This window comes from Silene latifolia, chromosome 10 (genome assembly GCF_048544455.1).
Source record: "Silene latifolia isolate original U9 population chromosome 10, ASM4854445v1, whole genome shotgun sequence".
In the NCBI taxonomy this organism is placed as follows: domain Eukaryota; kingdom Viridiplantae; phylum Streptophyta; class Magnoliopsida; order Caryophyllales; family Caryophyllaceae; genus Silene; species Silene latifolia.
The window spans coordinates 35,758,737-35,830,825 of NC_133535.1; the positions used below are offsets into that span (position 1 = coordinate 35,758,737).

The 72,089-nt window shown below is 39.7% G+C and overlaps 2 protein-coding genes and 1 non-coding gene across 8 annotated transcripts; all 3 read right to left on the reverse strand.

The window, feature by feature from the left end:
• Nucleotides 1–9,603: 9,603 nt before the first annotated feature.
• Nucleotides 9,604–9,710, reverse strand: LOC141610299 (small nucleolar RNA R71). The gene has a single exon (XR_012528201.1). It is a non-coding gene; the product is annotated as a small nucleolar RNA R71 (small nucleolar RNA).
• A 12,440-nt stretch (nt 9,711–22,150) lies between these two features.
• LOC141607435 (putative mitochondrial protein AtMg00860) lies at nt 22,151–22,672 on the reverse strand. The gene has a single exon (XM_074426783.1). The coding sequence runs from the start codon at nt 22,670–22,672 to the stop codon at nt 22,151–22,153; it is 522 nt and encodes a 173-aa protein (XP_074282884.1).
• A 3,312-nt stretch (nt 22,673–25,984) lies between these two features.
• On the reverse strand, nt 25,985–34,535 carry LOC141605482 (uncharacterized). Of its 6 annotated transcripts, none has more exons than XM_074424275.1 (10): nt 34,446–34,535; nt 33,340–33,617; nt 32,348–32,548; nt 32,116–32,238; nt 31,743–31,780; nt 31,553–31,661; nt 27,273–30,680; nt 26,911–27,027; nt 26,380–26,473; nt 25,985–26,326 (listed from the first exon to the last, which is right to left on the reverse strand). In XM_074424275.1, exons 2-9 carry the CDS (start codon nt 33,415–33,417, stop codon nt 26,393–26,395), a joined length of 4,155 nt encoding a protein of 1,384 aa, XP_074280376.1. In that variant the 5' UTR covers nt 33,418–33,617; nt 34,446–34,535; the 3' UTR covers nt 25,985–26,326; nt 26,380–26,392. The 6 variants fall into 6 exon arrangements, with proteins under 6 accessions (XP_074280376.1, XP_074280374.1, XP_074280375.1 ...); XM_074424273.1 differs by lacking the exon at nt 34,446–34,535 and adding an exon at nt 34,044–34,382; XM_074424274.1 differs by lacking the exon at nt 34,446–34,535 and adding an exon at nt 33,721–34,382.
• Between the last annotated feature and the right edge of the window lie 37,554 nt (nt 34,536–72,089).

Below are 72,089 nucleotides of genomic sequence, written 5' to 3' on the forward strand. Positions count from 1 at the left end.
AATAATACAAAAGTATACCCTTTGATCCTTTTAGAGATTTATATGTCATTGCACTAACTGTGGAGGACACCAGCCCCAACACGGTTTATCTAGGATGTGAGTAGTTACTCCTTATGAGACATGTTACATAAATTGTGCATGAATATGAACTTAATCTGCTTAATACCTGTATGCATTCGGTTTGTGGTTTGTTGACACATGTGGTAGAGGTTTTCCTTTATTCATTTTTGCCCATAAGCTCCACACTGCCAAAAATAGCCTTTTTGTCCCATTACTACATCATACATATAGCCTGCCCTTGTCAAGCTAGTAGTTTAGTTTTCGGGATTGTTATTACATTTTTGGTGGCATATGCTCATGTTTGAGATGTTGTTGGGAAAATGAAAAGAAGGAAAGAAATAAATAGAAAAGAAAAAAAAAGAGATGAAAAATGATTCGAAGAAAAAAGAAAAAAGAAAAAAAAAAGTTATGTACTGTAGAAGGCAGTCGATCGACTGCTCCTTTTAGTCGATCAACTGGAGTCCGAGAAAGAAATCAATTCGCATAATTCAAAGTCTTTATCTTATGGCGATTTTTGCTCCCATGTTGCATTTATATCTTATGGGGAGTTGATTGATTTTTCTTATGGAGAATGCGAGATTTGTGCTTGATTATTTGCACCGGGTTTTATTGTTGATTATGAGCAAGAAGTGGATGTTGTCATATGGCTTTGTTAGGTACTAGCTTGATCACCTGTACCTCCACACTCCCATAATTTTTTTTGCCTCTTCTTACCCATACCTCACATATCCATATATACCTCGGCATGTGTCATGGTCATTTGTTCGGTTGGAATGCATATGTACGGTTATAGAGATCATTTTCATATTTTATTGCAGGCATGTTCTTATAGGTCGTAGTTAGGTGAGGGTCTTTACAAAAATGAATTCCTTCTATCTTTTACATATACTCACCCGTATTTATTGAGTGATTCGAGCGACCCGTGAGAGTCCAATTTGATAAGTCTCTATAGTTGACGGTTCACCAGTTTTTAACGACTCCATAACTCGTTTGCATGATTCATTTGCTAATTGATTGTTGGTTATTGCATTAAAGTGGTTTAGGTTTAACAGTTTGCATTTCGCTCTGAGTTTGAACTCGTTCCTTTAGATCGAGTCTAGTTCTTGCTTGGGGACAAGCAAGGGTTTGGTTTGGGGAAGTTTGATGCGTGTCTTTTATATGATGTTTTACATCCTGTTTTACACGCATTTCAGAGCTCATTTATGTAGTTTATGCTACATTTTCCCCTATTTCCGTCTACTTTCGTGTTTTTGTGCTTTATTGTAGAAATGTGAAGAATCCAGCGGAAATTGAGCTAAATCCGTCCCCGAGTACCTTGCATTGCATTTTACATGAAGTACTTACACAAGGAACGAGCTTGGTGCGCATTTCAAGGCCTAAAGATAGCAAAAGCATGGGTGCATACGAGTTTAACAAAGCAAAGAAGCACTTCACGATATTGCAGCCTACTTCAGATGGCAATATCTCGAGTTCCAGAGCTGATAATCAAGTGATTCCAATTGGAGGTGAAAGCTTATCCTCTTAGCTTTCCAACGCCGCATAGAACGCCTGATTTGACCAAGTAACAAAGAAATGGAAGCTGTTTTGAGATCGGTGCGCGCTGTAGGAATCGTCGAAATGCACTTAGACAAAGACCCTTGGTCGATCGATCGACCTACATGGTCGATCGACCCAGAGCACGACATACAGAATTTACTGTTCAGCAAGAGTCAGTCGATCGACTGGTCTAAGTGGTCGATCGACCACCCCTCGACTCTGACGCAAATTAAGAACGAGATTGAGGAAGCCCATTGTGTTTAGGTTTTAGAATAAAGTTGCGTACGTTTACCTATATAACGTAACTCATTCCTGAGATACAATGATCTAAGTTTTTATCATTAAGTCTTTCATTAATAGTTTAGGAAATAATTAGGGTTCTTGATATTGTTCCATATTCAATACAACTCGGTTTTTCTGGATCTTTCTTCCTCGCAATTTTTCGTTCGGTACTATTCTGTTCTTATTCCAGTTTATTGCTTTATTATCATTCATAGATATAGAATTGCTAGTTAGTATCCCAAAAGCCAATTTATCATTTTATGTCAATTGCTTATTTAATCATTTTAATCATGAATTCAGTAATTTTATGCCCTAATTTTATTGTTGTTATCGTTCCTAGTATGAGTAGCTAAATTAATTGTGCTAGGATGTAGGGGAATTATAGTGTAGGCGGCATTAGAATTAGGGAGCCCTAATCGCGTGTTGGTCGATCGACCACCCTACCCGGTCGATCGACTGACCTCGTGAGCTTTATTTCATTTTAATTGTTTTAATTGTTATATTTGACGAATCGAATGCATGCGACTAGTTGAATGCTTAGTATATGACCGACCAATTAGATCGAAAGATAGGGAAAGTTAATAGACTATCAATTAAGATGACTAAACTTTGCTGAGATCGAAAGATAGGTATCGTTTAGATTTTTAGTCACTTTTCAGGACGAAAGTCAGTATTAGTGATATTAGGGACCTGTAGCGAGATCAAAAGATGCTACCTGTGAGAGTGGACCGAGAGGACCTCTTATTTTCCCGTCTCACATGTTTGATTTAGACCTACCTAGTTTGCTGCCGCCGAAACTATAGTAAACCGACCATCCTTGCACCCTTTTAATATCTGTTTTTATCCGTCTATTTAGTTTACTATCTTTTATTTGCTTTTAGCTATAGACCAAATCAATTCAAACCCCCACATATTTGTTACTTTAAGACCGAAATCAGACAACTAGAAATTACATCTGACTCTCTGTGGTTCGACCCGACTGCCGCTAGCTATAGTTGTAGTTGGAATTATAAAATTATTTTTGACACCTCACGACGGGTATCAAATTTTGATTGGTCGATCGACTGAGACTCCTGACGAAATTGATTCTGATCAGGAAATATTCACGCCCAGCTAGGTTGGTCGATCGACCACTCCTATCAGTCGATCGACCGGGTCTTCAGTGCAGGACGCAAACCCGTCAACTAGTTTGCATGATTCTACACTTATTGATGATTTGACGGAGGTTTTAAACCTACGAAAGCCGAAGGTTACTGATCCTACGGCCAGTGTTGCAGTCCCGTATCTAGAGCGTTTAAAGAATACCAAGCTGGAGCGCAAGTTTGGTAAGTTTTTGGAGATGGTCCAGAATCTCGAGGTAACGATTCCTTTCACTGATTTAATTACCCAGGTACCCTCTTACGCTAAATTTATGAAAGACATTTTAAATCGTAAGAGAAATTTTCGTGATGATGGTAATGTTGCTTTTGTGGAAGAATGTAATGCTCTTTCGCAAATTAATATACCACCTAAATTAAAGGACCCGGGTAGCTTTTCAATTCCTTGCACTATAGGTAACCACGAAATTGGAAAGGCCCTTTGTGATTTAGGGGCCAGTGTCATGCCGTATTCTGTTTGCGAAAGGTTAAATATTGGTAGACTTAAGGTGACCGATATTACCGTTCAAATGGCAAATAGATCGACTCAAAGACCTATAGGAGTTCTAGAGGATGTACCCGTTCGAGTGGGTAAGTTTTTTATTCCTGTCGATTTCGTTGTTTTAGACATTGCAGAGGACAGTCAGATACCTATTATTTTAGGTAGACCATTTTTACATACAGCTGGAGCTGTGATAGATGTCAAATGCGGAATCATTACCTTAGAGGTAGGGGATGACACCATTGAGTTCGATCTTGCTCGTAAGGCGACAACCTCGCGACGATGATACGTGTTATTCCATTGATATTGTTGACAGGGTCTTAGTTATAATTGGAGGGAATCCTTAGCCAAGGATCCCTTAGCCGATCTAACTCAGTGCGAGATGAGTGTGCGAAATACAGCGGAGAATGCTTTGAGGAGCCAGTGCATTGGTAGCCTCAATGGAAAGCTACGAGCTCACAGAGGAAGAAGATGAGATGCTCTTAAGCCTGGCCAACGAGAATTTGGTGAACACTTGCTATACCATTGAAGCAGATTCTGTCTATGCTGTAGAGGTAAAGGTGCCTGAGCGTAAGCCACTTCCTCCTAATCTTAAGTATGTTTTTCTGGATGATACAGAGCAGTACCCAGCTATTGTTAGTGCTAAGCTTAATGATGACCAGCTGTCTGCTTTGATGCGTGTGCTTAAGAAAAACAGGAAGGCCTTAGGTTACTCTTTGGATGACATTAAGGGCATCAGCCCTGATGTTTGCATGCACAGGATAGAGCTGGAGGAAGGCCATAAGCCTTACAGACAGGGTCAACGCAAGTTGAACCCAAAGATGCGGGAAGTTGTTATGGCTGAGGTGATGAAACTACTCGATGCAGGTATTATTTATACAGTTGGCAACTCCAAATGGGTTAGCCCAGTTCAGGTAGTCCCGAAGAAAGGAGGGACTACCGTGGTTAAAAATGAGAAAAATGAATTAATACCAACACGAGTTGTGACAGGGTGGCGGATGTGCATTGATTATAGACAATTGAATGCCGCCACCAAGAAAGACCATTTCCCTCTCCCTTTTGTTGACCAAATGACTGAAAGACTTGCTTCTAACAAATTTTTCTGTTTTCTAGACGGATATTCGGGGTTCTTTCGATCCCTATTCATCCTGGATTATCGAGTAAGACCACTTTTACCTGTCCACGGGTGTTTTTGCGTCCGTAGAATGCCTTTCGGATTGTGTAACGCCCCTGCTACCTTTCAGAGGTGCATGATGGGGATTTTTTCTGATTATATAGAGAACATTATGGAGGTATTCATGGATGATTTCTCAGTTTATGGTAGTGACTTTGATCGCTGTTTAGCTAATCTTGATAAAGTCATGCAGCGTTGTATAGATGTTAATCTTGTTTTAAACTGGGAAAAGTGTCAGTTTATGGTCAATGAGGGAGTTGTGTTAGGGCATCTGATTTCTGATAAAGGTATACATGTTGACAAAGCAAAAGTGCAGGTGATTGAGCAATTGCCTCCTCCCGTGAATGTTAAAGGAGTGAGGAGTTTCCTTGGTCACGCTGGTTTCTATCGGCATTTCATTAAGGATTTTTCAAAAATTGCTAAACCACTTACACAATTGCTCCTTAAGGATGTTGTCTTTGAGTTTACTGATGAGTGCCTTTTAGCTTTTAACAGGTTGAAGGAGGCTCTAGTTTCTGCACCAATCATTCAAATTTGATTGGGATCTCCCATTTGAGATCATGTGTGATGCCAGCGATTATGCAATTGGTGCAGTTTTGGGACAGCGAAAGAATAAAGCTTTGAATGTCATATACTATGCGAGCCGAAATCTGGATGAGGCTCAAGTCAACTATTATACCACTGAGAAAGAGTTTCTAGCTGTAGTCTATGCCTTAGACAAATTTCGGTCTTATTTGTTAGGTTCTAAGGTTACTTTTTTATACCGACCATGCAAAGATTGAAGACTCTCTTTCTTAAGAAAGATGCGAAGCCGAGGCTTTTGAGGTGGATACTCCTTTTGCAGGAGTTTAATTTGGAGATCAAAGATAAGAAAGGAGCTGAGAATGTGGTGGTTGACCACTTATCTCGTCTGCAGCTGGCATAAAGGGAGGATTCGTTACCTATTAATGATTCCTTTCCTGATGAGAGTCTGTTAGCTATTACTACTTCAGGGTCTTATCCACCTCCGTGGTTTGCTGATTTTGCTAACTTTGCTGTGACAGGTAGGATACCACCCGAGCTTTCATGGCAACAGAAGAAGCGGTTCGCTTATGATGCTAGACAATACTTTTGGGATGATCCTTATGTTTTCAAGGAATGCGCAGACGGTCTCATCCGGAGATGCGTGCCTCAATGGGAGGTGAAGGATATCCTAGAAGCTTGCCACTCTTCTGCTTATTGTGGTCACCATGGTCCATCTCGACCGTGGCTAAGGTACTCAATCTGGTTTCTATTGGCCAACTTTGCATGCGGATAGTCGCAATTTTGTTCTTTGAGTGCGATGCTTGTCAAAGATCGGGGAATATTTCCAAGAGACATGAGATGCCACGGGTAGGCATTCTAGAGGTTGAGATTTTTGATGTCCGGGGCATTGATTATCAAGGACCCTTTCCGAGCAGTCAAGGTAATAAATATATCCTCGTAGCTGTAGATTATGTGTCCAAATGGGTGGAAGCTATTGCTACTCCCCATTGCGATGCAAAGGCCGTGATTAAACTGTTTAAAAAGATTATTTTCCCTCGTTTTGATGTCCCTCGGGTTGTCATTAGCGATGGCGGAATGCATTTTAAAGAGAAACAACTTAGTGCTTTATTGACTAAATTCGGTGTCCAACATCGTAGAGGTTTGGGGTATCATCCCCAAACTAGTGGTCAGGTTGAGGTTTCTAACAGAGAATTGAAAGAAGTCTTAGCTAAAGTTGTTTCTAAATCACGGAAAGATTGGAGTCTTAAGTTAGATGATGTCTTATAGGCTTATAGGACCGCGTTTAAGACGCCAATCGGGATGTCACCATACCGATTAATTTATGGTAAGACATGTCATTTGCCTGTTGAGTTAGAGCGTAAGTCTTGGTGGGCTATATGAGATTTGAATTTGGATCCTAACCTCTCTCGTGAGAAACGCATGACATAGCTGAATGAGCTGGAGGAATTTAGGCTGCTGGCCTATGACAATGCTAGGATCTACAAGGAGAAAACAAAGCGCTGGCACGACAAGAGAATCATCAAGCGCGAGTTCCATATTGGCGATAAGGTACTTCTTTTTAACGCTCGTATCCGTTTATTTCCTGGTAAGCTGAAATTCAGGTGGACTGGCCCCTATACGGTCACAGCAGTTACAAAGTTCGGATCAGTTGAATTGGAGACCTCTGTTGGAGAAAGGTTCAAAGTTAATGGCCAATATGTGAAGCATTATCACGGAACAGATGAGTTTGTTGGGAAAGTCGAGGTATTGTACTTCGACCCGTTATCGGATGATGCAAAGTGAGGTAAAAAGGTCGTGCGGGACCTCTTAAACCAGCGCTAACCGGGAGGCAACCCGGGTTGTAATTATTTGTAATTAGGAATTTTATTTTGTTATTTCTTTTAATTTGCATTTTGAGCTTTATTTACTTCTTTTTAGCAATTACTTGGTTTGAAAAAATGTACGCCTTTGATAATTTTTGCAGGAATATATTTTATGCAAAGTGCGTAGGATTATTTACTGAATGTTCATGCGAGAAGAACGGGAAATTTAAGTGGCAGTATGAATTTTTGACGATTTTGAATTTAATTGCCAGTGTTTGTAGTCGATCGACCGTGTTACTCAGTCGATCGACTGAAGAGAAGAGTCCAGAAGCTGTTTTAGGGGGAGTTTGGTCGATCGACTGCCACTGTTGGTCGATCGACCACAGCGCGGGTTCAGAATGCATTCTAATAAGGGAAGTTTTCCTTTTCTCATTCATTCATTCATTTTCATAAAATCAGAAAATCAAAGAAAACCCTATCTCTTTCCCCTTTTCCGCGATTTCCTGCAAATCCCCCTTAATCCCGAATTTTCTTGCTTAATTCTTCAAGTTCTCGTCCAAGGTATGCCCTTAATCTTATTTCCATCCTTTTTATTCGATTTTTATGCAAGTTTCATGCCTAAATTAAGAGCATTGTTCCTTTGAGATGGAAAAATCGATTTGGGATAATCGATTTCGGGGTTGATTTTTTATCAATTTTTATGCTTTAATTGCTTGTTCTACCCTTTTCCCCTTGATTTTCGAGATAATCTAGCAACTAGGGGTAGCTTAATTCCGTTTTCCCCCAAATTTTCGAAACCCTAAGTTGATCTTTGATCTCTGATTTTTTGTCGGGTTTTCGTGAATTGTCAAGGTTAGGGGAAGCTTATTACTAATTTGTTGTTTACAGGAAACAACAATGTCAAAAGGAAAGGAGCACATGTTTGAAGGACAGTCGAGTCAGGGCGCTGCCAAGCGGCCACGAGGACCGCCACTGATGATTGAGGCTACTACGGATAGTCTACCTGACTATCCGCAGGTTATTTTTTCCAACTCTACTCAGCGAGCCAAGTTCGCTCTTTTTGTCGCGAGAATGAAAGTTACTGCCACCCGTTTTCTACACAAGCCTACTTTAGAGAAATTAGGCTGTTATGAGTCGGTTGTGTCCCTGCTAAATGCGACAGGAATGACGGGTCTTGTGGACATGGCTGAGTTCACGTATTACATTTTGACCCTTGAGTTCTTTTCGTCTTATGCTTTTGACTCGGCCTCTTTTGAGGAAAATAAGAATAATGCTTGCATTTCTTTTCGGCTATTCAATGTCAACTACTCCCTGACATTAGCCGACTTTGCTGGTTTTCTGGGTCTTTATTTCGTGGGTAAAACCTCGGACACTTCTGATATTCACCCAGTCATGTGGTCTTGCATTAGTGACGGGAACGGGCCCAAGAGGACGGGCACTTCCGTTCACCTGCCCCCTTTTCGCTAGTTTCTACGGCTAATGGGTAATACCATTTTCGGCCGTAAAGAGTCAAATAATGTGAATAACATCGAACTGTCTATCTTGGCGGGCTATCTGAACATTGAAAGTCGGATAGCCCGTATCTATAACATCGCTTATTTGACTGCCGCTCACTTTCAGATTGTTAGTGAGGGCACTTTGACCACTATTGCTTGTGGCGGATTGGTGACACGTATCGCCAACCGTCTAGTTCTACTTTTCCCTCAAGAGGAGGCCCCCATTGACCCTGACCTACGTTTCATGGACCTTGCATACGCGAGGTCTGTGCATTGGGTCGATAGACGGAGTCGGTGGAAGATTGATTCTTTCATCTGCGACCCTATCCCTGTGCCTGGCCTCCCTCCTATCCTGCCCCTTACCACTGTTCAGGGGGCAGCTCGCCCGCCCTTGCCTAGCTACAGGCTCCCTATTAGGGCGGGCACCACTACTACTAGCACTTCGAGGAGAGCTCGTGCCTCCTCTTCACAGGCACCCTCTTCCTCCACTCCTGCTTCCACCGGCTACCCGGCCACTTTCCGTCCCCCTCCTCCTTTGGTTATCCCTCCAGTCATGGACCAACGAGGGATGTCACGTGTGTTGAGTGACTTGTACAGGAGCTTTGATCAGCACAGACTTGACACGGCCCTAGCCTTGTACCCAGTCTATGAGGAGTTAGCTCGGACGGGGATGCTCCCACAGGGTGCCTGGACTCACCCTTCCTACTTTGTTCCCCGGTGGGTGGGTACCCTCTGCCTACCAGGAGACCTCCTCCTACTACTACTGCTGCTGCCTCCACTTCCAGGAGAGCCACTGCCGCTGCTGCTGAGGCGGACGAGGAGGATGACTCAGGATCCGGAGAATCTAGTGGTGAAGAGTACGACGGGTATCAACCCTCATTCTCATATGGAAACTTTTTGTGACTATTGTGATGCGATTTCTCAAACTGGTGTAACTCAAGACCAAATTCGATGGGTCTTATTTCCTTTTTTTCTAATTGGCACCGCGAAACAATGGTTGAAAGGCCTTGATAAGGCTACTCTCGGTGATTCTTGGAAGAAGTTGGCTCTAGCTTTCTACAAAAAGTTCTATCCACCGGAAAAGACTAACATGCTAAGAGCTCAAATTACGGGCTTTAGGCAAAGAGATGAAGAATCCTTGTATGAAGCTTGGGAGCGATTCAAGGGAATTTGCCGCTCATGTCCTCATCATGGACTTAGCGAGTGGTTCTTGGTACAACAATTTTGGAACGGTCTTTATGAAGACTCAAGAAACATTCTCAACATGGGATCAAATGGAATGTTCACCGAAGTTGACGACAATCAAACTTGGAACAAGATTGAGGAAATGGTGGTCCATAACTCACAATATAGTAGACCTCGCAAGGCTACTAGAGGAGGAAAGCATGAAGTGGACTCCATTACTCAATTGGGTGCTCAACTTAGTGCTCACATTGATACCATCAATTTGAAGTTTGAAATAGCAATGGCTAGACTTGAAGAAGCCTCAAAATCACCAAAGCATCATGTTAATGCCATGACGGCATCCTCATCAATCCCAAGTGGGATATGTGAGAATTGTGGAACTTTGGGACATGACCAAAGTGAATGTAGGGGAACAAATGAACAAGTGAATGTTTTTCAAGCATACAAGAATGGTACCCCTTACTCCAATTATTACAATGAAAACACCAAATTCCACCCAAATCTCTCATACAAAAGCCAAAATGTTCAAAACCCTCAATCAACATACAGCCCACCTCCCATGAGAAACCAAAATCAAAGACCCTTTTACAACCAAAACCAAGGTTACCAAAATCAAACTCCATACAATCAACAAAATGACCAAGGTTTTGATGTTCAAAAAGCGGTCCTCCAAATGCAAAAGAACCAACAAGAGTTTTTCACTCAAATGCAAAAAGATAGTCAAGCAAAGGAAATCACCATCAACAACATCCTAGCTCACACCAAAATGTTGGAAACCCAATTGACTCAACTAGCATCTTCAAGCTCACAAAGACAAAAGGGGCAATTACCACCTCAAAGTAATCCCTCAAGACATGAAACGGTTAGTGCCATTCACTTGAGGATGGTACAAGGTATGAAGCACCGAAGAAGCAAGTTGTGGATGAAGTTGTGGAAGCTAGTGACAAAGAAGAAATTGTGCAAAACTCCAAGGATGGAGAACCATCAAAAGAAGAAATTTCAAAGAAAGATGAAGACTAGGCCAAGGAGAAGGAGCCCATTGTGATTAGACGTCCTTTTCCGAGTCGTCAAGCTAAGCCCAAATTTGATGACCAACTTGGAAAATTTATGGAGATTGTGAAGAATTTGGAAGTCTCGATTCCTTTCATGGAATTAATCAATCACGTGCCGGCCTATGCAAAATACATGAAAGACATCCTTACAAAGAAGAAGTCGATCCTGAAGCTTGAGACTATCGCCTTCACTAAGGTGAGTAGTGCAATACTTCAAGGAAGTTCACTTCCAAAACATAAAGATCCGGGAAGCTTCTCAATACCGTGTATCATTGGCGACACCACAATCAACAAAGGCTTATGTGATCTAGGGGCTAGTGTGAGTGTTATGCCGTACTCGGTGAGTAAAAGGTTAGGGATGGGAGAGCTTAAATGCACCAATATCACACTCCAAATGGCCGATAGATCACCAAAGACACCATTAGGGATATGGGAAGATGTTCCCGTAAGAATTGGGAAATTTTTCATCCCGGTGGACTTTGTCATTGTTGACATGGAAGAAGACTCCAACATTCCGATCATTCTAGGTAGACCTTTCTTGCACACCGCAGGTGCGGTAATTGATGTGAAGCATGGAGAGCTGACTCTAGAAGTGGGAGATGAGAGCATAACTTTCAATCTTGACAAGACCATGAGAGCTCCCCATTTGCATGAACCATGTTTTATGGTTGATCATTATAGCCGGAAGGATGATAGGAAGAAGTCGGAATTCCAATGGAAGAAGAAAGTTGATGATGCTCCATTCAAAGAGCAAGTGAATTGTAACAAAGAGAGCTTGAAAAGCTCACCAAAGTCAAGCAATGAAGAGGATGGCCTCATTGGCCAAGACAAGAAAGTGGGAGAGTTGTCTTTATCAACTCAAGAGATCTTTAGTGACCAAGTAGATGAAGTTTGTGGTCTTTGGGACGACGAGTTTGAAGGGATTTTTAATCCCTATATTGGTAATGCTATCGATCAAGACCAACATGAAGGACAACAAGTGCAAAGATCTATTGAAGATATTTATCATGACAATGAACAAGCTTTTGACTACTTTTTCAAGGTGTTGAGCAACATCAACAACACCTTGGACATGCCCCCATGACATCTCACTAAGGATGAGAGTTTGGTGGAGTCCTCTCTAAACCACCATTTGTAGATATTTCTAACTCCTTAACTTGCATTTTTATTCTTACATTGCATTTTTGTCATTTTTGGATTTTTATGCTTTGATCAAGATAATTATCATTTTTGAGAGAAGTGAGGGAGGGACTAATGATTTAATTGATGTGTAGTGCTTTACCTTAGTGTGGGGATAGCAATTGCCTAGGCTATTCATGCCTTTGTAGTGCCCCTACAATGAAGAACAAGGGATTTGAAGAATGAAAAATGACACGGGATATGCAAGTGCACGGATGGAACTGAATCCTGGTAGACCATGGAGAATCCGAGCGTCCTTAAAGGGAATCCGCTCGTCTTTAGGGAATCCGGGCGTCTTTGGCAAAATCCGTTCGTCCAAATGAACTGAAAAATTGAAATTTTGGGACTGTTGAAGAATCCGAGCGTCCCAGCAGAGAATACGCTCGTCTTAAGGAATCCGCTCGTCTTTGCAGAAAGACGCCCGTCTTTTTGCCAGTGCAAAATAAGAAAGCTTGCTGTATCAGAATCCGCCCGTCTTCAGTAGAATCCGCTCGTCCTGCAACTGAAAAATCCGAGCGTCCCAGCTGAAAGACGCCCGTCTTTAGGCGAGAATCCTGAACCCATATTAGACAGAATCCGAGCGTCCCGAAGGAAAGACGCCCATCTTCCCCTGCAGTTTCAAAATTTTTGGGTGTTTTTAAATACCCCTCCCACATTCATCCCTTCATTCATTCATTCAAAACACTACCAAAAACCCCAAAAACTCAAAACCCTCATCCTCTCCACCACCAAAACACGATTTTCTCAACCAAATTCAACAAAATCAAATCCAAACTTCCTTACCACAACAATTAATCACTCCTTTTCCAACAATAATCAATCCAAGCACCAAAATCTTCAACCTTTGAGTCGATTTTTGAATTATAAAGGCAAAGCCTTTCATCTTAAAATCGATTTGGGTATAATTGGAAATTAAAGATTTTCACTCTTTTCTTGGTATAATCATCAATGGCAAGAACAAAAGGATCAACAAAGGCACTTAAGACAAAGGCACCTAAGGCAAAGGCACTCTCAACAAGACAACAATGCCTTCAAGCAAAGAAAGCTTCATTGGCTATGGTGGTTGCTAGTGCAAACTTGGAAGTTCAACAACAACAAAATCCTCCCTAAGAAGCAACAACATCAACAACTCCGGAAATTGCTCAATTATCAAACTATCCGGAGGTAATTTTCATTTCTAACTCCCATAGAGATAAATTTGCCAAGTATGCTAGAAAATCCATTCTACCCACCAAATTCATATGTGAAGATGCCTTGGACAAATTGGGTGTCCTTGAACAAACAAAAGCCTTCTTTGAAGCCATGGGGTTGGGAAAATTATTTGCTACAAGAGAATTGACATACCCCTCCCTTACCTTAGAATTCTTGAGTTCTTTGAAAGTAACTAAGGTAGAGACTAGAGAAAACATCGAGTTCCGCCTTGCCAATGTGAATAGGCGCATCACCTTTGATGACTTGAGTAAAGCATTGGGTCTTAGTGATACACCTCGTTATTATAAGAAGCCCGAAAAATATGACCCCGCTCCTCTTTGGGAGGCGATTTTCGGGAGGAAATTTGAGAACTTTCATGCTTGTCGCGCTCTATTAGTCCACCATCCGGGCATTAGAGTGTGGCACAAGGTCATCGGGAATACTATCATTGCAAGAAAAGACACTAACCACTTTACCAAGCTCGATTGTGTTCTACTTGAGTCAGCCTTAAATATTGGAAGGGAATTCACCAAGCCTTACAATGCTCTAAGGCCTTTGGTGGAAAGATGGCTCAATGTTGATTGTGGAAAGCAAGGCACCGCTTTTATCGTAAATGGAGGTCTATTTACTCTTTTAGCCAAGTACTTTGATCCGAATTTCAACAAGGATAGCAAGTATGTGGCGAAAAAAGGGGGTCATCTCATTGACATGGATGCCATGATTAACAAGTACAAGTGGGTGACGCATAATCCCCTTGACACCAAATATGGGTGGCTCACCAATGATGCTAGATCTTTTACTTTGCCTTCCAAGATATGCCGTTTGAGTGTCCATCGGACGAACTACCTTCTCCCCCTCTCAAAAGAAGCCGAATACATCATCCGTCAACAAAGGGGTGAAATTGAAATGTCCTCCTCCTCCATTTTCACACCACCCTATCCATTCAAATATCAAGAGTTCAAACCCGAAGGTGTTGAAGTGGGCAATGACTACATGACTCTACTTATGTAAGAGATGCACAAACAAGCTTATAAGGATCGGGAAGATGCATACTTAGCCCAATATCCACCCCTCCTTTATTTAGCTAGGCAAGGACTACTTGATCCTTCATGTCCTTTGCCTAGTTGGGCGGATAGGGAAGTCTTCTTTCCAAGTGCATCTAGGGGTGAGAGACCGGGTGACGATGAGGTTGTCGGTGATGAGGTTGTTGATGATGAGGGCATTGAAGAAGAGGTAAATGAAGAAGAAGAAGATGATGAAAGAAGTGATGAAGGAAGTGAGCAAGGAAGTGAAGAGGGAAGTGGTGATGAGTCCACTTCTATTGAGGAAGATGATGACAATGATGATATGATGGAAGACTAGCAAGCTTTGGAGGCTCCTACCCTCTTGAGGTTTGTCTACTTCTTTCTTTGTTTAATTTATTTTATCTTGATCATGGTTGGAGAGTCCTAGCAATATAGAGGACTAACACCTCGGCCCCATTGAGGTGTTCTTATTTCATTGTTCCCACTTTTGAAAATCCAAAATGACAATTTAGTTTCATGCATTGCATCTTGTGTGCATGAACTACCCCCAACTTTAGGACATTAGAAATAATGTCTATCTCGGTTTGGGGAAGTACATGCATACGCAACGGGAGGTAATCTAAATTACGCTCTCCGTCATAAACAAAAACCCATGCATCATGTAGTGTAGATTTGTGTAGCTTGCATTTAGTATAGAATTCATGCATCATGCTTGCATAATTTCCCATCATTTTGGCCATTGAGGACAATGCCCATATTAGTGTGGGGATGGGGAATTCTAACTTAACTTTTATTCAAAAATCCAAAAAAAATCAAAAATTTCGAAAAAAATCAAAAAAATTGAAAATTTGAAAAAACCAAAAACATGTTCATTTCCTTTGTAGTGTAGTCTTGTATATATTGTTGTATATATTGTGTTTGTTCTATCCTTGTTCACATTGATCGACTACGCCACATCCGAGACATGAGGATATTGAAGACCGCATGGTATGATCTTTCCAATCTCCTTTTTCCTCTCTATGTTAATGATTATGTGGCTTTATTTTGATTGATGCGGTATAAACAATGTGAATTTAGGACTTGCATTTAGTTTATATGTCATATTAGTTGGTAGAATCATATGCATTAGGATGTATAAATGTTAGTTGCATCATGGCATGTAGTTTGCATGATAAAATAATTTTGCGAAACCGTCTACTTGGGAAGGTTGACAAGTATATATAGGCCCTAGTAGATGCTTTTTCTTCTTAAGACTTTGCTTGTTAGAATACTTGTAAAACACCCTAGGATGTGTCATGCTAGTATCCTTTGACCCATGGATTAAGGCCTAGTCAAGAGTACCTTGTGGTGTGATAACTCCTTGGCTACCGTTTATTCCAAGGTGACCCTTGAAACCATGCATCCATCATCCATGTTCTACCTCATTTTTATCATCAAAGGGAATGGGCACAAAAAGAAATTAATTTGAGTTCAAGCAATGAAAAGTGAAAGAAAGTTTGCAAAAATGCATCAAATGAAAAGAGGAGCAAAAATAGAACTCCTATGCTTCAAATATAAGGCACCCTCACTACATATGGGGTGACTTTGAAAATGTTCAAAAGAAATGCAAAGAAAAGTTGAAAGTTGTTAAGTATTGAAATGCTAAAAATCAAAAGAAATGGCAAGAAATTGTTCTCAAATGTTATATGCCACAAGAAATTGGGGGGAAAAACAACAACAAAGCAAACTCCCAAAATGAAACTCAAATATCTATCGATCCCTTTATCCATCGTATCCATTTTTGTGCATGGTAGAGAGGGGACGACCCTTCTTCTTGTCTAGGCAAGAGGGGGAATTCCGTGATCCTCCAATGTTTCTAACACCATAGGGAGTCTACTCTTGACGAAATCATTTAACGATTGAGGGCAAAGGTACCCTAGCTTGATACAACTTGGAGGTAATTTATTGGTATCCTTCTAGGCTTAGTAGTTTGAAGAAATTGCATCTATGAAGGAGTGTGTACCCTTGAATTGCTTCCTTTGTAGATAATTTCCGCCACTTAGATGAGGAAAGTGGCTATTCTTTTGCAGATGCATCCATTACTTGATTTTGTGTGCTTAATGTTTGGATGTGTCGCCATTTTGGCAAGACCCACCTTGCCTTTCAAGAAGGCATCCTACCTCATGGTTGTCTTGTTGTGAGTTGAAGGGGCGGAGTGAGACCCGCTAATTATCTCATATCGGCTATGCTATTAGGTTAGTTTAAATAACGGTCCTAGTCTTTGTCACCTCTTTACTCGGGACGAGCAAAGGTTCGGTTTGGGGATATTTGACGTGACCATAATTTAAGCACATTTAGTCCCCGAATTAGCCTTGTTCCCATGCTTTTTAGTGCATATTTGGGTCATTTATTGTCTTTAGTCCTTTGTTTTGCACATTCTTTGAGGTTTTGTGTCCTTGGTAGGAAAGGAGTGCAAACCTTGCATTTTCATGGCAAAATGAAGCTAAATTGATTGAATTCAATGACCAAGCATCAAGGAGAGACAAGATTAGAAGTCCTTTGTACATACTATAGTAGATGGGCAATGATGAGAAAAGATCCTTGCATCCCTGAGGAAATCCTTAAGGATTCTATGAAGAAAAAGGAAGGAAAGAAGAAGGAACGAAACTGTAATACAATCCGGGCGGATTGTCCACAAGACGCCCGTCCAGCACCCACAATCCGAGCGTCTTCCCCCTGTGGACGCCCGTCCATAACGCCCCAAATCCGCCCGTCTTCCCCTTCTGGACGCCCGTCCAGAAACACCCAAATCCGCCCGTCCCGTGCCCTAGACGCCCGGATTCCCTAACAGCCTTTTCGTCTTCTACAAGCTTCAAGGAAGGATGCGCATCTTTTTCTAAGACCGGAAAAAAGGAGACCGGATTCTCCCTAGAGACCGGCGATTCCTCAAGGACTTAATCGTCATTTAAGCCCTTAGTTAACCCTAATTTATGTACCTAATCCCCACTATAAATACCCCATTAGTCTAATTAGAAGAGCATGTTCTTCTTAGCAATCTTTAGTGTAGTTAATATCAATCAAATCTCTCTTTAATCTTTTAATCAACATTTAATCAAGTTTTAATACAAGTTTCATTTCCTTAATCTCTCTTTTGTTCATCCTTTATTTTGGGTAATTGAAGATTATTTGGGTTATTATTGGGATATTGACAACCTTCCAATCAAGCATCGAGTACTTATTTTATTCTTTGCTTTATTATTGGAACCATTAGTAGGTATAATTCTCTTAATCCCTTTTTAATTATTGTTAATTATCTTCATTTATTCATCATGTTTCACTTTGTTGGTATGATTGACAACCTTGCTAGCATGTTCAACATGATAATGAGTGAGTAGTTTCCTTAGCTAGGGTTAATGGGTAATTAGGGGAAACCAACATGGGGAATGATTCATGCTTAATTTAATATGTTTTCATAGTTTATTTGCTTGCTTGTTGTGATCTCAACTTATGCACATGTTATGTTTGATGAAATGCGAGCCTATGAATCCTTGCATTTTTTACCCATCACCTATCTTTTCAATGAGACTTGTAAGACATAAACCAACTCGAGTCTCATTAGACCATGCATATTGTTGAGTAGGGAAGATTAAGTCGACTTGTAGATGTTGTACAATCTAATCGATTCGGCTCCGGGACCCAAACTTTCCTAGGATTGTAAGATATAAACCAACTCGATCCATCACAATAATAATTGCTTGCTTATAATTTGAGAATATGTTTGTATGATCAATTCCCATGAATTCCCTATGACCCCATGACACCCTAGTGCCTTTTATCAATTGTTTACATCCCTTTTTAATCATCTTGCTTGTTTACTTTTATTGCTATTTAGTTTAGTGATCTTCTACTTCAAACCCCAAATTCTGACACCCTTAGACACCACTAGTTGCAATAGAAAATCTCATCTCAATTCCCGTCCCTTGGGATCCGACCTTTACTTGCCTCTTTACTAATTGTAGAGTTGTTTATGAAGTTATAAATTGTGTTTTGGTCTAGGTGCTCCTAACGACAAGTACCGAAAACTAAACCTCCATCGTGAGTCCGACCATGCGCTCAAGCGACAACCTGGCAGATCTCTTCACCAAAGCATTACCTACTTCAACATTTAAGAAATTGGTCTTTAAGATTGGAATGCGTCGATTAAAGGACCTATAAGTTGCAGTCTTCGTTGTTGTCCGTAAGGGGGACGTCATTATTGGATATACCAAGCTGTACTCTTTTTCCTTCATCAAGGTTTTGTCCCACTGGGTTTTCCTTGTCAAGGTTTTAATGAGGCAGCATAAAATATATCCAACAATACTTCAAAGTCCAAGTCTTTTACTCTTTGAATGAATGCTTCGATACACTGGTCATCAGGAGGAGTGTTGTAAATGTAGTAAGAATAAGAAGTATATTAGGGAAAATATATTCTTACTTCTTAAAAGTTAGATGTCATTGTATCCACGCCCTATAAATATAGAGGCTATGTCTTTTGTTCATTACACATTCAATAAGAAATACATTCTCTCCCTCATTAATCTATAACAATTACAAGTATTTAATGTAATACTATACCCCTGTCCCGGTGGTTTGTTATCTTTTAATTTTGGCACAAAGATCACGAAAAGAGGAGGAGACCAATTATTAGTGTGGGGATTCTCAAAAATAGAATAGACTAGGAGAACAAATGAGCAGGACGGAGGCAGGCCCGTCTTTCAGCCCGTGCGGCTGCACAGGGCCCCCAATTTTTTGGCCCAAAAACACACCTAAATGATAAGTAAATCTAGCGCATTATAAGAATATGAAAAGCACCGTGTGTCAGTGGTTTGTAATTTGCCTCCCAATCCTCAAGTCACGTGTTCGATTCTTACACCTCTCTAATCTTTTATTTTGCTTGCATTTTTACAGTTGGGCCCACATTATTTTGCTTGCATTTTTACAGTTGGGCCTACATAATAGTTTTGATTTCCATATTACCATATATCCTATTTCTAGCAAATGGGGCTCTAAATAAGTAGGTCATACTCATATTTTGTACTTCGTAAAAGTTCAACCCAATTTAAAATAATTTCTAACAAGTAAAATTTGACTTGAAAAATACCAAAAAAATTGGGAGACGACTTTTAAATTGGCTCACGAAATTAAATAACTAATAATTTTATATTCTTATTTGGGTTTAAATGTTTAATGTATTACGAAATTGACTTTACAATAAAATTTAAGTTTTGTTTCACGATATTGTGCAAAATAAGATTTATATAAAACTTAGAAAATTTTCGCTTCCGAACAATTTCAGGGGCCCCATTTTGAATTTTCGCACAGGGGCCGCGAAAAGTCCAAGACGGTCCTAGACGGAGGGGAGGGCTTATAGTTTAATAACATAGGAATACCTTATTCTTATTTCTTTCCTGATACTCCCTCCATTTATCTAATTTCATCCCATTTCTTTTTGCACAACAATTAAGAAAAGGGATTAAAAAATGAAAAAGTAACAAAAGTAATGAAAAATTAATGAAAGAGGGATTAAAGAATAAAAAAGTAATGATAAACCAATGGCAAATAAGGAAAGAAGAGAAATGGGAAGAAAATAAATAAATTGCCAAAAGGGGGAAATGGGATGAAATTAGATAAATGGAGGGAGTACATTGGTTCGATTGGTGACCTGATTATTCTGGAGTGCCTGCAACAGTAACTTAATCCTCTGATTTTGCTCCTTCATGAAACCCACAGAATCCGCGATCACATTCATGCGTTCCTCCATTTGTGCTTTTAATTGCGCAATCGTGAGTTTAGCCAGTTTTAAATGTAGCTTCAATGTCGATTAGTTGCAATCTTTCCAAAACGTATCAATGGCGGAAGCTTCCCAGGTATTCTAATGGCGACTGATACCAATTGTAACGATCTTCAGGGATAAAATCCGGAAAGAAAGTTACAAAGACAGGATCAACACATGAACTCCATGAATGAAGAACAGAGTTCGGATGAAGAACGAAGAATTGTATTAATTCGAAGAATGATTATAAGTGTAAAGCTTACAAAATGTAAACTATTCTTAGATCTAATTGATTACAAGTTTTAGAAAGATTTTGTATAAGAAAATGTAAATGAAAATTCTGAATGCATTACAAAATCACTATTAAGGTATTTATAGCATCACTAACTTCCAATTTGTCTAACTAACTAATCGCCAACAAATTGACAGTCGTTAGGTCAGTTTGTTATGCTGACATAGCTAGTTTGTTAGAGTAAGTTCGTTGCATTCCACTCCCCTTAACAAAACACTTGGCCTCAAGTGTTGTTCAAATTGAAATCAGGAAATCTTTTGACAAAATCATCATATGGTTCCCATGTAGCATCTTCTTGTGTGCCATTAGACCAATGTACCAATAAGTACACTTCATAGCCCATTCCTTTCCTCGACATTTTTCTCTCCAACACTGCTACTGGTTCAGCTCTCAACTGCAAATTCTTACTCACAATAGGAATAGAGGCTACCACATGAGCTGGTCCATAGTGCTTTCTCAGTTGTGAGACATGAAACACTGGGTGTACTCTTGCATGAGCAGGCATGTTCAGCTTATATGCCACTTCCCCTACCTTACCAATAATCTCAAAGGGGCCAAAATATCTGGGCGCCAATTTGTTGCAGGATCTGTAAACAACAAAATGTTGTCTATAAGGTTGCAACTTCACATAAACAAGTTCCCCAACTGCAGTTGTACTTCAGTCCTGTGTTTATAACTTTGGTTCTTCATCCTGACCTGAGCTCTTTGCAAATGGAACTTGAGCATCTTGATACACTCTTCCCTGGCCTTTAGGCTCCTGTCAACTGCAGCAACTGTGCTATCTCCAAGAATGTAGGGCACATGTACATGGGGAGGTTGTCCAAACACAACCTCAAAAGGGGTAGTACCAATGGAGGAATGGAAATTGCTGTTGTACCACCACTCAGCCAAGGGAATCCACTGAGCCCAGTCTTTTGGATGCTCCCCGGTCATGCATCTTAGATAAGTTTCCAAGAATTTGTTAACCACCTCAGACTCACCATCAGTTTGTGGTTGGTAAGCAGTGGACATACACAATTCAACATGCTGACATTATTTAAACAATTCCTTCCAGAAATTACTCAGGAATATTTTATCCCTGTCACTAATAATTGTTTTGGGTACCCCATGTAACTTGAACACATGTTCAAAATAAATCTTGGCCACAGTCTTTGCATCAAAAGGATGACTCAAGAGTAAGAAATGTGCATACTTACTTAGTCTGTCAACCACCACCAAAATTGTATCCTTTCCTTGAGATTTAGGGAGACCTTCTACAAAATCCATTGAAATATCCATCCAAATTGTTGTAGGAATTGGTAATGGTTGTAACAAGCCTGCTAGAGCCTTCAGCAATGGCTTATTCTTTTGGCAAACCACACACTGTCTTACCAAGTTCCTCACATCCTTTTTAAAATTCTTCCAATAAAAGAGAGTTGCTACCCTTTTTGCAGTCACATGAGTGCCAGAATGCCCTCCCAGAGCTGACTCGTGCATAAGGGAGAGAATTTCCTTCCTCAACATTTCATCGGGTCTTACTACCAATCTTCCTTTTCTGCTCAGCTGATCATTTTTCCATTTATATTTAGACTGTGGGTTAACTTGATCTTTTAATGATTGAATCAACTCCTGGCATCCTTGTTCCTGCCAACTGTTGTATACCTTCTGCAGCAGGTCAGTTCTCACCTGAGTGAATGTCATAGCTAGCAATTCTCCTCCAGTATTCTAGAAAGAGAGTCAACTACTGTGTTCTCCTTCCCTTTCCTGTAAATCACCTCATAATCCAACCTAAGTAGCTTAGGTAAGCATTTGCTTTGAAATGGAGTAGTGATCTTCTGTTCCAGTAAGTATTTGAGACTGAAATGATCTGTTCTGATTGTAAAATGTCTACCAATGAGGTATGGTCTCCACTTTTCCACAGCCATAATTACAGCCAACATTTCCTACTCATATGTAGATAGAGTCAAATGTTTCTCAGATAATGCCTCACTGATGAAAGCAATGGGATGGCCCTTCTGTGATAATACTGCTCCAATACCTTTGCCACTTGCGTTTGTTTCTACTTCAAATTGTTCAGAAAAATTAGGTAATGCCAGTACAGGTGCCTTGACCATAGCTGCCTGTAAACTCTTAAATGCTGCAGTAGCTTGTTCAGTACATGTAAATCCATTTTTCCTCAATAAGTTGGTCAGGGGCTTGCTGATAATACCATAAGCTTTGATGAATTTTCTGTAATAACCAGCTAAGCCCAAGAAACCCCTTAACTCCTTAACATTTTTAGGCACAGGCCATTCCAGCATAGCTTTGACTTTAGATGGAAAAGTGGATACTCCTTCTCCAGATATGATGTGTCCCAAATAATCCACCTCATTCACACCAAAGATACACTTGCTCCTCTTAGCAAACAAGTTATGTTTTCTCAGTATTTGCAATGGTACTCTTAAATGCTCTTTGTGTGCTGCCATTGATGAACTATATATGAGAATGTCATAAAAAAACCAGAACGAACTTCCTTAAGTACACACTGATATTGAATTCATGAGACTTTAAAATGTAGATGGAGCATTTGTGAGACCAAATGGCATCACCAAAAATTCATAGTGGCCCTCATGAGTCCTAAATGTTGTCTTAGGCACATCTTGATCAGCCATCTTGATTTGCCAATACCCTGCCCTCAAGTCAATTTTTGAGAACACTGTTGAGCCATGCAACTCATCCAATAGCTCATCTATTATAGGGATGGGAAATTTATCTTTTACTATGTGTTTGTTGAGCTCCCTATAATCCACACAAAGCCTTCACGTGCCATCTTTCTTCTTAACCAGCACAACAGGGGAAGAAAATGGGCTCTGACTGTGCTGCACCACCCTACTCTCCAGCATTTTCTTGGTAATTTGTTCAATAGCATCCTTCTGTATGACAAGATATCTAATATGGTGTGGCATTAATAAGAGCTATACCAGGCATTAAGTGGATCTGGTGGTCATGAGATCTATGTGGAGGCAAGGTTGTTGGCTCCTCAAAAACATATTGGAATTCCTTCAGAACTTCTTCTATGACTTCTGAACTGGTCATATGATTCAAACCAGTAGAAGTATTCTCTGCTGGTTGCACTTGTAATGCAAATATTTGACCATTCATGTAGTTTTTTTTCTCATTTTTCCCCATTCAACCAGTAACAATTTCCTCCCTTCACACCTCTAAGAACCACCTTCTTCTCTCTGTACAAGAACTTCATTCTTAATTCCTTGAAATCCCAGCTAACTGGTCCTAGAGAAGCTAGCCACTGGATTCCTAAAACCATTTCACAACCTCCTAAAGGAACCACCATCACATCAACAGAAAACTCCACACCATGTAATTGCCATTTAAATCTTCTACAGACTTTTGTGGTTATGATTTTATCCCCATTTGCCACAGACACCTCCAAAGGGTAGGTACCAGATATCCTACACCCTAACTTCTTAGCCACCTCTTCACCTAAAAAATTATGTGTGCTACCAGAATCAACCAGGATATGCACACTTTGAGATCTCACCTTCCCTGTAACTCTCATGGTTTGAAAAGAGTTATGACCAGCCATAGCATTAAGAGAAATCAAAGGTTGTTCCTCCACCAAGCTTTCCCCACTGTCATGTCCAGCTGTATTGAGGTCACTCTCCTCCTCCAACTCACTCTCCTTTACAAACCCATCATTATCCTCAATAGGAACCACCTGAATTCTATATAACTTGCCCTTACATATGTAACCAGCAGTATGTTGTTCATCACAGTAAAAACAAAGGTTCTTCTCCCTCCTTTCCTCAACATCCACAAGTAAGGGTGGCCTATTTCTGGAATTTGATTTAAAAGGGACAGCATTTGTATTATTTCTTTGAAATTTGGGGTTGTTGGGGTGATTTTGTTGTCGTATTTCATGTATATGGAAGAACCGGGTCTGTAATGAGACTGAAAAGATGTGTAATTTGGTCTCATTTGGGGTGGTTTTTCAAGAATTGGTTTATTTCCAGATTTGGTGACAGCAAGTGTTTCTTCTTGTAGCCTGGCATACTCTATTGCCTCACTCAGAGAAACTGGTTTAAATGCCTTAACAAAAGATTTAATTGTAGGTTTCAACCCACCCACAAAACTATCCAAGAAATACTGATTAGGCAACAATCTATTTCTTTGCAACATTAATCCCTTAAGGTGTTCAAAAGCATCAAGATAATCTTCTAAGGATCCAACTTGAGATAGTTTGTTAAATTCCTCAACAATATTACTATCAGTTGGTTCTTTGAATCTAACACACAAATCCATAGCAAAATCATCCCAATCCACATTTCCCCTAACTGCCATGTAACTATGAACCCAAGATTCTGCCTTCCCAACCACATGCAAAAAAGCTAAATCTGCTTTCTGATTGTTAGGGATTTTACACAATTCAAAGTATCTATTGCATTTCTTGACCCATAACCTAGCATTATTACCATCAAATTGGAAATTCAATCTTAGGATTAAAACCTAAATTGTGAGGGTTTTGGGGATTTATACCTTCTCGATTCCCAGGCTCTTCATTGATTCGATTGGTGACCTGATTATTCTGGAGTGCCTGAAACAGTAACTTAATCCTCTGATTTTGCTCCTTCATGAACCCCACGGAATCCTCGATCACCTTCATGCGTTCCTCCATTTGTGCTTTTAATTGCGCAATCGTGAGTTTAGCCAGTTTTAAATGCAGCTTCAATGTCAATTAGTTGCAATCTTTCTAAAACGTATCAATGGCGGAAGCTTCCCAGGTATTCTAATGGCGACTGATACCAATTGTAACGATCTTCAGGGATAAAATCCGGAAAGAAAGTTACAAAGACAGGATCAACACAGGAACTCCAAGAATGAAGAACAGAGTTCGGATGAAGATCGAAGAATTGTATTAATTCGAAGAATGATTACAAGTGTAAAGATTACAAAATGTAAACTATTCTTAGAACTAATTGATTACAAGTTTTAGAGAGATTTTGTGTAAGAAAATGTAAATGAAAATTCTGAATGCATTACAAAAAGATTATTAAGCTATTTATAGCATAACTAACTTCCAATTTGTCTAACTAACTAATCGCCAACTAATTGACCGCTGTTAGGTCAGTTTGTTATGCTGACGTATCTAGTTTGTTAGAGCAAGTTCGTTGCATGATGTGGATTGTGGGAGGAGGATTTCAGATTGCCTATGTGATAACATTGTCATTCACTACCACTTTCTCTGTTTCTCATTCATCAAGACAAATCGGATTATTCGGAGTATGGAAGTTTACAAAACTAGGCAAGTTTTGCTTGATAAACGATTGTTGAAACTCCGTAACCGAATGCGTGTATATGAAGATGAGGGAAATAATACTATTTATTTAGCTGGAATCTCGACTGAACCTAAGCTTTCTTGGTTAATCACACAATATATGCAAACGATGGGAACTATTGATGTCGTAAAATTCAAGCTAGAATGTTATTTCTTCTTATCCATTGTTGCTGGGTTTACAATATTATATGCAGTATGTTTTGGGGCACTGCCATACTCCAGGTTTTGTGGCGGTAACGGTGACAATACAAATGAAATCTCTCTTTGACAAGGCGGAATCTCTCTCATTCATCCATCATGATCATTTTGCTTATTATTTGTCAGTTTATATTCTAGGTAGTTTGTGGTAAACTACTAACTAAGTAGGATAATCTAAGAACCTTGGAATTCAGAGGCTGCAACTTTTTCTTTGGTGCGTGTTTTTCTTATTTGTAGGTAAACAGTATTAACTTTAATAAAGTCTGCATTAGTAGATGATGTACATATTAATGGATTATGTTAAGTTTAGAGTTAGATTGGAGAAGAATATCAGTGACTACAATTACACATGATTGGGCGATAATTATCAAATCCGGATGCTAACGGTCACAATGATGTGGTGAGAAACAATTTCAGAAACTTAGTTCATTGGAGTTTGAGTATGGTTATCAAATTGGATGCTTGAATTTTTCTTCAACGGCGAGGCATCTGGTAGCTCCAACTCCGATATAAGCCCTTTGTCTATCTTGTGCCCTCTTCTTAAAGAGTCATTATGTAAAGAAGACATACTTTCAAGTTCCTCGCTCACCTGTGCAAAAAGGTTACAAGACAAATGAACACTAATATGTTGTTGAGCATAACTATCTGTGTCTGGTTAAAAAATAAATTCACCAACCAGATCATCTGGATTCTCATCTCCTGACAGCAGCGTGTTTTCACTGCTCATCTGTTCCAACTGTAACAACAATAATCGTAGCTTAGCAGTTATCACTAAACTTCCAAGAAACATCTATTCCGAGACTGAGGAACCACGAGTATGTCAACCACTTAGAGCGTGCACAACATTACCGTGATTTGCCTGGCGGAGTGGCGGGAAAAAGTCGCCTTTAAAGCTTAAATTCCTGAATTACCCTTCACCTCAATCTTTCAAGCAATATCTAATAGAGTAATAGGTAAACCATGTATATCATCCTTAACTAGAATAATCTACTTCCCTTTCTCCGAGGGGTGTCAAATGGAAATGTTAAAACAACAATTTCAAGACAAAGAGAACACATAGGGAATACGCATAAAACTCAATAGAAAACTGGAGCACAACTTATATTGAGATGAAACATGCAGTACTCGATTCTCATCAGATTACACAACTTCCGAGAAGTTGAAAGTTCATACCTCTTTTTGAAGGCGTTCAATGATTGACAACAAAACATCCGGTTTAAGCTGATTGTTGAGGAGGTCTTCATTGTGCTTGACATCATTTTCACTATTTCGCTGGTCTGACAAAACTTCCTGCTTCATAATGAAACAATTCACATTAAAGAATTTCAGATGGATGAATAACATTAAAGTAACTTCCATGATTTCGATAAAGCTTACTAAAACATTAAACTTGAATACATCATAAACTCGAGGTACTGATACAAGTAAATCTCTTTTGAAAAAAATATCCATGCTGATATGTACTCCGTACAACATAGCATGTAATAAAGTTGTCAAGCTAGAACTCTTCTCAAAAAATATCCATGGTGTAGCACAAAGAAAAATACCTGTGCTGCTTGTGGGTTAATCAGAACATGTCTCATTGACGCTTTGTGGTTCTCCGGCTGTTCCCTCAGCAGTTCCACTTCATCTCCCAGTTTACATTTGTAATCATTGCATTCCTTTAATGACGTTAGTAGCTGATTTTTTTCATTCTTACAGCAATCTAAACTCATAGTCGAGCAATCCAACTCAACCTTCATCTGTTCATATGCTGTTAATTTTTCACGGTTATCAGCGAGGACCATATGCAACTCAATCTCCAATTCTGCAATTTTCATTAGGAGTTCTTCATTTCTTTTCATTTGAGATGCTTCGCGTTTCTTCGTGTTCTCAAGATCATCAACAGAATCTTGTAGCTTCCTCAGCATTGCCTCTCCATGCTTTTCAGAAATTGAAAGTTGATGACGAATTTCCTGCAGCTTTGTTTCATACTGCTCCTTGATGAATGCTATTCTCAGAGTTTCACGAGAAGCATATGACGGCCCTTCAATTTTCCTCTTTTCATGAGAGTTTATCTCATCAACTGTTGCTTGAACTACAAGTAACCTTGTTTCCAGCTCTTCCTTTGAGAATATCAAAACCTCAATCTCAGTTTCGCTATTTCTAAGCAAGCTCTTAAGCTCCTCGATCTCAAAAAATCCATTTGTTTTATATTCGTTAAGTTCTGTGACTATACAACTGTTGCAATGCTCAAGTTCTTGGTTGAAAGCAATGTAATATTCCAAAATGGATTTTTGAGATTTAAGATCTGATAACAGGCTAGAATTTTCTGCAGCAAAGTTTTGTTTTCCAGAGAGGCAGTTGCTTAGTCGGGAAGTCTGGTCAAGATTATTTTTGTTAGTTTCTTCAAGGCTGTTGTTGTTGGAGTACTCAATTTGCCAAAATAGCTCCTCAACATAGAGCTTATACTGCTTCACTACAACAGTCTGTACAACATCCATGGCTATAAGAAGTCCATGCGTTTCCAGCAACTGAAATTCAGAACTCGTAAATTTTTCCTCCAGTGCCTTGTTTAGTTGGTAAAGTTGCGCCAACTTCTGGTCTCTGTCCCTTAACTGACTGTTCAAATCCAATATCTGGATATCATGTTGGTCTCTTAAGCCCCTCAGAAAAGACATCTCGTCCTGCAAGCTTACCATAGTTCCTTTTAAAGTGTCAAGCTCATTTGTAAGCGTGGTAGTTTCATTGATACTGCCATTTAACAATCCCTTTAGGCTGAGATTGCCTGGTTTTAGTTCATTTATAAGATCCCTATTTTCCAAAGCGGGATCTTTTAATGCTGCTTCCATCATAGTAAAATCAGACAATAAATCCCTGGTCATTTGAGTACATTTTTCCTCTACATCTGAGATAACCCGAAGCTTGTTACTAACAGCCTCACACTCAGTTTGAAGCTTCTCCACCAGACCACTGGACTCGTTCAATTTACTAACAATATCTTGAACATCATGTTCAAACTTCTGCTTGACACTCTTGACTCTGGCCTCCGCACTAGCAAAAGATGCACGAGCAATATTTCGCTCATTCAGAAGAATTTTGTTCTCTTCCATAAGCTGGAGGATCTTATCATTGAAGTTCTGAAGGCAATCTTCCAAGTGCAGAAGTATATTCCTGAGTTTAGCACAACCGATGTTTCTCTCTTCTTTGCTGCAAGGTGGCAAACCATTGACTCCATCTTCGCCAATTCCCAGCAATTTCTCCAGTCTTTCTTCAATATGACTGACCATTTGCTGAAACTTCTCACTTTCACTGATTTTGATCTTCATGGTCATCATTTCTTCCTGCAATATGGAAACTTCATTTGAAAGATGATGGTTACCGGTAGCAACTTGTTCCAGTTGATTCAGCAAATTTGCTTTTTCCGCATCAAAATCTTCATATTTGGATTTATAGCTTTTGTAGTGATCCACCAGAGACTCCAATTCTCTGATTTTATCACTAAGAATACACTTGTCATTATTAAAATTCCTCAACTTCCCATCCAGTGTTTGATTCTCCAAAGCAAGATCACTGCTTATAAAATCAGAAACAGCCTTATTTTCATGCACAGTACAAATTTCATTGGCTATTCTCAATGAAGCTTCAAGTAAAGCCTGATAAAGTGTCACTGAAAATATATTTAAATTTATGTTTGCAAGATGCATTTCAGAAAGTTCTTCCTGCATTTTCATGCACAAGTCTTCCGGTGATTCAACTGAACTCTTCACATCCTCTAACAATCTACTGGACCCAATATGATGATTTTTAATAACAAAGGGCAGCTGGCTCTCCATATTTTGGTTTACATCTGTGTCTTGGAAGGATGGTTGGGAAGCTTCTGAAAGCGCTTCTCCAATTAGAGTTTCATTCGTCTCGAACATCGAGAGTACTTGCAAAGAAAGAAGTTCAAGATCCTTTTGCAGTTGGTCTACAGTGCTCGAGTAATTCATTCTTGTCCTTCTCAATGCATCTTCTGAATTAGCAGCTCTTTGTTCCAGCTCTTTGTTATGGGCACTTAACCTGCAGTTTTGTTGATGCATCGCCTCCATCTCAACTTTGATGGATGGAAAAGTATAGATACAAGATGAATGCTCATGTCTGAGATTCTGCAATTCATCAAGTAATTGCCTCTGCTTTACCTCTAGGTCGTGAACTATCCCTTTATAATAACACTCCATCTCATCCATCTTTCGTACGAGATTCTCCTGTTCGAGTTTAGCCACATCCATCTCCCTCAGTATTTTATTGACTTCTTCTTCTGTGACTTTATTAGATTCCACGGAGCTTGTCTCCGAAGTAACCAATATACCTTCGGGATGGCAGAACTCCGGAACTAGAACAGTATCTGAAATGGCTTTATCAGAATTCATTTTCAAATTTCTCAAAAATTCAAGATCGCGTCTGAACTTTAAGCACTCTGATTTGAGAACAGAAACCTGTTCTGCCAGATTTTGCTCTGAAGATATTTCAACAGCTGTTTGTTCAGTCAACTTTTGTGCTTGAACACCTAAACTATCAGCAAAATTTTGCAGAGAGGCAATTTCTTTCCTGAGCTCATGCATGGATCGATCTCCAGCTTTCAGGCCTCCTTTGAGTCGATTGTTTTCTTCGTAAACATTGGCCATCTCTTGATCCACGGAAGTGTCTGGGCCCCACTGGTGAACCAAGTGGCTGGTACCGCGCACCAGAGATTGATTATCAGATTTCCCTTTGTTCATTGTAGGACTATGAGAGGGAGAAACACTTCTTATGTCACTGGATATTGTGATAGTTCCTTGTGAACTAGAGTTCTCATGTTTTTCTGCATATAAACTTCCTAAGGTATTGGATAATCCATGAAAGCCAGCGGTTGAATCTTCATATCCTTCGATGAAGCCTGATTCCTCCTTAGGAACTGGTTTGAATAAAATTCTTGGATTTGCCTGTAAGTGATTTGAAGATTTGAACAACATAAATATAAGGGATCTGTTTAATCGACTAGGTCACGATCCCCTAACAAACTAAATCTGAAGCAGACATATGTCAGTTTGAGTACCATCGTTGCTCTAGAAAAATGATCGAATGGAGCAAATTAGCTCCCTAAACTAGCTGCACTTTTTTTATTGCAATTTTCGACGTTTTTTCATTCTGATTCATCCGGAAACAGGGCCACTATGTCTGTTAACACAAGGTGGTAAGGTTGCAAACATCTGAACCCCGCCCCCAAGGCCCCACCCACCCTGCCATTTTCGGGAACCCTTAAGGATTGGAGTAAGGTTATTATTCTAAGCACTTTAGAAAGCCATCAGGTATCTTAACATTTTTTCACCTCAGTCAAATGGAAGTTTGACTAGTTATCACCACACAAGGAAACCGCCATTTGTAGATCCTGACTCTTACCAAGCATACCAGCTAGAGTTAGACTGAACAATGATTATTGTTTCCAGTTCTCAAATTTAAATAGTTTTTAGATGTCGTCCAACTTCCCAGCCTGTCGAAAATTAGGAATATAAGCCTTGCTTGGATAGGATGTTAGGAGGGAAGGGGAGGGGAGAGGGAATGAAGTAATGCAGTTTTCCTTCCAAATCCCTCCTATGTTGGAAGGACTTTCATTCGCCTCAGAGGAAAATGATCTCTCTATTTCTCTCCCCGACATTTCCTTTCAAGCCAATATGTTAACCAAACAAAGGAATTCTCTCCCCTCATTGTCCGTCCAAATCCCTCCAGCCAAACAAGGGATTAGCCTATATTCTAGAACATAGGTCATTTAACAAAAGGACTCCTATATTGTTGGGAAAATAAGAAACTGCATTACCATGGCTGCACGAGGAACCATTTCTTCCTCCGCAGTTGATAGTTTTCCACCATCACGGTCAGTGTTTGTTGGCAAGTCTTGGTCGACTTCTGTCGGCTGTTCAAACTTCCTGAATACATAAAAGCCATAAGTTTATAACCGAATTACTATTGGGAGCGTGTACTTTTAGTTAGTACTGGTACAAACATACCTGGAACCAGTTTTGGAAGTTAACAGCTGCACTGTAACCTGGAAACAGTTTTTAAAAGATGTCAGGAACATATTTTTTTCGCCATTTATTTCCAATGTAGTGAAAGACTCATTCATTGATTCCCTATTATGAAGGAATAAAGTAAAACAGTTCAAAATACTAGATGTATATATCTTTTTATCGTGAAGTAGCAATCATTCAATGCAATTCCAAACGGAATTTGTTGATGAATCATCCGAAAACCACCTCTATACATTGTTGACACATGGGTATAGTTGCGTAGGTAGGTACACTGTGATAATGCGGTAATGCTACAGTAGGATATACTGTACACAAAGACTGTCTCTTACTAAAATCAGGATTTGGAATTTACATGTAAGATTGCTCCTGAGTCAGGTCCTTGAAGAGGCAACGCAACAACATTGGTTCCTGATGCATCCACATAGGCAGAAAGATTTATGTTTGCCACCCCAAGAAGGCTAGATTTTGATGTACCCTGAGAAGACGAGTCATAAGTCAGAAAAAAGAAAAAAAGAGAGAATGCGAGACAACAAAAATTGGACCTAATACAAGCAGAGAATAAGCAAGTGAAAAAAGTGATTTACCATTGCAACGAGAAGTTTATAAAGCTTTTCTTCATATTGCTTGGTCTTGGAGTCTTGCAGAAGCTTTGCAGTTTCATAGATTGGATCTGCCCATTTGCAAGTTCCGTTCCTCACATTTGCCTTGTTAGTCTTCGCCGTTGCCTTTCCAGAATCAGATGGAATGACTGATATGAACAGATTATTCCAACCAGGTTGTGGGATCTGTTTAAGGAAGAAATGCACGAGTTCAGACAGTCTATGTCTTGAGTTAATTAATTGAGAAAGAGAGAGCATCAATTCTTATGAAGCCACTCAAGCAAATTCCAGTACAGAAGTGCAATTTAACGAAAAGTTCCTATTTATTGAAAGAAGTTTACATTAGAACCATGCAAAAGTGCCAAAAAAAAAAAAATAGTGGATGATGAATCCTGTTCATTTCTACAATAAACTTATCTGAACAAGTCGCGCATACACCTAGTACATGTTCCTCGGCGCTGATGCTCGCTTGTACAGAGCTAACAATTACGGAGTAATGAAGGTCAAGGAAAAGGAGAAATGAGAAAGTGATGGTGGTAAAGGAAAAACGAAGGTGTGGTAAAGGGAAGATGAAGAGGTGATAAGGAAACTATCACTTGTGCCTATAAGTTTCCCTCAATCAAGATGAAGTTTCATCTGTAAACTGTCTAATATTCCTGATTTTAACCTTTTGAAGATCTTTAACAACAGATCTTCGTTCATAATGCTGTAGGTACTTAATCACTAGAAGTTGAATTTGGAAAAATATATCAAACCAAAACAAAAGGAGGCATGCAGTCGCAGATAATCAATGATAGTTTTACATATTTTTATTTTTTCGAAATCATGATAGCTCTACATTAACAAAACTTTACTGTCTAAACCGTAATAATCGCAGATTAGAATGCAAAACATTATTGCCTTACTATCAAACTATATCAGGATGGAAAATTTACGACACAAGGGTGCATGAAAATTCCGAAAAGATGAGAACTTACATGACTAGCATGGAACTGTAGCCGGAATATAAATTTGACCTTAGCCTTCTCAACATTCTCCCTTTTACTTCTGGCCATACTTAATCAGACTGTTACACAGTAAAAGCCATTGCGCACAACTTCGGCAATGCTGTTCATCCAGATAACAGGACTTCCATTTAATTTTAATTGTTATAACCAGCCAACTGCAGGTTGAATGATGCTTGAAGCGCAAAAGAAATCTAAGCAATTTCTCCTATTCCCGAATTTGCTCAATTGGACCAACAATACACCAGTTCCTAAAAATGCAAAAAATCAAAGTAATCAGCCAACTGACTTCTTTTAAAGTGGTTTAATTACCCTCATTCCTTTCATATACCACATGTTCAACTCTCAGACTACCTCCAATAATCACAACTTTTCTGATGCTAGATTTGTAGTATTAATCAAAGCATTGAACACCAAGTTTGTCCAGGAAACAATAACCAAAAAAATAGCACCTAACTCATTTATTTCATAAAGTCAAAAACCGATAATTGAACGGGTTGATACTTCCTTACAGTCCACTCGTTTGTTTAGCTTTGATTAAAATACCCGAATAGAAAAGTAAACACATGATTGAGACAAAAGGAGTATAAGATTGTCTATCAAGATACTGCATCAGATAACAAAAGAGTACAAAAGTTCTCAAATAACGGGTATATATTTAGTATAAAAAAAAGTACCAGAATTTTCAGAAATGCATGAAATCTCAGCAATAAAAAGACACAATGGAGTAAACCCAGAAGCAGCTCTTCATTTTATAGACAATCAGACACAAACCCAGATAAGTTGTTGAGAAGTTTACTTAAAAGATATCTTTAAAATCGGCAAAAAAATAAAGTAAAAACTAATTAAAATTGATGAATGTAGTTGAAATACAGAGAAATTAGGTGGTGGAGTTTAATGGGAAATTAGTGTCTGTATGAATGATTGAAGTTGGGGAGACAAGTTCATTAAGTCAGAGACTATTACAGAGGTCCACAGTCAGTAGTTCAGTACCACCACTGCAACATAATCAAAGTCGAATTATAAACATCTCAATTAACAAAATTTCAGAGTTGCAGAAGAAAGGAAAATATGAGTACTTCATAAAGGATCAAGTATTAGTTATCCTGTATTCCGGGTCTTTCCCAAGAGGGGGAAGTTGATCCTTCATGAGTACTTCATAAAGGATCAAGGATCGAGTGGTACTTGATGATGTTAAGAGGGGAAGTTGTTTAAAATTACAAGCGGTGATTCAATAACTCTTGCTTGGGTACACCGTAACTATGTTAACTTGGCGATTAAATGTTTTACTTAGGCTAATTAAAAATTTGACTAATTTTCAATAATCTTGACCATGGATTAAGAGGGAATGACACACTCAATTTTATTTGTCTTGCCATCATCAAAGAGGGAAATTGAAGAGACCCAATTTGATTAGTTAATGTTGATGATGTCTTAAAGACAAACTAATCTCATTGTTATTTAATTGTGTGCCTCTTAAGTTTTAACCATGTAGCATGAAGCTTCAATTATCAGGGTTATCAAGAAAATCATCATGAAGATCAAAGATGAAGATTGTCATTAATGTTAAAATCATGTGTTGTAAGGAGTTCTTTAACTCGAATTTACGTTTAGATGCAAAAACAACAGTTCAATCAAGTGTTACTTTTGACTCGTTCTTCAAAGATTATTTCGAAAATATTTGAACCTTTGATAAAATGATTTCAACGTTCACAAATAGTTTTCTGAAAAATGCTTTGATGTCTTTGAAGAAAAATAAAGCTTTCAATGTCTTGCTAAGTAGTTTGCTTGCACAATAAGACACTTTCTATAAATAAGTTGTTTGCTTTTTACATTTATGGAAATGTTTATGGTTCCCATAAACATAACCATTTATGCTTGTTTCTTGATGAAAAACCCAACCCATATTTGTGTGTGCACTAATCTGATTTCTTGCATCCTTAGGCACTGATTTCTTGAGGAAGAATACTGATATAGATAAAACTAGGTCGCTAAAATACTAGAATTAACTACCAAATTAACAATTTATAGCCTAAACTTTGACTGTACTAACTTTCAATAAAAACAATAGTAAAGCGGAAGTAAAGGGTCGAACCCAAGAGAAGGGGTTAAGACTAAAGACTTGAAATGTAAACTATTGACAATTAAGTAGGTCTCTACTTACTAATTAAGGTCCTAATGATAATATTAACTTAACAAAAGCAATAATCACAAACAATGGATATTAACAAAGGTCAACAAGTAGGGAACATATATGGAAAGGGATTGGTTTTGAGAAACAAACATGGAAATAAGAGTAGAAATTGGAAATCTTCCTATTGAGACAATTCCACAAACAACTAGTATGCAAGATTCAATATAAAGGGAAAACTTGATGTAATTCTCTCTTAGTAACCCAACAATGATGATGCTTGACTCTTTTATTCCTCTCTTACAATTTTCTACCCAATACTATCATCTCAAGATATTGATACATGTAAATTAAACCATCTACAAATACCCTTCAAACTTAAGCAACAATTCATTAAACCATGAAAGGAGACTAAGCATGAGCATAAAGAATTTAACCAAGAGATGAAGCTAGGATCAATTCCTCATAAGATTAAACCATACAAATGAGTAAAAGACATGAACTTTTCTATTTGTTGCATGAATCCTTTAAACCAAATCAACAAACAACAAACTTGCTTCAACAATCCCAACTAAATTAAACCATTTCATTAGGATTTGCACTAATTAAGCAAATAACATGCAAGGATGGCCAACCCAAACATTCATCTACTCAACATAAGAAATAAAGCACAAGAAAAGAACATTAGATAAATTAAGAGAGGTTTAAGAGTCTTACAATCACCAAAGTTGGGTACTTTGATTAAATTACATCAAGAATGGAAAGATTAGCCTCCCATAGTCTTCATAAAACCCATAAACAAAGAAAGATTACAACTTGAAATGGAAAATAGCCTTCTTAATTACTACAAGATTAACCCTAAAAATGAGATTAAAAGAGATGAAATGATGGTAGGTGATGATCCCAGGTCTTCAAACTCTCGGGTATTTATAGGCCTTCACGAAAACCTAGAAAGATTTCCACTTAACAAGCCCACGAAGAAGTTTAAAAAACCCGTAAAGCGGGGATGCGCAGTCAGCGCAGCCGCGCAAGCAAGCTTTGTTCATGCACTGCGCATTTTGGCGCACTGCAAGACACTTTTTTGCGCAGCAGCGCGCACGCCTCGCAAATCTGAACTTCTTTTTCCCACGAGCTAAACCTCCACAATAGCCTTCATTTCTTCTAGTCTTCATTCTTACTTCTCCCAATTGATTTCCGGGTTACAAGTGATCCTTTTGTGCTTTGCCTTGACCTTTGAAAGGTGCTCTAATGCCACTCGGGTTCCATGCATAAAGATTGAGTGCCCGACCGAGTAAAAATGCACAAGTTACCACCATATCACCGAATGCCAATTGTTAGGAAAAGTGTACCAAAAGACCCATATTAAAAGACACGAGGGTGATAAAATCGCCCTCTTAGACCGACACAATACGTGACTATCAAACTCCCCCACACTTAGACTTTTGCTAGTCCCGAGCAAAACCCGAAACAAGCAACCATGAAGTCTACAAGAGAGCGTAGGAGAGTATGACCACTCTTCCCTTTCCTCTTCCTTCTTATGTCTCCCTCAAAACACAACCACCAATTAAAAAGAAAAGACATGACTCAAAGTTTCACAAACTCTCTTCTCTCACTCCCCCTCCTTATTACTCCCTCTTACAAAGACACAACATACCACCAACTACGACTCATTACTCAACTCCACCCTTCTTATATCACCAACAAGAGATGGCCACTCTCACCTTATTCCAAGGTGTAAGCAAAGTGGCCTAAGCAACTCCTAAAACTTCCTAATTCACCACTTATATCACCCCCTTATTACTCCAAGCAAGGTATGATCATGCTACTTGGTTGGCCACACTCCGAAATAAATCAACAACCAAAGTAGCCAAAGCAACAATCCACCGATTTGGGACAAGTTTTGTGACTCAAAAAGAAATTAAATCCTATTATAGCCTCCTTCCAAGACCCTCCTTATCACTCCCTTCTTATCCCTCCATCTTTTTGGTGTTACAATTTTTCAATTTTTCAATTTTTTTGGTGAAAATCCCTCATTTTGCCTAAGGTGCCCTTTCGGGTTTTCACCTTAGCTTTTCCTTTCCTCTCATGGTGGCTCGCAACTCATTTCTTCATTTTACCCGGAATGCCCTTTCGGGTTTTCATCCCGTCCTCGGCCACCTTCCCAATCTTGCCTAGGCGCCCACCCTTGTGGGTTTTCACCTAGCCGGGATTTTCGTTTTTTTTTTTTTTTTTTTTTTTTTTTTTTGCATTTGCATTTGAAAGACAATATACATATGTTACAATTCTCACTCCCCCACACTTAAATTTCACATTGTCCTCAATGTGAGGGAGTGCCAACTTCTTCAAGAATTTAGTTGGAGGGGCCCGAGCCTTCGCCTTGCTCGTGTGCCCCTCGGTTCTTTCTTCTTCTCTCTCTTCTTTCTCTTTCTTGTTGGGCCCTTATGTAGGCCTCATTCACTTGCGGTTCATCTATGGTGGGTTGATAGGTTGGGTCATTGGAGTGAATTGTCATGCCGAAAAGGCCTCGAATAAGGCCAAAAGAGTCTTCATGGGCTTTGGCGTCATAGTAGGAGTCGTCAAGGTATTGGTGGTGCCTTTCATTTTGCACCCCAAATTGTTGACTCACTTCTTCCCGCCACTTGTTTTGTTCTTGCCACATAGCTTGATTGTCCGCCCAAGCTTTGGCACATTGTTGTTGCCATGCAAGAGACTCCTCTTGCCTCTTGGCCATGTCTTCAAGAATTTTCTTTTGGGCCAATTCGGCCTCATCTCCCAACCGTCTATGCTCCTCAAAAGATTTTCGGAATTGATCATAACTCTCCAATCTTGGCGTTTGTTGTTGTTGCCAAGAATGGGAGCTCTCAACCCTCCCACTTATCGCTTCCAACGTCCCCCGGGTATCCTCAAAGTACTTAAACATTTGGTGTTGCCACGGTGGTAAAGGTGTACTTGAGGAACCCCCGGCCTCAAACATAGGAGTGTCTTGAGGCGATTGGTAGGTCGAAGGAATGTGCGGGGTCTCATGGTATCCCCTCTCAATATTCTCAATCTCTCTCTCCTCTTCATGTTGGGGACCTCGGGAGGTCTCAACGGCTCTTCTTTTCCTCACTCTTTGCGGCGGTGGGTTAGGGAGATTGCCCTCCGGAGGACAATAGAAATCTCGGGCTCGTGGTCCACTCGGGAGGGGGCCATTCAAAGGAAGCTTCATGTAAGTTACACCCCCCTCCCCCAACCAATTACAACTCCATGGAACCGTGTCCAAAGAGTGAATCATATGAGTTTCCACCAACCCCGCTTCATTGTAGAGGTGATTCCCCCACACATGAGGTTGCTCCTCCGGAATGTCCCCAACTAAACTAGCCACAAAAAGAGTGACCAAACCTCCACAATTGATACTTCCTTTCTTTTCACGTTGCTTAGTTGCACCCACCACAAAAAGCCTTGCCCAATCCGGCACTCCCTCCCCCTCGGGCAACATCGCCCACAAACACTCACGGACCCCATCATTGAGCTTGGTAGGCTCCCCCATCGTAAAGAAAAAGCATGAAATCATTCGGGTGAGAATCCGGATGGGGGGGTTTGTGATTGAGGCTATTTTGTCATTGTTTGTCCGGGGTGTTTTCCTTGTGAGCCCAAACCAAGAATCATCCAAGGCCGTACCCGTTAGGTTTATTGGGGAGGGTGGTTTGGTGATCCTCAAAATTTCCCTTACCCGCTCAAAGGTTATGGTGTGCCAAGTTTTGTTCAACCTAAAGTTCACCCTTTCATTCCCTCTTTCCCCCGTGATTTCGATGGTCGAGAGGAATTCTAAGGTGTAAGCGGAGTAGGTGCGAGGTTGAAGGTTAAGGTACCTCTCTAACCCCACCTTAGTGAGGAAGGCAAGGGTTTGGTCAAGGATTCCCATATCCCTCAAGGTTTCCGGGTGAAGGAATTTGGAAATTGGGAGGGGCTTACTCTCAAGGAACCTAAAGTAAGTCTTAATGTTGTTTGGTAACCCTTCATCCCCCTTAAAAGGTTTGGGTGGTGCACTTGGTGGAGGTTGGTTTGAGGCTTCCCCCTTCTTCTTAGACTTCCCTTTTCCAAGACCAAAAACCATCTTGTTCTTGTAGAAAAAATTTTCAAAAACAACCACTTAATACAACCAAAAATCTGAAAAATTTTCTAAGGGGCAATTCAACAAACACCTTATGTGCACTAGCACCAAATTGTGTATCTAAGGTAATTTTGTTGAATATTTGCCTCCCCTAACAGAAAATGATTACCAACAATCCCCAAACAAGCAATTACAAGCAAGAAACAACTCAACTACTCAAACGAAATTGAATTGAAAAAAAATAAGACAAGGATAGTGAAGAAAGTTGTTATACCTCCCCGAAAAAATCCTCAATCTTGCTTGAATGTTGCATAAAAACCCCTTTAAAACCCAGAAATCCACTTGAACAAGCTTCAATTCAACCCGGAAAAATTCTAGGGTTAGGGAGATTTGGGGATTTTTGGCAGAAAATTGGAGATTTGATTGTGTTTTTGATGTCAAGGACGAATTTGGTGAAGAAATTGGTGATGAGAAGGAGGTTTGTTGTTGATATGGAGTGATTTTGGTAGGATTCTTAGTGAATGAGAGAAGGGGTTTGGTTTTGTCGACAAAAATAATGGAGTAAATTATGAGGAGGAAGCACGGGCTAAGAGAAGAAAAGAACCGAGATTGCAGACCTGCGCAGGCTGCGCAATTACTGTACTTGCCTGCGCAATTTTGCGCACCTGCGCATGCCTTTTGCGCAGGCTGCGCAATGTTTCGCAGTTTTGGCTCTTGTTCTTTTAATTCCAAATTCACTTCCTTAGCCAATAATTTTCCCATTACTTCTTGTTCTCTTTTCCTTGGTCTCTTCCTATGACTTTGTTCATCAAACCCGACTCTCATCTCCTCTTGGGCACGCCTTCCAAGAGGGTTCTTGCAAATCACTATATCATTAAACAAACCTCAAGTGCCTTTTTACATGTCAAATGCAAATGAAATTAATTCAACGAAAATTAACATGCGAGTAAATAAATTGCGGAATTAAATTGCGAAAATAAACTACTCTAAGAAAGCAATGAAATTGGGATAGAATATTTACAAATTTGCCGTTATTTAACGTCGATGGCTCGACTTAGTCAAAGTTGGAGAATCAATCTTTATAAATTGGATCTTCTAAAAGAAGATCCTCTTCACCTTGTAGATCGATTCCTTTGTAGTACTTTTTCAACCTTTGCCCATTTACCTTTATCACTTTCCCCGAGGTCGGGTCTTCCACCTCCACCGCTCCGTGGGGAAAAACCTTCTTGACTTTGTAAGGTCCAAACCACTTTGACCTTAGCTTGCCGGGAAAATTCTTGAGGCGACTTTGAAAAACCAACACATCTTCTCCCTCTTTGAAAACTCTTCTTGTGACCATCTTGTCATGCCAAGACCGAGCCTTTTCCTTGTAGATGCTAGCATTGTCATAGGCATTGTGCCTAAGCTCTTCCAATTCTTGTATTTGAAGCTTTCGGTGCAATCCCGCCTCATCGACATTTTGATTAAAAGCTTTGATTGCCCAATAGGCTTTGTGCTCCACTTCTACGGGAAGGTGGCATCCCTTCCCATAAATTAGCCTATATGGGGACATGTCGATTGGGGTCTTATAGGCCGTTCTATAAGCCCAAAGAGCATCTTCAAGCCTCTTGCTCCAATCCTTTCGGTCGGGATTGACCGTTCTTTCCAAGATGTGTTTAATCTCCCGGTTAGAGACTTCCGCTTGGCCATTTGTTTGGGGGTGATATGCCGTAGAAACTTTGTGAAGCACACCATATTTTTGAAGCAAGGTTGAGATTACCTTGTTACAAAAATGAGTCCCCCTATCACTCACAATGGCTTTTGGGAAGCCGAATCTTGAAAATATATTACTTTTGACAAATGCTTGCACCGTCTTTGCATCATCACATTTTGTGGGGATGGCTTCTACCCACTTAGACACGTAGTCGACCGCCAAGAGGATGTAGATGTATCCATAGGAGTTAGGGAATGGCCCCATGAAGTCTATTCCCCAAACATCAAAAATTTCCAAGTAGAGCATCGGTTGTTGGGGCATTTCATTCCTACGTGATATGTTGCCAAAACGTTGGCACCTATCACAAGTAGTAACGAAAATATGAGCATCTTTAAATAACTTGGGCCAATAGAAACCGCACTCAAGAATTTTACGTGCCGTTCTATGCGGCCCAAAGTGACCCCCACAAGCGTACTCATGGCAATGCTTTAAGATGGACGGGATTTCTACATCCGGCACACAACGGCGGATGACTTGGTCTTGGCACATTTTCCACAAATATGGCTCATCCCATATATAAAACCGAGAATCGGACTTGATTTTGTTCCTTTGACTAGATGAAAGAGAGGTGGGAAACTTCTTGGTGACCATGTAGTTTACCAAGTTGGCATACCATGGCTCCGTCATCCTCAAACTATAAAGAGATTCATGAGGCAAACTCCCATCGACTACCCCCATTCGTTGCATTTGTTTATCATTAAGTTGTAGTCGACTTAGGTGGTCGGCCACCACATTTGCCAATCCCTTTTTCTCTCTTATCTCTATGTCAAACTCACTAAGTAGGAGAACCCACCTCATTAATCTTGGTTTGGAGTCCTTCTTGCTCACAAGTTGAGTGATGGATTTGTGATCGGTATAGACAATCACCTTGACTCCTAGTAAGTAGGAGCGGAACTTCTCTAGAGCATAAACCACCGCCAAGAATTCCTTCTCGGTGACGGTGTAGTTTCGTTGGGCATCATTCAAAAGAGAGGAAGCATATTGAATCTCTTTATAGTTTGAGGCGACTTTGAAAAACCAACACATCTTCTCCCTCTTTGAAAACTCTTCTTGTGACCATCTTGTCATGCCAAGACCGAGCCTTTTCCTTGTAGATGCTAGCATTGTCATAGGCATTGTGCCTAAGCTCTTCCAATTCTTGTATTTGAAGCTTTCGGTGCAATCCCGCCTCATCGACATTTTGATTAAAAGCTTTGATTGCCCAATAGGCTTTGTGCTCCACTTCTACGGGAAGGTGGCATCCCTTCCCATAAATTAGCCTATATGGGGACATGTCGATTGGGGTCTTATAGGCCGTTCTATAAGCCCAAAGAGCATCTTCAAGCCTCTTGCTCCAATCCTTTCGGTCGGGATTGACCGTTCTTTCCAAGATGTGTTTAACCTCCCGGTTAGAGACTTCCGCTTGGCCATTTGTTTGGGGGTGATATGCCGTAGAAACTTTGTGAAGCACACCATATTTTTGAAGCAAGGTTGAGATTACCTTGTTACAAAAATGAGTCCCCCTATCACTCACAATGGCTTTTGGGAAGCCGAATCTTGAAAATATATTACTTTTGACAAATGCTTGCACCGTCTTTGCATCATCACATTTTGTGGGGATGGCTTCTACCCACTTAGACACGTAGTCGACCGCCAAGAGGATGTAGATGTATCCATAGGAGTTAGGGAATGGCCCCATGAAGTCTATTCCCCAAACATCAAAAATTTCCAAGTAGAGCATCGGTTGTTGGGGCATTTCATTCCTACGTGATATGTTGCCAAAACGTTGGCACCTATCACAAGTAGTAACGAAAATATGAGCATCTTTAAATAACTTGGGCCAATAGAAACCGCACTCAAGAATTTTACGTGCCGTTCTATGCGGCCCAAAGTGACCCCCACAAGCGTACTCATGGCAATGCTTTAAGATGGACGGGATTTCTACATCCGGCACACAACGGCGGATGACTTGGTCTTGGCACATTTTCCACAAATATGGCTCATCCCATATATAAAACCGAGAATCGGACTTGATTTTGTTCCTTTGACTAGATGAAAGAGAGGTGGGAAACTTCTTGGTGACCATGTAGTTTACCAAGTTGGCATACCATGGCTCCGTCATCCTCAAACTATAAAGAGATTCATGAGGCAAACTCCCATCGACTACCCCCATTCGTTGCATTTGTTTATCATTAAGTTGTAGTCGACTTAGGTGGTCGGCCACCACATTTGCCAATCCCTTTTTCTCTCTTATCTCTATGTCAAACTCACTAAGTAGGAGAACCCACCTCATTAATCTTGGTTTGGAGTCCTTCTTGCTCACAAGTTGAGTGATGGATTTGTGATCGGTATAGACAATCACCTTGACTCCTAGTAAGTAGGAGCGGAACTTCTCTAGAGCATAAACCACCGCCAAGAATTCCTTCTCGGTGACGGTGTAGTTTCGTTGGGCATCATTCAAAAGAGAGGAAGCATATTGAATCACATAAGAAGCTTTGTCATCCTTTTGTCCCAATACGGCTCCAATGGCAAAATCACTTGCATCGGTCATGATCTCAAAAGGTCGATCCCACTTGGGTGCTTGAATGATTGGGGCCGATACAAGTCTTTCCTTCAACAAGTCAAATGCTTCCCTACAATGATCATCAAACACGAACTCCACATCCTTGTGCAAAAGTTTGCACAAGGGGTTAGCGATTTTGGAGAAATCTTTAATAAACCTTCGATAAAAACCCGCGTGGCCCAAGAACGACCTCACGTCTCGAGTATTAGATGGATACGGTAAGGTTTTAATCACATCCACCTTTGCCGTATCCACCTCAATCCCTCTTTTCGACACTATGTGTCCTAACACGATTCCACTACTCACCATTAAGTGACACTTTTCAGAATTTAAAACAAGGTGAGTGTCTATGCACCGTGATAGGACCATAGCGAGGTGGTCTAGACACGAGTCAAATGAGTCCCCATGGATGGTGAAGTCATCCATGAAGACTTCCAAAATACGCTCCACATAGTCCGAGAAAATGCTCATCATGCATCGTTGGAAAGTGCCGGGGGCATTACACAATCCAAAAGGCATGCGTCGGTAAGCATAAGTACCGAATGGGCAAGTAAAAGTTGTTTTGGATTGATCCTCCGGGTGAATGGGGATTTGAAAATACCCGGAATACCCATCCAAAAAACAATAGTACTCTTTCCCACCTAACCTCTCTAGCATTTGATCTAGAAAGGGTAGGGGGAAATGGTCCTTCCAAGTGACTTGGTTGAGGCGGCGATAATCAATACACACCCTCCATCCCGTTTGCAAACGGGTGGGGATCAATGCCCCTTGAGTGTTTTTGACTACCGTCACCCCTCCCTTCTTTGGCACAACTTGAGTAGGACTTACCCATTGGGAATCACTAATTGGAAAGATAATACCCATTTGAAGGAGTTTGATGATCTCTTCCTTGACAACTTCCATCATAGGTGGATTAAGCCTCCGTTGTGGTTGTCGGACGGGTTTTGCATCCTTTTCCAATCGAATTTTGTGCATGCAAGTGCTTGGGCTTATCCCCTTGATATCCGCGATGCTCCATCCAAATGCTCCTTTATACTTTTGCAAAACATCCACCAACCTCCTCTCTTGTTCACCCTCAAGTTGGTTTGAAATTATGAGGGGTAGAGTGTCATTTGCCCCAAGAAAGATGTATTTCAAATTGTCGGGGAGTGGTTTGAGGTTGGGGGTGGGTGGCTTAATGATGGATGGAAGGGGCCTTTCAAGGGAGGCCTCTAAGGATAGAAAATGGGACGGGTTATCATAAGAGTAGGAAGAAAAACATGACTCGGATGGGCGGAAATTGCGCAGTCGCGCATAGATAGGTCTCGCGCAGTCGCGCAGATTGCGCAGTCGCGCATTGTGGGTGCGCAGGCTGCGCATGGTCTCGACATTCCTTCTTCAATTTCTTTCACTTCTTTTCCATCCTTTAATTCTTCAAGTGGTTCTTCCTTTTCCAATTCTTCTACACTTTCCTGCACATCATTAGACAACAAAAAACGCAACCCTTCCTTCTCGACATTGTTAGTGAGGGCCACCTCAAGTGGGTCCCTTTGACACAACATATAAACTTGAGAGGTAATTGGTTCAATGATGTCTAAGAAATAACATGAATGTGAATCGCTAGGTTGTTTCATAGCATCATAGATGTTGTACGTGAGTTTCTTTCCATCAAATTCCATAGTGAGGTTCCCATTAGACACATCAATCTTGGTTTTAGAGGTCTTCATAAAAGGCCTCCCCAAAAGGATGGGAGTGGCCCTCGAGTCGGCTTCCATGTCAAGAACATAGAAGTCGGCCGGGAAGGTTAAGTGATCTACCTCTACCAACACATCCTCCACCATCCCCTTTGGGTATATGTTTGAGCGATCCGCAAGTTGGATCACTACATCGGTTTTGTTCAATGGTGGAAGTCCCAAAGTCTCATAGAGGGCATATGGCATAACATTGATTGATGCACCAAGGTCTAACATAGCATGAGTGAAACTTTTGTCCCCAATAGAGCATGGTATGGTGAACATTCCCGGGTCTCCACACTTTTTGGGAAGTGATTTTTTAAAAATTGCGGAAACATGTTCACTTACCCTTACTCTTTGGGTTCCCTTCCTTGGGCTTCTCCTAGGTGTGCAAAGTTCCTTGAGAAACTTGGCATACCTAGGCACACCTTTCAAAAGATTTAGCAAAGGGATATTTACTTCACACTTCCTAAAAGTTTCATAGAGATCCTCATCTCTTGCGACACTTTTAGAATGTGTGAGAGCACTAGGAAAAGGTACCTCAACAACATACTCTCTCTCGATCTCCTCAACATGATCCTTGGCTTTGTTGCTTTCACTCTTTTCTTTGTCATTCCTCAAGGGAGTCTTCTCCTCTTCCCCATTAGCTCTAGAGGGTGTCTCTTTCTCTTTCTCAACCACTAGCTCTTCTTCAATTTGTTCTTCAATGTCAATGACCCTCTCATGCGATTTGGCCTTCCTCTTCTTCTTCGGGGGAGATTCTAGGGTTCTCCCCTTTCTCAAAGTCATGGAGCTTGCATTTTCCTTTGGTGGAAATGTTGTAGATGGAATTGAGTTAGAGTTCCTTTGATTGTTCTTGGCCATTTCTTGTGCAAGTTGGCCAAGTTGGATTTCAAGGTTCTTCACCCTAGCATCACTTGAAATTTTATCCGCATCCATTTTGTCAAACCTCTTGGTATTTTCGGCTTGCCCTTTCATGAGCATCTTAAACATCTCATTTGTAGACAAATCTTCATTTCCTTGGGAGGAAGAGCCCCCTCCTTGTTGGAAGTTCTTGTGGTTACCTTGGAAATTCCCTTGGTTTCCTTGGTTTCCAAATTGGAAGGATCCTCCCTTGGCTTGTTGATGATTGTTGTTTCTTTGGTAATTGGGGTTTTGTCCTTGAGAGTTGGAGTTCTTTAAGTGATTGAATTGACCATTTTGGAAGCTCTTGGAAGTATCTCCTCCCCAACTAAGGTTTGGATTGTCCCTTGACCCAATATTGTAAGTATTGCCACTCGGATCATACTTATAATACCCTCCCCCATTGGGGTTCCTAGAGTTGTATTGACCGTGCATCATGGCACTCACATTCTCCTTGGTTAGTCCTTGCTCTTCCATGATGGGACAAGTTTCCATTGGGTGTGGCCCTTGACAAAAATTACACTCCACATTAGATCCTTGTGCTCCTCCTTGATTGTTCCCCACTAGTTGAGCAACCATTTTTGTGAGATCATCCACGGTTTTCTCAAGCTTGTGGGAGGAAGGAGAAGGTGTCTCAATGGAGTTAATATTCTTTGATACTCGGCTTCTTCCATAATTCCTTGTGCTAGCGGCCAACTTTTCTATGATCTCATTTGCCTCCGCCACGGAATAGTTGTCAACTCCACCACCCGTAGCGGAATTAACCATGATTTGGTATTGTACGGTAAGGCCATCACAAAAGTTGACCAAAAGGTCATCACCACTAAGGCCATGGTAAGGACATTGAGCAACTAGCTTCTTGAATCTCTCCCAATACTCATATAAGCTCTCACTTGCATCTTGCTCCGGAGAAGTGATGGCTTTCTTTGCATGGTTATGTCTTGAGTCGGGGTAGTATTTCTCAAGAAAAGCCGCCTTCATGTCCTTCCAAGTACGGATTGTACCCGGTTGAAGGTAAAACAACCAATCTTTTGCCGCATCTTGAAGTGAAAATGGGAAAGCTCTCAACTTAAATTGATCTTCCGTGACACCATTTGGAATTGCACCCTCACACATCATATGGAATTCGGAAAGATGGCGATTTGGATCATCCCCCGCATGTCCATGAAACTTTGGGAGGTTGTGAATGAAATAGCCCTTCAATTCAAAGTTGGCATTAGCCCCCATGGGTGGGTAGGCAATGCAAAGAGGTTGAGTGTCATAATTTCTTGCCCGGAGCTCCCTAATAGTTCTAGTATCATTCGCCATTTGTGGGTATTCCACTTCAATTGGTTCTACTTCTATTGGTTCTTCTTCAATGGGGACTTCTAAAGGTGGTTCTTCTACTCTATGTTCTCTTGGTGGTCTTTGGTACCAAGGGTTAGTGAAAAGCCAAGAATATGCTCCAAACGCGTCTTCTTCCACGGGGGTTGATTCTCCGTGTGGTGGAGAGCTAAACATAAACCTTCACACTAACCACACCAATTAGAACTTCCACGTATTTATCAAGGCAAAGAGAAGAGAAACAACTACTAGCATGCAATTTAACAATCAATTTTCTACAAAGACTAACTATACTAATTAAAGACCAATAGTTCAATAACAAGCTTTAGCTATGTTGCCTTCCCTTAAACAACGGCGCCAAAATTTGATATAGATAAAACTAGGTCGCTAAAATACTAGAATTAACTACCAAATTAACAATTTATAGCCTAAACTTTGACTCTACTAACTTTCAATAAAAACAATAGTAAAGCGGAAGTAAAGGGTCGAACCCAAGAGAAGGGGTTAAGACTAAAGACTTGAAATGTAAACTATTGACAATTAAGTAGGTCTCTACTTACTAATTAAGGTCCTAATGATAATATTAACTTAACAAAAGCAATAATCACAAACAATGGATATTAACAAAGGTCAACAAGTAGGGAACATATATGGAAAGGGATTGGTTTTGAGAAACAAACATGGAAATAAGAGTAGAAATTGGAAATCTTCCTATTGAGACAATTCCACAAACAACTAGTATGCAAGATTCAATATAAAGGGAAAACTTGATGTAATTCTCTCTTAGTAACCCAACAATGATGATGCTTGACTCTTTTATTCCTCTCTTACAATTTTCTACCCAATACTATCATCTCAAGATATTGATACATGTAAATTAAACCATCTACAAATACCCTTCAAACTTAAGCAACAATTCATTAAACCATGAAAGGAGACTAAGCATGAGCATAAAGAATTTAACCAAGAGATGAAGCTAGGATCAATTCCTCATAAGATTAAACCATACAAATGAGTAAAAGATATGAACTTTTCTATTTGTTGCATGAATCCTTTAAACCAAATCAACAAACAACAAACTTGCTTCAACAATCCCAACTAAATTAAACCATTTCATTAGGATTTGCACTAATTAAGCAAATAACATGCAAGGATGGCCAACCCAAACATTCATCTACTCAACATAAGAAATAAAGCACAAGAAAAGAACATTAGATAAATTAAGAGAGGTTTAAGAGTCTTACAATCACCAAAGTTGGGTACTTTGATTAAATTACATCAAGAATGGAAAGATTAGCCTCCCATAGTCTTCATAAAACCCATAAACAAAGAAAGATTACAACTTGAAATGGAAAATAGCCTTCTTAATTACTACAAGATTAACCCTAAAAATGAGATTAAAAGAGATGAAATGATGGTAGGTGATGATCCCAGGTCTTCAAACTCTCGGGTATTTACAGGCCTTCACGAAAACCTAGAAAGATTTCCACTTAACAAGCCCACGAAGAAGTTTAGAAAAACCCGTAAAGCAGGGATGCGCAGGCTGCGCAGGCTGCGCAAGCACTGTTCATGCCTGCGCATTTTGGCGCACCTGCGCACCCTGTTTGCGCAGGCTGCGCACAGTCTCGCAAATCTGAACTTCTTTTTCCCACGAGCTAAACCTCCACAATAGCCTTCATTTCTTCTAGTCTTCATTCTTACTTCTCCCAATTGATTTCCGGGTTACAAGTGATCCTTTTGTGCTTTGCCTTGACCTTTGAAAGGTGCTCTAATGCCACTCGGGTTCCATGCATAAGGATTGAGTGCCCGACCGAGTAAAAATGCACAAGTTACCACCATATCACCGAATGCCAATTGTTAGGAAAAGTGTACCAAAAGACCCATATTAAAAGACACGAGGGTGATAAAATCGCCCTCTTAGACCGACACAATACGTGACTATCAAATACTCGGTTGCTTGATGAAGAATTCGGTTGACTTGTGCATGTTGCCCAAGCAAACTACTTACAATATTTTAATCACTTGTCCATATGAGTGTAAGATATTTTAATGTGTAAAGTATACTACTTGGACATTATAAATACCTTACTTAATTCATTTTTACAAGTATGCAACAACGAGATTTAAACCCGAAAAAAAAGACTTATGCTTTATCGAGTAAATTAACTTTGCAAAATCGTTTATCACTTATAAATCTTTGAATCATTTTGCAAGTTTGTGTTTTCTCTTTGAGTCTTTTATTGTGTTGTTGTACTGCACCTAGTCGTTTAGTCGTGTTCGAGGTGTTGGAATATGTGTCCTCGACAATAGTGCGATCACATGTTTAAATCTCATAATAAGAATGCATGAGGGAAAGTTATATTTTATTGTCAACTGATCCACATTAATCGGTAATGATTGGCTGACTAGAGTTTGACATTACTGTCGTATGACGATGGTGATCAGTTGATCCCTTAAGGTCATACCTCTAGGGTAACACTCTTAATTGATTAATTAATTAATTGTATGTTGATACAAGTTAATTATTTCCTTAAAATTGAACAAATGATTTTGTGAGTAAGAATACGTATCTTATTGTAATTCGATTAAATAAGATTCATACTAAGTAAATAAATTGTTTTATTACTTATGTTTTATCTTTGTTTATGAAACAATTAAAATAAGAATGAATGGTTTATTATAAATACAAGTTGTTGTGATTTATAATTTTATGACCCATTTTAAGTACTTCTAATCATGAATTACTAGTTATTTTTGTATGTGATTTATTTTGTTAATATAATGATTTTTAATAAGTTAAAAATGCATTATTTAATAACATGTCTAGTAACATGCCCAATATGTCACACTACACAAATTGAACAATTGAAAAACTTAAAATTGGCCCTTATTAACATAAGGGTGTCGTGTAAATGGGGGTGGATAGGGAGTTGGTTGTGTTGTGTTCATGTAATTGAAGGGAACACATCATACCCTACTAATCATAGGGTTGCATGCCTAGACTCTTGAGAAGAGAAACTTGAAAAAGCATTGGGCATTCTACCCTAGACTATTCCGGCCACCCCTTGTGAATTGGGAGAGTTTTTCTCTTCATCTAATTCACACAATTCATTCTATATAGATTATGAGATTGATAATTTATTCCTCTCTCTAGTTTTTGTGGTGAACACACTAGAAAAATAATCTCACAAAACCTCCAATATTATTATACCATTACTAGTAGTAGTAAATAATAATATTAGTTGTTATTTAAAGGGCTCATATACTAATTATAGTATTCAAATTAGTATATGTATTAAGGGTGATTATCTTGGTACAAATCCTTGAGGAGTAGATTCTATTATTGAATCTAAGGTTTTCTTGGAGCACTAGGATTTTCTTAAGAAGACTAATTTGGAAGGTGTCCGAATTAGAATACCCATTTCGGCCCTCCTTGTAAGTTGATTGATTTCTTCTTACTTTGTTTTAATAGTGTTATGCATGCATAAGATCTTATTAGTTTATGACTAAAGTAAACATATATAGTTATTAGAAAAGTCTAATAAGAGATTAATGAATCTTACACGAGGATCTCGTGTTTTGTACTTAAACTTTATCTCCTCCGTTTAATTGAGTGAACAACATTGAGATAAGTGGAGTCTTGTAACAACCGGGTAAAACCAAACCAAAGTCTTAGGATAGAGTTATCCTTAAGCATGAAGTCTTAGAAGCGGAGTAGCTTTTGAGCACGGAGTCTTTCGGTGGGTAGCCCAAAGCAAAAGCCTTATTGCGGAGTAGCTTTAAGCACGGAGTCTTTTGGCGGAGTAACCCAAAGCAAAAGTCTTGGAAGCGGAGTAGCTTTTAAGCATTAGCAACCGGAGTAGGTTGGGGAGTTGTTTTATTATTCGGGGTGGTCTTAGTTTGTATGAGTTTACTTCTAAGACGTTTGATAAAATAGCGCTGGACGTAGGTCGCGGAGTAGTGACCGAACCAGATTTAAAAACATCATTTGTCGTGTCTATTTCGTTTTATTTCCGTTGCCACTCTATACTCACATTTATATCTTCAGAATCAGCAGTTGAGTACATTGTAACTTCTGCTTGCTGAATCGTTGTTGATTACTTCTAACTCTCTAGTTCTAAGTATCAACTTCTTCTTTCATCTAAGCATTGTTTAAAGTGTTTAAGAGTTTTAAAAGAAGCTTTCATTAAGCTTAAATTTTTAAATAAACACCAAATTCAACCCCTCCCCCTCTTAGGTGTTCTCACCCTTGACTCTTCATATCATAAATTTAATTATATTATTTTCATAATTTTTTTAGCTATAACATAGGATCACCCACCTAGTTTATGCAATTATTGATCTTTGGTGATATAGAATAAGTATTTTTACTAATCTAATTATTTTAATTATATTTTTTTTTCCTAACACGAATTTTAATATAAAATGGAGGAATCAATAAAATGTATAAATAAATGTAAAATGTTTTTTTTTCCTGGTGCGATTTTAATAAGTTGTTAAAAATAACGTTGTATTTTAGTCTTACTCAAATGTTAAGAGGCATAATAATTACCTATATTTGAAAGTTAAAAAGATTATTTAGTTCTACTATTTATCAAAGTAAAAAGCTAATTATTGATTTGGTTGTGTATTCACGATCCTTTTATATAACACCTGATTTTATTATATTTTATAAGTTTTCTATCTTAGTGTAGAGATTATCATTCTTTATGACAAATTAATAATCAATTTACGTGTATTTAGCCCCATTCTATTTTAAGTTGTGATTTTGACATAAATGAAGTTATTTATACTATCGATTATCTTAAAATAATCATATTATAATATCACTAATATGTAATCGCCTTTATAATTATATACGTGATTAATATTTGTATGTTATTGTTGTAACAGAGGTGTGCCGTTAATACAAACTCTTCTAAGAGCTATCTAAGACAATAATTGAGAGATTTAAAATATATAAGAGCTCTCTAAGATAATACTTGAGAGATCAAAATATTTTGGGTTGATAAGTAAGTTTCAAGGATGAATATTATTTATAATCATGAGATCACCTCACCTTATGATAATTTTCTGATATGCGACAATTCAACTATTTGTATGTAGTATATTTATAACACCTCCATTATTTTTCAATTTAGAACGAATAATATATTTATAAATACACCATAATTTTCGAACCTACTTTGACATCCACCCGATTTAATAATAAGCAAATATTGTACTATCTATTAATATTCGTACGTTTTTTTTTTGTTTTTTTTATCATAACTAAAATATGTGCAAATGATATGAAATGAATAATTTAATGATAACATTTTTTTTTACCACGAATCTAATTATATAATTTTCACACTTTTTTTACGATGTTTTTTGTCAAATGGTATAAGTTTTTATATAAAAATTATAAACTTCACTTAAATATAATATAGAAAATATATACTATATTTTGGAGATAACGATACAAACTCTTAAGATCTCTCTAAGACAATACTTAAGAGACTCAAAAGATTTTGGGTTGATACCTAAGTTACAAGGAGGCCTCCTATTTATAATCATAGGATCACCTCACTCTATGCTAATCTTTCGATGTGGGACAATTCTATTATTTATACATAGTATATTTACCTCACCAACGTTATTTTTCAATGTGGGACATATAGCATACTATGAAATACACAATTTTTAACATGTGCAAATTATATGAAATTTATACTCTAATGGTAACATTTTTTACCACGAATCTAATTATATTATTTTCATAATTTTTTAACTTTCGATGTGAGACAATTCTGTTATTTATACATAGTATATTTTCCTCACCAACGTATTTTTCAATATGGGACATATAACATACTATGAAATACACAATATTTAACATGTGCAAATTATATGAAATTTATACTCTAATGATAGCATTTTTTTTACCACGAATCTAATTATATTATTTTCATAATTTTTTATATAATATTTTTTTGTCAAATGAAATGTAAAAGTTTTCATGTAAAAAATAGAAACATGACTTAATTAAATATAAATTAGGAAATATATACTATATACTATATTATAATAATTAAAAGATTATCCACTTTATTCTTTACATCAAAAATTATTATTTATAAAACTTTTCTCAATTGATTTTTGATGACGTAGACAGCTTAGAATCGCTCGAAAAAAATCTCTTTTATAAACATACATAGATGAGCAGGAGCGTCTTAAAACAATCCGAGGCCCGGTACGAAAAACAAAATGAGGCCCCAAAAATTACAATTGAAGCTTTATAAAAATGAACATAATGTCAATTTTCAATTTACTTAACAAATAAGAGTACATAACTAAACTTTGAGTCTTTGATAACCAAAACCTAACATAATGCATCATCAATAACTTTGTAAAATCAACCAAAAATCTAAAATAATCATTAATACATATAAAATTATGATAATGTTCATTGCTCAAGTAAATCTAATGCTTCCAGATCCAAATGATTAAGTTTCAGCCGCGAAGCTTTCGGGAAGAGGGGTAGTCTTGTGCGAACGAAACGGATTCGAACTTCTCCTAGAATAGTTTCCAGTGTGAAGATAAGTATTGGTTTACGATTACGATATATAGATTGTGGTCTTTGCTGCATTCGAGAAAGACGGTTGAAGAGAGCTCTAACAGGCCCCCGGTATCAATAAGCATTCTAGCTTTATTGATAATCCGCCGACTTTGACTTCTCATAGTTATTCTAATTAGTAATGACTAATCCACAAATTAATTAAAATAGAAGAGTAGAGTACTCGTAGGTCTACGCATGAAAGCTTCCTAATTGCTTTAGATTTAGGAATGAAATTAGAATAGCACAGCCTAATTACTTTAGATTTAGTCTTGAAATTAAGAATTCAACCCAAAATTATTATGAATTAATCAAAATAATCATGAATTACAAACGAATTAAAACTAAAACTCATAAAATTAAAGAGGAATCCCTGCCTTATCTTCAGATTATTAATCCTTGCCTCCTTGGTAAACATTTGGACTTGAAATTGATGAATTTGGCCTGCGTTCTTAGTGTATTATCTATATCTTTAATTACGTGGGCAATTCAATTGAAGGAATAATTCATAGATTAGTAGTGATGTAATTTTGTGTGAACATTGAAAGCGAGATATTGGGAAGGACAAAATCTCATTAAACGCCATATTGTTATCAGTTGTAGTTTTAACTTTTTTTTTTCTTTTTTTTACATAGTGAAGATTATGAACTTGGTCCCAAAATTGGGGCCCAGTTCGGGCGCCATGGGCTGCCCTGGACCTTAGACGCCCCTGTAGGCTGTATATGAGTATAATGTATGATTATATAAAAAAAATGTGTGACGTGAATTGACTTCTTCCTTTATTTAATAAATCAGCGTTAGTCATTTTGCGATTCTTACGAAAAGGAAAGTCAACATTTAAATTGTGAGTAGAGTGATAAAGCTACAACTAAATATTAAAAACCTCGAATATAACAATAATTGAAACTAAAAATTATGACCATTTTACTTCTTCCTCTATTTTATAAATCACCCCATTTTAACCATTTTACTTCTTCCTCTATTTTATAAATCATATCCCATATAATTATTTTTTATTTCAATAAAGTAACATATTTGTTACGAAGTACTTTTTTACATTTAGAGTAACTTTTATATGAAAGACAAATATGCTCAATGAAAATTTATAAAAATTAGAATAATAAGTAATATAAAGATTTTAAAAAAGCACACATATTTAAATATCTATGGATTGATGAAAAATATATACATACTAACTGCCATCATGAAAAAACTAATTACTTTTGATATTGTTGTATTTTTACCAAAGTAGCCATTTTGTCAAATTTATTTCTCAAACTAGGCATTGTCAAGATTGATTATGTTTCTAAAGTTTCAAAAATGGTTAAAATGGTAATTAAAATTCGAAAATGGTTAATTTGGTAAATTACTTTAAGAATAATGTTCATTTTAGCAAAAGACCCACGTACTCCCGTACAAGTGGGAATTGGGTGACAAGATGGGGTCGGGGTCATTTCGTGTGAATACCGGCTCAGCTTATCAACATCCGACCTATCTCCCTCCGGATTATTTGTTTAATTGTAGGTGATTCATTCATTTGTTTACCTTTCTGTACTTTGAGTGTTTTTCATGACCGACCTCGACTTACCCTACTACTTAAGTCGATTGTAAATATTGTTTGATCAAGGTGTGACGACATTAGGCTATCCGATCAAAATGGCGGCATTGTAACACCCCCATACACCAAGGTGCCTTACCAAGACTACCTAATGCAGGGAACTGCTACCATCTCGGTTACCCGAAGCATAGTAAACAAAAGTGACCATCAAGAAACGTACTTTAAGTAAATAAATTTAAAGTGTTACATCAAAAACCAAACTGAGAAATACGATACAAGTGTTCCAAACCAAAAATCCAACTAAAGTAAACAACATGTTATGACTCATCTCAGCTAACCCGCGCACATCCAAGCCATACCTGCTAAACAAATGTTTACCATCCCCAAATGGATCACCACAATTTTCAAAATATTTAACGGGGTTAGTTACTGCATAAAACAATATAAGATAAAACAACAAATAGAAACACAATCACAATTCCGCGACACCGTCACATCACCAATAATCTGACTACACACTAAAGTGTGTAGCCCTGCCAGAATATCCATTGCAATAGATATTCCACACCACTAGATGGGAACCGCAACCGTTCCCACCTAAGCCCCGCTCATCTCCACAAAGCGACTAACCCGAGTCCATTAATGTGCACATCCCTCTTGTGACGAGAACCACAAGGGGCGAATCAAGGGCGTGAAGCCACTCCCGCAAGTGACTCCACTCAGCCGAGGGTGCACCTCGCGAACCACAAACAATCAACAACCAATTACAATATCAAAAATACCAAAACCAATTACGATATAATCACATGCCAATCAAACAACAACCATCTTATAATCATTTATACAATAACTGAGTAGGAAAACCCTACCTGAAATGAAATCACCGATCAACAATCACAAGCAGCGGATCAAAAGTGTTCCCCTACGAAATCACCTCCTATAATCACATAATCATATAATTACAATGTAACATCAGCAATGCTCCCAAAATCTCTAATTCACTCAATTAGGGTTTAAACAAAACTAATGAAACGACATAAAAACGGTACAAGGACCTTACCCACAATACGACGATCTCAACGGTATAAAGAACTCAGAAATCCAATGTAACACCCCCATATTCAGAGGAGCCTTAACTAGGCCTTCCTTAGGATATAAGGGCGTTACCATCTCGGTTGCCCGAGGATAGCAATATTCAAATGTCGATAAAAGAACTATTAAGATATATTACAAGCGATTTAAACCAAAATACAATATAAAGGTACAACTCAAAGACTATTCACTATGACCGCCATATCTCGTGAGGACTCATCCCTGCCCGGACTCCAGCTATCCACAACATGAACACCTGCTAAGACCGACTGCTCACCATAAGGGATCACGGCAGACACATAACAAACAACAACCACACAAGGTCAGTACTGAGACAAGACACAACAATAACGCTACCACCAACAGCACAATACGATGCTATCATTCTCACACACACAGTCACGACAATCCAACCAATCTCTGTCACTGACTGTCCACTGGACCAGTCCTGCCAGTGGGGGACCGCAGCCGCACCCACCAAATCCCCGCTCATCATACCGAGCGATAACCCTGTCCATTAATGTGCACATCCCTTCTGTGGCGGGTTCCACAGAAGGCGAAACTAGGGCGTGAAGCCACTCCCGCAAGTGACCCCACTCAGCCGAGGCCACGCCTCGCGAACCATAGACAACGATCACAACCATAATCACAGTACAATTACTATATCAAACAAACAAACACAACACATCAACCAACTGACACGCTAGACCATCTACAGAAACTGAGTAGGCGAACCTACCTTTAAGCCACCGCAACCAATCCATGCCGACAGATAACATGTCCAAATGACCAAGCAACGCCTACAACCAGAATACCATCGTCTATTACTAACAGGCAAACCCTAACTAAAGAACAAGGACACGGATGATGATTATGACATACCTATTAGGAGAAAACTCAAAGAAGAGACCGCTACCCGACACCAGTGACACCCTCCTAAGGTTCAAGGATCTTCAAAAAGGCTTCCATGGAGGTTTTGAGGTGAAGGGGAGGGAAAGAGGCGACTGAAGGATAGAAGGAAAGTGGCGGAAGTGATTTGTGGATTTAACAAAACGCGATATAAAACCCTCGCTGAAAACCAGGTACTCGATCGAGTACCCAACATACTCGATCGAGTAGCCTCTACTCTATCGAGTACCACTCTTAACACGCAGCCCAAGATGGTTTTGGCACACTTTTCTAAGACTACTCCCGCTCCCATGGTCAGTCAACGCTGGTCAAAGGGTCCCTTAAAGGGCGGGTATTACAGTCTTCCCCCCTTAAAAAGAACTTTGTCCCCGAAGTTCAACTCACCTATCTCCCGCTCGCGGCACGAGAACAACACGACCTCACCACTCTTTCCGCTCAAACCATAACTCCTTGGAAATACCATCCCCCCCCCCCCACGTCATCATCATCACCGTCCACATTTATACATATCGATTCTTACTACTGTCATGCAAGCGTTACCACCGTCAACCGTTATTCTATATATATATAAAACATCAAACTCGCAATGCGAATCACCACCCACGATCACCCAACATGCAGTAACAACTATCAAACTATCAATCTAGAACATGTCTCATATTAACTTTCATGTGGTACAACTAATGCCACCATGTTACTTGGCAACGTGATTCAAATACGATTCATCGCACTATAACTATTTCTTCATGACCGTCTCTTGAAACATACAACCACATTCACTTTAAAGAACTAAAGTAATCCGTTATACTTCAAAAATAAATTTTTTGTAATTAAAGCAAAACATAATACCAACAACATTATAAACAAGCAAAACATTATTCAAAAATAGCCTTTTTATTTCGCGACATTACTCTTCCCCTCTAAAAAGGAACTTCGTCCCCGAAGTTCACTACCCAATTTCAACGCATATTACTTATTATCTAATTCATGACATGGGTTAAAGCATATTATTTATTGTAGACATTAATCGCTAAGCCTAACTCGTTAAATTATAAATCATACATAACTCTCCGGGACAACTAGTCGCCAACGATAAAGCACGTTAACATTGCACGCACAGCGTATGACGAAATGTAACTTCAATGAATAAATGGTAAAAATGACATATTGTAATGTTAAAACAACAAGAAACCGTCACCACTTCACTAATCTTTATCAAGATGTATATAAAACCGAAACTTGACTTCCAACATATAAAATTAATGGTTCAAAGGTGTAACTACGCACTAATAGCCACATTAAACATTAAACTTGCAATTATAAAACAATTGAACATTTTAATTTTTCAAAAACCTCCTAAATAAAGTGCTACTCGATCGAGTATGTAGCGATACTCGATCGAGTGCCATGCTACTCGATCGAGTGTCTTGGCTACTCGATCGAGTAGCCTACAGGTCAGAATGCTTTTTATCCCGTCTTGCTGCAGCTACTCGATAGAGTATGGGGTACTCTATCGGGTACCTACAGGCCAAGCTCCTTACAAAGCCTGTCATAAACTAACACATATATATATATATAACCGTCACATAACTTGGGTCGAGATGATTTCCCGACCCCAAAGTCAATCCTGCAACATAGGTAAGTAATAAATCCGGCCTTATGGCCACAATACAAGTCCAAAATCAAGTCTCAATGAAATAACTACTAAAGTCTAGCAATACTTCTAACAACTAATACCAACTACCATCAACAAGGATAAAACAAGGAGTATCACTCCTCCTGCTGCTGCTGCTGCTGCTCAAACATCACCTCATCATCACCACCACCAGAAGTACCTGCTCCCGATGACCCGATCCCCGCATCCACTCCTGCTCCTGCTCCTGGGCCCACGTACCATGGAGTCAAGCCACCGTATGGGAAGGACTGAGGTGCCCCCCACGTCGACTGATCCACCCCGTAGGAATGGAAAACCCCTGAGTAGTCCCCAACTCCACTCCACCAAACTGGATGCGGTCCCTCGATCCCTATCCCCTGAGCGTACGCCATCTCGTGCATGTTCCGGAGTGTCAAGGTAGATGACACTCTATCTGCCAAGTAGCTGAACCGCGTCTCCGGGGTGTCGAGGTAAGGGTAGCACGAAAAAGGATGCCGCTGCTGCTTTGTGGCGCTACCGGCCGCGCCTAGTCTCCGAGGCCCTCTCCCTCACTCGACGGGGTCCCCTCCCCAATCTGGGTCTCTCCACCACCGCAACTCCCGCATTCTCGCCCTTCGTCGGCTCCGGCATCTCCTCGAGGATGGTGCCGTCGATGAGATAGGTCTGTAGATGGCGGGGTCTGTCATCATCCTCCTCCTCCTCATCATCGGAGTCCACCGTCACTACTGTCGGCTCCAAGGGCTCCGTGGGTGGGAGGTGCTCAGGAGCTGGAATCTTCATCCAACTCATGCCCCACACCCTCCACGCTAGGCTACCGTCAGCCAAGGTCCTCAACCATTTCAGGTCGAGATAGTAGTCACGATCCATGGTAGGCACTGGGGTAGCTAGAGGCACGTACTCCGAAGAAGCTTCAAAAGAGGTTAGATTTTCACTAACCGAGTGGCAATAGCGCCACAACTCGTGTACGGGAAGAGGAAGAAGCCATCAAGGCAAGGGCAAAGACAAACCATAGAAGGAGCATTAAAGACCACTTCCCGCCCGCTCCGGGTTGAGGTAAGACATCGAAGTAAGACCTCATGATTATTCAATTTATCGATATCCTTTCGTCATAGAGGAGGTTCGAAAGAGAACGGAGAAAGACCCTCAAGGTAATATGTCAACGTCATTAATCGATGTTGCTCGAGGTGGGAGCTTGCTTCCCGGTCAAGCAAGGCATTAGGCGGCGGACGCCGCACTCACCGGGATATCGGTGATGGAGTCATTGGGAGGCTTGGCCAACCCAAGGTGAGAGGCAAACAGATCCATAGTCAACGAAAACTGGTATTCATCAATCTAAACTCAACAGTCTGGCCCGCTGGGTCATAGCTAAAAGAGCTCATGAACTCCAAGGTAAGAAAAGGGTAAGTATGCTTCCTCAGCCTATACAAACCCGTGAAACCCAAGGTCTCGAATATGTGACGGACATCCGTCTCTATCTCCAACTCCTCTAACACAGTAGTGTCTATACACTTCGTAGGTCTCATTTTGCGTTTTTGTAAAACTACAAAACGCTCCCTCTCGCTTGAAATCAACAAAAACAATCAAGGGTATTCGGAACTGGGTACCACAGTCCACTCCCTTCCCCCATCTCAGGTGGATTACCCCTCCCCCGTTTACTTTGGCGGATTCCAAGGTTCAGTCTCGGCATCTGCTTTAGTCATATGATCAAGCAACTTGTATAAACATGCAAATATTTATTTCATGTAATTTGAATTCAACATACTCAGCTAAGTACACAATTTTACCAACGAATTTGACATGTGAAGCACATAATTCATGCTATTAACCTTGAATATCACACTATGTACACACATTCGTCACTGGTTTCCAAATTTTGACATACAAGCTCAGTTTACTACTACTCATAGGCCATAGTTATGAAAATTTGACGTGTAAACACATTTACTCAGCAATTTCGAACATCCTAGTATGACTCTAAAGTTGTTCCAACACGCTACTAAACACATGTGAGGCAAGTATACAAGTTCGCAGAGAAGAAATTTTAGGACATATGACCATCATCTTCAATATTAGAAAAGAAATTAGCCTGGGTAAGTTGTCGACGGTCTCTACAAATGTGACTGACTATTTTGACATCTTTTCATCAATTATCGTTTCTACTATCATACTGGAGTTCATCCTTTAGTTAAGCTTTCACATACAACGCCAAATTCCACATATAAATCACGAATTTCCACTTAAGGCACTTTTAAGACGGAGTTTTAAGACAACTTTCTAGGGTGAAAATCATCAAAATTCATTCTCCAACATGATACAAATAGTGTATAATACTTAATTCCATCATCTAATCAATGAAACTCAATCAAAAATCAATTTCAATTTTGTAAACCCTAGAATTTTTGGTCCCCTAATTGCAAATTTCTAGTTTAATTTACAGCAATTAATCACCAACAAACACGAAAAGAAGGCATGTGAATCATGTTTCAACAATTAGAAACACCAAATTGATCATAATAATCGGAATTTCAGATTGTTTCTCTTCTCTAACACATTCAAAACAATCAATCGTGTAAGTTAAGAAGAATAGCATACCTTGATTGATTAACAAAGCAAAAGAACGAAATTAAACAAGAAAATCAACCCCAAGAATCACCACTAACCCAAGAGAAAGAGAGATTTTGAGAGGAATTAGGTTTAGCTATTTCGAAATATAGAGGAAGGATGAGGAGAATGGGAAAGAAATAGGAAGAATAGGGGTTTTATGAAAACCCGTAGGATTCGCTGTACAGTAACCTACTCGATCGAGTGCCTGGGGTACTCGATCGAGTACCACCCTACTCGATCGAGTAGGGGCTAAATCATCGAGTATCTGCAGGAATTTTCCCACATCCCGACGTCATAGCTTCCTAACTAGATCGAGTGAGGTCTACTCGGTCTAGTAAACACCCGCACTCGATAAAGTATAGTTAAGTACTCAGTCAGAAGTACGACGTAAATCAAAGATACCTGCAAAATAACACCGCGTGTCGATTCCAAACTAAGTTCGGAATTCGGCACTAATTATCACTTCGATCACGTATTACAATCATTAGTCACGCACAACGTATCGCCTTCCTAACAAGGCGTATGCCACCTTACGCTACAATAACTACCCAACTTGGTTCACCTGCTGCCAAACGTTCCATAAACATATTCACGTTACCATATTGTACTTGAACTTACTATACATGTTACTACTAGACTCATATTCACTCCAATTTGAAGCATATAATTCACCTCAATTCTTTCTTTCACTTATCACATAAATACACACTTTTCAAACAATTGTTCAATCATGTCTTACATTCTATCCTAAGCAATTCATCTTGTACTATCATATATTACGCAGCGGAAAGTTTCAACTGATTAGCAAAGCATATACACATTGCCATATGCTAAGATTCGGATTTTTACTCAACTATGCTATAACTATTATCATAGTCATTATGGTAGGATTTATAAACTCGCTTACAACTTCCGTCATTGTTACTTTTTAGCAAACACCTACATGTTCGCTCTTCATGTCACGACATTCGATTCCACATTTTCACGCATCACTATCACTTAAACCTTCGTCCCATATCTCATAACCATCCTATAAGCTTGCTATTCATTCAAAGAATTTCAATAATCTCATCAACAATTACCTTACACGGCCCAAATACTACCGTCACACCCCTACTAATTCCTAACAAAACCCCACCGGAGGTAGCTCCGGCACAGTTAACATACATATCACACATAGACGCACGGACTCTACATTCCCATACCATGTGACTGGCTTAAGCGTCATGGGGCCAAGATTTTGAAATGAGGGCGCCTACTCACCCAAAACCTAGCATCAGCTGGGGCTCCCATTACACATACACCAGGTTCATTTTATTAGACTCTCTACGTTCATTATGTTCATTTGTTACAGGTTCCAAAATCGTCGCTCTGATACCACTTTGTAACACCCCCATATTCAGAGGAGCCTTAACTAGGCCTTCCTTAGGATATAAGGGCGTTACCATCTCGGTTGCCCGAGGATAGCAATATTCAAATGTCGATAAAAGAACTATTAAGATATATTACAAGCGATTTAAACCAAAATACAATATAAAGGTACAACTCAAAGACTATTCACTATGACCGCCATATCTCGTGAGGACTCATCCCTGCCCGGACTCCAGCTATCCACAACATCAACACCTGCTAAGACCGACTGCTCACCATAAGGGATCACGGCAGACACATAACAAACAACAACCACACAAGGTCAGTAATGAGACAAGACACAGCAATAACGCTACCACCAACAGCACAATACGATGCTATCAATCTCACACACACAGTCACGACAATCCAACCAATCTCTCCATCGATCGTCCACTGGACTATCTGCCCGCTGGGGACCGCAGCCGCACCCACCAAATCCCCGCTCATCATACCGAGCGATAACCCCGGTCCATTAATGTGCATCCCTTCGTAGCGGGTTCCACGAGAAGGCGAAACTATGGCGTGAAGCCACTCCCGCAAGTGACCCCACTCAGCCGAGGCCACGCCTCGCGAACCATAGACAACGATCACAACCATAATCACAATACAATTACTATATCAAACAAACAAACACAACACATCAACCAACTGACACGCTAGACCATCTACGAAACCGAGTAGGCGAACCTACCTTTAAGCCACCGCAACCAATCCATGCCGACGGATAACATGTCCAACGACCAAGCAACGCCTACAACTGAGAATACCATCGTCTATTACTAACAGGCAAATCCTAACTAAAGAACAAGGACACGGATGATGATTATGACATACCTATTAGGGAGAAAACTCAGCAAGAGAACGCTACCCGACACCAGTGACACCCTCCTAAGGTTCAAGGATCTTCAAAAAGGCTTCCATGGAGGTTTTGAGGTGAAGGGGAGGGAAAGAGGCGATCAAGGATAGAAGAAGGAAAGTGGCGGAAGTGATTTGCGGATTTAACAAAACGTGATATAAAACCCTCGGCATGAAAACCAGTACTCGATCGAGTACCCAACATACTCGATCGAGTGGCCCCCTACTCGATCGAGTAACCTAGCTACTCGATCGAGTAGCCTCTACTCTATCGAGTACCACTCTTAACACGCAGCCCAAGATGGTTTTGGCACACTTTTCTAAGACTACTCCCGCTCCCATGTTCAGTCAACGCTGGTCAAAGGGTCCCTAAAAGGGCGGGTATTACATCCAACGACTCTAGCCCTTGGATTTGATAGCAATGCGAGAGATGGATCTTATGTTGTTTTGTTTTCTCTTGTAAAAGGTCTAGAATAAAGTAAAAAAGGCAAAAGAAACTGACGGAAATGTTTATATAGCCTTTTCACGCGTTGCTATCAAACCCGGTAAAAACCCGTGTAAACCGACTTACTCGATTGAGTAACTGGGGTACTCGATCGAGTACCGCCTACTCAATCGAGTTGCCCTCAGGCAGAACACTCTCCAGAACGCAAAACTAACTTACTCGACAGAGTAATCCTTACTCGATAGAGTACCTCAAAGCTCATAAATCCGTGGTATTACAGTCTTCCCTCTTTAAAAATGAACTTCATCCCCGAAATTCAAACCCATACCCAAAAACAAACTTACTAACTCACCTGCGACACAACAACACAACGAAAGCTCAAAAACAAAACCCAAACACAACTCATTATGACTAAAATCAAACACTGACTTTACCAACACTTAAACAAAACCGTACCAAAACCTTATGCGATCATCTTCTACCCCTCTAAAAGAAACATGGTTATATCCCCGTAACCACACATACCTGATAAAAAAGAGACGGGTAGTGCTCCTTCATAGCTTCTTCTGCCTCCCAAGTTGCTTCCTCAACGTTGTGATGATTAGACCATAAAACCTTTAGCAACACTTTTCCACCAGTTCTAGTCTTGCGAACCTTGCGATCTAGGATCTCTTTAGGCACTTCAAGGCAAGACAATGATTCATCCAACTCAATGTTCCCAACCTCTAGCACAGGAGAAGAATCACTCACATACTTCCGTAGTTAAGACACATGAAACACATTATGTACACGGTCCAAAGCTGGTGGCAAAGCTAACCGATAAGCAATCTCTCCCACACGATCCAAAATCTCATAAGGGCTAATGAAATTTTGGCTTAGCTTCCCTTTATTACCAAATCTCATCACTCCACGCATAGGTGACACTTTCAAAAGAACCTTGTCCCCAACTTGGAACTCAATGTCCCGACGATGTAAGTCCGCATAACTCTTTTGGCGAACTTGTGTTGCTTTCATCTTTTGTCGAATCAACTTCACATGTTCAACCATATCATATACCATATGTGGACCTAGAGCCACTGCCTCAATGCTATCATCCCAGCAAATCGGACTCCTGCATCTCCTCCCATACAAAGCCTCAAACGAAGCCATCCTAATACTCGTATGATAGCTGTTGTTGTAAGAAAACTCTATCAGATCCAACCTACCTTCGCAGCTACCACCAAACCCCATCACACAAGACCTTAACATGTCCTCCAAGGTCTTGATTGTCTGCTCTGTCTGCCCATCGGTTGCAGGATAAAATGTGTAGATACCTCATTTCTGCACCTCCCGCCAAACACCCAGTGATGATTGGGCCGCATGTTTAGCATATGTCGCGATTTTACGACGTTTTGTAAATCGGTTAATTAAATGTAACTCGTACATTTGTGTCTACCCCTTGGTTGTCATCTAGGTGTCATTACGGTCGTTTTGGCAGTAATTAGAGTACATTTGGAGTCCGGGTAAAAACCGTCTTCATTTCCTAAAACCGTCAAAATCCGAATCAAAAAGCAATGTGGTTGTCTACCTAAGGTTAGTATGTCATAAAATGTTATGAGTATATCTCATTTTGAGTCACATATCACTTCTTTGGGCTAAACTTAAAGTTTACATTACAAAATGTGCATTTCATTTAGCTAAAATGACAACCCAACATTTAGGCCCATTTTACGAGGTGATAACGACTTTTTTGGGTCTGGCCTATTTCACAGAAAGTTCTATATCTTTCTCTTAACTTTCCAACGCCACAAAAATCACCTTAATCCGAGTCTTTTAGAGAAAGTTACGCCTAAAATACGACAGACTGTCAAATGCATTTTCCCGCGCAGAAGAATACTACCCAAGAAAGGACGCAGTAAGTGCTGCGCCTATTCTAAGGGTCGCAGCACCTGCTGAGCCTTTTCTTAGAGCTTTCTTTTTTTCCAAGTTTCCGTGTTTCAACCTAAGTCGGTTGTTTCCGGATCTTTCCTTCCGTATCCTATTCTTACCATAATTCCTCCGTGTGTTTAGTATAAATAGAGACCTTCGGTCTCCATATTTTTCACGCAAGTGTCCGCCCTTCTTTTCTCCCTTTGCATTCTAAGACCGCGTTTTTGCTTTCGATGCCTACGTGCTTGATCAATCGACCAAGTAAACCCAGATCATTCCGAGTTCCAGTCATGTTTGCATGACCGACCAATTTGACCACTACACAATTAATTAATCAATCTTTTAATTCCTTTTTTAAGGGCACTTTCATATTTGCATAGATCGAGTCGAGTTACCACTAAAAGCCGATTTAGTTAAATCTCGCGACGCTAACATGTAAGTCTGAGGGTGTAAAATCCCAATTTTATTTAATGTATTTTATTTTATTGTAATTAATGTACGATTTTATATCATAAGTACGCCTAAAACCGTCTTCAAAAACATATTTTAAAACCCTCTTGACGAATCAGCAGAGAGACACTGTCGAGAAGAGACGAAACAGTTGTTGCGCCTTTTCTGAATGGGGCAGCAAAGACACTTGTCGCGCCTCTTCCGCAGGGCCGCTAGCCACTGTTGCTCTTCTTCTTCTTCCTCGTGTTTATTCGTTGTTTTGTTTGAAGTCTTTTCTTGTTTTTATTTTCTTATTTCTTCCGAATTCTTATATTTTCCAGTTTATAATTCGTTTTCAATAAAACCTTTTAATAATTCCGACTTGAATCCCTTATAATCAATATTTGCGGGTTTTCCTCATCTTATTCAAACCCATATTTTTAAGAGGCTCGATTCGTTCATATCAAGTCCCTTGAATTCGTCTTTGATATATGTTTTAATTCTGTTTTCTTCATCAATTCTTAATCCTTAATTTCCGCCTCTAACTTCAAGTTTGTATAAAAACCCGTTTTCGACATCATAAATAATATATAACTTTTAATAGTATGTTTCAATCCGTTTTTATCGTTTTATGACGGTTTCTGATGCATATAATCTAACTAAATCACCTTCATTCGAGTTATATATCAATAATCTATCCTAATCAAACAACCAACGATAATAATTAACGAGTATGACTTTCACAGTCAGAAACCAACTTAAGAACAGTCGCATGAACTGGTGCGCCTCTTCTAAGGGACGCAGCAGATGCTGCGCCTGTTCTGAGGTGGTTTCTGCCTCTGAACTCGTCTTGTTTTGACGTAGGCATTCTAATTAGGTTTTAATAGACTATTATCCTTATTATCACTACTAATTCGACATATTTTCATATTTCAATTCTTTCAATTCCTTAAATTCTTTTATTTTTTTTCTTTTATTTTCAAATCCCTTTTTCAAGCGTACTTGTGACGTAAATTCAATTATCCATTGTAATTCAATTGTAATTTATTATAGTTTATTTATTTATCGCCCTTGTATGATTTATTTAATTGGTTTTCATATGTAATTAATCTAACTTCCAACTTCGACCCAATTGAGTGCTAAATTACATGTTCACCGACATAGTTTAATCTCACATGCTAGGATTAATCTGTGTTTGTTGCATTGCATGCATTACATCGACGACATATCAAATATGAACGATTTCCCTAATCATTAGTAGAGGCCGCTATCGAAGCGGGCGGGATTAGGTGTTCGATTAAAGAGCTTCCTAATATGTACCCTCACCCCTTACTCCAGTTATCTCTAGACATCCATGTCCATTGGCATCTTCGAGAGTCATTCTAGACATAGAATGCTAAGGGTAACGAGTTTTTAGTGTTTATGTCACTACTTTGTGTCTTGACATGACACAAGGTATTCGAACGATTCCAATTTTCCATAAAAATTGGTGGCGACTCCACAAATGTAGGCTTATTCAACCTTTCACCGGTTTCAATGCCTCACCAATCGGTAACGACCCATGACGTGCTTTGGCAAACCCAAGGCTCTGTGGGAGAAGTGCCGCCATCTCGAGACCAACGCGCGGGTGTGCGCAGCGCGGGTGGCCCATGTACACAAAATACAGTACTCATCTTCAAGGTAGTCCCCATCAATTCATGTAACTCTTGCCAAAACCGATAAATGAACCTCGCATCCCGATATGACACAAAGTCCTTTGGCACTCCATATAACCTCACTTCATTCTTTCTGTAGCCATTTGCCAACTGCAGCTTACTTCACGTATCTTTTATTGGAATAAAATAAGCTTAATTAGTTAAACGGTCAACGATCACCCATATCATGTTATTACCTTGCTGGCTCCTCGGTAAACCCAATATGGAATCCATGGAGATAGATTCTCATTTCCACTCAGGTACCTCAAGAGACTGAATCTTACCTTGCGGTCTTCGCTGTTCCCCTTTGACTCTCTGGCAAGTCACACATCTAGCCACAAACTCAGCTGTCTCCCTCTTCATCCCCGGCCACCAAAACACGTTCTTAAGGTCTCTATAAAGCTTGTCACTACCTGGATGTACTGAATACGTTGTGCAATGAGCCTCTGTCATGATTACCTTTTTCAACTCCTAATCCTTAGGTACACACCATCTCCCATCAAACAGAACACTCCCATCTGAATGGATAAAGAATCGAGACACTGTATCTTTCTCTACTCCAGCTCGCCACTCTTGAATCTTAGGATCAAGAGCCTGTTTCCTGCGAATATCATCATAAAGATCCGGCTGAACTGTCAAATCACCTCTAGCATCCCCTTTATGGATTACATGTATACCCATCTTGGTCACTTCATCTTTTAGCCTCATCAGTAACATAGATGTGCATAAAGAATGCACACTCTTCCTGCTCAACGCATCGGCCACCACATTAGCCTTCCCTTCATGGTATATGATATCCATGTCATAGTCTCCTATAAGCTCCATCTACCTCCTCTGTCTCATGAGTAAAGATGTACTTGAGACTCTTGTGATCAGAAAACACCTTAAAGATCGTCTCATAAAGGTAGTGTCTCCAAATCTTGAGAGCAAACACAACTGCACCCAACTCTATATCATGTGTCGGATAGTTCTCCTCATAAGACTTGAATTGCCTAGAAGCATAGGCAATGACACTCCCGTTTTGCATCACCACACAACCCAAGCCATTCCTCGAAGCATCTGTATACACCTCGAAGTTTTCACTCCCTTCAGGTAAAGCTAAGATTGGAGCTGTGGTCAAACGCTCCTTTAATGTTTGGAACGCCGTCTCACAACTTTCATCCCAATGAAATCTGTTCTCTTTCCTCATCAACGCTGTCATAGGCCTGGCGATCTTGGAAAGGTCTTTCATGAACCGTCGATAGTACCCTGCCAACTCCAAGAAACTCCTGATCTCAGCCACATTCTTTGGTGCCTCCCAGTTAGACACTGCCTCAATCTTGCAAGGATCCACAGCTACCCCCTCTTTAGAGATCACATGGCCCAGAAAAGACACTTTCTCTAACCAGAACTCACACTTAGACAACTTAGCATACAATTGATTTTCACGTAAGGTTTGCAACACCAATCGTAAATGATCCTCATGCTCCTCCTCACTCTTGGAATAGACTAAGATATCATCTATGAACACCACCACAAACTGGTCCAAGTACTGGTTGAAAACCTTGTTCATCAAATCCATAAACACTGCTGGTGCATTGGTCAACCCAAACGGCATCACCACATACTCATAGTGACCATACCTCGATCGAAAGTTGTCTTTGGTATGTCTTCATCCCTAATCCTCACCTAATGGTACCCCGGCCTTAGATCAATCTTTGAAAAGACACCTGCACCACTTAACTGGTAAAAAAGATCATATATCCTTGGCAAAGGATACATGTTCTTCACTGTGACATGGTTCAGCTCTCTGTAGTCTATACATAACCTCAAGCTCCCATCTTTCTTTTTCACGAACAAGAATGGTGCACCCCACGACAATACACTTGGTCTAATGTATCCCTTATCCACCAAATCATTCAACTGTTTCTTCAGCTCTCTAACTCCTTAGGACCCATACGGTGCGGGGCCTTAGAGATTGGTCTCATCCCTGGTTTCAACTCCGCACTGAAGTCTATCTCTCTCTTTGGTGGTAAACTCGGTATCTCATCTGGGAAAACGTCTAGAAACTCCCCTACCACTGGTATCTCAACTACTGTCGGTTCCACCACACTTGTATCTTTCACATGGCATAGGATCAAAGGACACCCCTTCCTCAAGTATGATTTTATGTCACCGCTGCAATCACTTTGACTTTGGGTTTGATAACAAACCCACGATAAGACACACTAACTCCCTTAGGACCTCTTAAAGAAAACATCTTTTGGTTACAGTCTATCCTAGCCTTATACTTACCCAACCAGTCCATCTCAACTATCATCTCAAAACCATCCATAGGAAACTCCAATAAGTCAACTGGAAGATCAACTTGCCCAAGAACAATGGACACCCCTCTATACAACTTCCCATAAGACACTGACTCACCCAACGTATAAAAACCTCATCTTTTACAGACTCAAACTCTCCCAAACCCAAAGACTTATCATGACTCGATGATACAAACGAGTGTGACGCCCCCGAATCAAACAAAACAAAGGTAGAAACGTTGTTAACAAGAAAAGTACTGGTGATCACGTGTGCATCATCCTCATCATCTTGCTTTTCCATCATAAACAGCTTGCCACTGCTCTTTTCTCCACCCCCTTAACTGTGCTAGCAGAAGTAGAAGGCTTAGCAGCTGACCCTTGATTGTTGTTAGCTGCCGGTTTCTGACAATAATTACCGCCATTGCGGTTGAACCCACCATTGTTACTCTGCCCTCCTTAATTTTTACATGACTCAGCTGGTCGGTTGCTAGCATAGCTTTGTGTCGGTCCCTGTGAAAAGCTCCCCTGAGACTGTCTCTGAAAGCCCCTCCCCATAGCACTCGTACACTTATGCCTCTTGTGACCCATACCGCCACAGTTGAAACATGTCATACCCTAGCTGTTGCTACTACCACAACCACGCCCATATGAAGAACCTCCACTAAAACCCGACCCAGAAGAATAGGCTCTTGCCTGATTGTTGTTACTCTTCTTGTAACTAGATTGTACACCGCCGTCACTCTAAGACTTTCTCTTCTCAGAGCCCCTCTCTTTGTTTTCCTTGGCCATCTCGACCAATCTCTCAGCTCGTCCAGCCCTCTC

What these genes read in the sequence shown, in the direction of transcription:
- LOC141607435 (XM_074426783.1), bottom strand. Translation starts at nt 22,672, where the DNA reads ATGGCAGCACACAAAGAGCATTTAAGAGTACCATTGCAAATACTGAGA.
- LOC141605482 (XM_074424269.1), bottom strand. Translation starts at nt 33,417, where the DNA reads ATGGCCAGAAGTAAAAGGGAGAATGTTGAGAAGGCTAAGGTCAAATTT. An exon ending in ATAAACTTCTCGTTGCAATG is followed by an intron (nt 32,239 to 32,347) that starts GTAAATCACTTT and finishes TCGTCTTCTCAG; the next exon opens with GGTACATCAAAATCTAGCCT. An exon ending in TGGTTCCTCGTGCAGCCATG is followed by an intron (nt 30,681 to 31,552) that starts GTAATGCAGTTT and finishes AATCACTTACAG; the next exon opens with GCAAATCCAAGAATTTTATT.